The sequence below is a fragment of the Miscanthus floridulus genome, chromosome 2 (assembly GCF_019320115.1).
Source record: "Miscanthus floridulus cultivar M001 chromosome 2, ASM1932011v1, whole genome shotgun sequence".
NCBI lineage: Eukaryota > Viridiplantae > Streptophyta > Magnoliopsida > Poales > Poaceae > Miscanthus > Miscanthus floridulus.
Genome location: NC_089581.1, coordinates 13,897,315 through 13,952,342, shown reverse-complemented (window position 1 = coordinate 13,952,342; position 55,028 = coordinate 13,897,315). Strand labels below are relative to the sequence as shown.

The following is a 55,028-nucleotide window of genomic DNA, read 5'->3' as shown; positions in this document are numbered from 1 at the left end:
CTATTTATTAAGATAATGCGTTTTCGTAGAAATTGCAAGTTAAATGGGATGTTGTTCGATCAGATTAGTACATGTGCTTGTCTCCGTATTTCCTTCTTTATGTGGTAGTAGAGTGTTAGTCCCAACTTCCACCCATCCCTATTTGTCCCTCCATCAGCTATCGTAGCGCATAGCACCCCAATTACTCGTACAATGGCCCATATGCATAACATTCACTCATAGACTACCATATACGTGTACATTGATAAGAAACATTAGCTGATTTAAGCTCAAGATTTGGTGAAATTGTATAAAGCTATAATTTATACGTAGAGACGATCCTTGATGCGACGGTTACATATCATGTTCGTAAAAGCTAAAATTAATGTAGCCCCTTTGCGACGGTTATTACTTGTCACGTTCTTCTATCTTCTAAGCATTTTTTTGTCGTACATGTTGCTTTTGGAATTTTCTTGTTTATGGAAACCATTTATCGGTTTCTACTGACAACGTTTGCCCTAGTGTTATTTCTTTTTTCTTTTTATATACCACAACTAAATTGTACCTAAACTTGTGCTAAATAGTGGCTCTCACATTCGGGACTGGTACACTGTGGGTGTGATTGGTTGTTTTGGTGAGGGAGGAGCCAGGATGGAGAGTCGGTCTAGGATGGTGAGATGTATGCTTAAACCGTGCACTCAGTCGTGTTTGGTTGTCTTTGTTGTTGGTCCAGTATGAGATGAAATCTTGTTTGGTTGCATGCATAGATGAGAGTTTTGAGTGTATGACACATGGGTTCCTGCGCCATGCCTGAATCAAGCCATCCTGTATCGAGAGGGAAGTGGAAATTGAGAAGATGAAGTCGTGCGGGATGGAGGAGGGCAGATGAATGAAAGGATATAGGCGAAATGTGTGAGGAGGACAACCAAACACACCGCATGAATAAGGTCAGACATCAAAACAGTACGGGGACGGTCCGATTCGGCATACCAATCACGCCCTGTATGCACGTGTCTCGAGAGGGGGAAAAAGGAAATGTGCCGCACGGCGGCACACGGTTCGTGTAAACCGTCTCATCTGGGGACAAAAAGCTGTGCCGACTCGAACCATTCCCTCGGCTTCGCAGTTCGTACGCGCACGCCTGGCCCGTCCACTTTGCGCTCTCGAGTCTCGACCTCGGGGAAGAGCACGAGAGGCTCTCTTTAACGCGTCAAACCTACCATGCCTTCTGACCTGTGCCGAGTGCCCAGACGCCGCCCCTTTCCTTTTCGGGGTCTCCCTCGGTGAACTAGATCGGATGGACCCGCCGCCGGCGAGGCGCGCGGCATCCAAGCGGCGGGACCGTCGACGGCGCCGCCGGCAGAGGCAGCGGACAGCCGCAGCTGCAGCCACGACAACAGGGGTCAGTGCGGCCGTGCTGGCCGTGGAGCCGCAGAACGCAGCGGCCACAGCCCCGGTGGCTCCGGCCGGCGCTGCTGCCATGCCGGCGACGAGGGGTAGGAACCGGCGGAGGTCTCGGAGACGGTGTGATCGGAGCGCCCGCGCGGCTGCGGCGGCGGACGAAGCACCAGCTGCGTCCCCCGTTTCAGGAATGCAACTACTGCCTTGTGCGAACACAAGGTTGACAAGTACCCTTGTGTGTTCATTTTGTGATGAGTGATTGTCAATGTGATCCACGAAGTAGGTTGAGTGGTGACTAACCCTACCATGGCGAAAGCTATGTGTGCGACATGTCTTTTGGCTTGTGTTGTGCAGGTGTGGAGCTCGGATGCGGTGGTCGACGGCGAGGTGAAGGTCAAGGAGGATGTGCCATGCCGACAGACCAGGAGCGGTGAAGGACGGACGTGAGGCTTGGACCGAGGGACCCAGAGGCCGGGTGACTAGCCGCGGTGGCTGACACTTGGGACATCGATAAGTGCAAAAAGACATGGAGTGACGGTGTTGACCGGGTCAAGACGGCGGACGCGTGAGTTGAGCGAGGCTCAGGAGGACTTGGCGGGCCGGCCGGTTGAGGACGGCGGTGACACGCGTCGGATGGCGGGGGACGCGTATGGAGTACGCTACTCGCGGACGGTTTGATGGTTTGGACCTCAAAACCATCGGATGGACGGTTTACGGGTTTGGGCCTCAAAACCCGGGCGGAGGTTCCAAGGAGGGACAGACGGCACGTGGCGGCATCGGGGAGTTCGCGTCGAGGCGAAGCTACCGATGAGAAGGCGCGGTGGCCGTCGGATCAAGATTACACCGGGTTGGACAACAACGCCCTTGGGCTTAGCGGTTCAACTCATTTGTATCCAGGGGTAAAACTGGGAATGTGTAATAGCCCTGTTAAATAGGATGAGGGAGCCCCCATCTCCCTCACCTCCTCTAGTTTTCATTTTCTCCTTTAGGGTTTCTTCCTCTAGTTTGCTTCCATGTATGAGAGAGGTCCACAACTCAAATTGTGACTTGGTTTTAAAGGAATCGGTGGCCGTAACCACCGTATGCCCTCCGGGATTCATGATTTAGTTGTGTTTTTTATGTGATTTTGGTGTTCTTCACGAGCTCCTTTTGTCCCCTCTTGTTTCCCCTCTCATTTCTTCGTTTTGGGATGGTTTTGGTTCGTTCTTGTTGCCTTGGATCGATCAATGACATAAGTAGAAGCTTTCCACCGAAGGAAATCCACTAATTCCTCACGAGATCGCAGATCCGAGCAATTTAAGTTCTTGACCTATTTTTTTGGGGATTCTTCAATTCCTTCGATTCACGGAGTTAGAGTTTGTTTTGGGCCATGATCCTTTAGAGGTTGCCTTTCTACTCGCTTGTGAACCCTTGTGCAAAGTTTCAAGTCATTTGGAGTTGATTTGATCAAGTTATGGTTTGATTTGATTTTTCCCGAGAAACTGCTCGTTCATACCGGACGTGTCCGATATAATCTAGGACGTGTCCGATATTTCTCACTTTGGAGTTTTGAGCTGAAATTTGGTGGAGACCTTCCCTTAGTGTCTAAAGAGTATGGTTAAAATTTCATGATTTTTGGACACCATTTGATGGGGTTTTGGATTTTTCTCTTTTGGTCAGCTTACTGCTGAAAATACCGGACATGTCCGAGATCATACCGGACGTGTCTGAAAATACCGGACGTGTCCGAAAATACCGAACGTGTCCGATATAATACCGGACGTGTCCGATATTTGCAGGAGCAGTGCTATTTTCTTTTGGGAGTTTGCTCGTTTGGGCTTCGATCTGTGTTCCGTTTGCTCTGTGGTGACCCGCTGTGTTCTGAGGGAGCATCCAACCTTCTCTAGGGTCGTGGTCATCAAGTCTTTCGTGTATGTTTTTTAGGGATTGATGTTGGGATAGTGGTCGAAGATTTCGAAAGAAATTTGAGGCTCCCATTCACCCCCCCCCCCTCTGGTCGTCGTTTTCGGTCCTTCAATTGGTATCGGAGCCAGTTAAGGATCATTCCACCTTAATCGGTCTGTGATCCACGAAGGCGACATGGAGCGTGGTTTCGGCAAACCACCGTACTTTGATGGGTCCAACTATCCTTATTGGAAGATCCGCATGTCTGCGCATCTCCAAGGGATTGATTGGCTCGTCTAGGAAATTTGCGAGGATGCTACTTACGTTGTGCTCCCTGTTGCGGCCCATATCACCCAAGATCACAAGGATCGGCACAACGCAAATAGCAAAGCTCGCAGTGTGCTTTTCTCAAGTCTTTCGCTTTCTGAGTTCGAGCGTGTCTCCGATTGTACTACAGCTCGAGAGATCTGGGTGAGGCTTCAGAGCTATCACGAGGGGACCGCACATGTCAAGACTAGACTCTACGAGACGTACAAGCGCGAGTACGAGAATTTCTCTCAGCTTGATGGTGAGTCCATCGATGCCATGTTTTCCCACTTTCAGACTATCGTCAACAAAATGAAAGCAAACAAGGCCAACCTACCTTATAGTGATCATGAGAGGGCGCTCAAGCTTCTCTATGCCCTTGATCGAAAGGTATGGGATGTGAAGATGTCGGCGATCATCGAGTCGGCCAACTACGACACCCTCATCGTTGACGAGCTTTTCAGCAAGCTCAAGTCCACAGAGATCGACTACCAAACCCAAGCCAAGCTCAAGAATCCTTCTGCACCAACCATGGCTTTGGTCTCAGGTAGTGGTTCAAGTTCATTGACTAACCCTTCACAAGCTTCCTTCTCTTTGTCGCGCTTGATGTCAGTCATAGAGGAGCAGCTGGAGTCTCTTGGGGATGATGAGTTGGCACTCATCATCAGTCGGTTCTCTCAGTTTCACAACAACCGTTTGAACCGCCGACGCAGTGGTGGCACGAAGGAGGGATGCTATGGATGTGGAGATCTAGACCACTTTGTCGCGCACTGCCCCAAGAAGAAGCCCTTCACCAACAAGTACGACTCCAGCAAGCGCAAGGATAAGCGCGACTACACCTCCGGCAAGCACAAGGCCAAGGGCGGTTTCGACAAGGAGGCGATCAAGAAGGCATACCATAGGAAGGCCAAAGCTCAAGAACGCGTCTTCCTCGCTTCCCTCAGCGACCTCGACGACGACTCCGACGATGATCACTCTTCTTCTCCCTCAACCGACGATGAGTCCGAGAAGAAGCGCGAGGACAAGCTCAACGGTCTCTGCTTTATCGTCGGTGCAAACCGTGGTGGGTTTTGCACTATGGCGGTTGACGGTGGAGCAAAGCTCAAAAAGGACGTCGACGTCAACGACGATGAAAACGAGGTACCACCCACACTTGACTCACTTATGCTTGAGCTTGATACTATGAATGATACATTGATGAGTCAAGATAAGTTGCTTAAGCGTGCTGCCCATGAGAGAAAAGAGTTTAAGGACCAGCTAGAGGTTGCTTTGAAGGAGTTGGAGCTTGTCAAGAGTGGTGTAGTGGTGTCAGAGGAGGAGTGCGATGAGTGCGCTATACACATGTCTAACCTCTCTGACTTGCAATCCAAGTATGCTGTTTTGCTTGATGAATGTGATGAGCTGAAGTCTCGTTCTGGGTTGCTCGGTGCATGCAAGTCCTGCTCAGGCTTGCAATCTGAGTTGGCAGAGAAGGTTGCCAAACTTGCTGAGTTTGAGAAGGCCAACTCAGATAGCACCACCACTACATGTGTTCGATGTGAAGCTTTGGTGTTGGAGCTTGAGTCCTGCAGGCATGACAAGATGGGAACCGAGGAAGAAAACACACAACTTCGGTCCATCTTGAGCTGGGTGTCGTGCAGTGAGCCTCAGTTGGGCATGATGGTGAGCCAGTTCAGGCGGGGAACTGACTCATCGGGAGTAGGCTTTGCTATAGGTGGGAAGGGTGAGCATGTCTATGGCAAGGTTGGTAAACATAGTGGTTTGAACCCAAGTGAGAAACCCACCAACACTCCCAAATTGATCAAGATCCCTCCACCAGAGCCTACCAAGCCTATGATCAAAGATGGTGTGTTTGAAGAACCACCAAAAGCTCCACCATCCAAGCAAGTTTGGGTTCCCAAACCAAACCACTTTCAGAACTCACTCGATACTCTACCCAACATCTCTAGTGCACCCCTTCCTAAAGCCAAAAAGACTCAGAGAGTGAACCACATCCACAAGAGAGTGAGTCAACCACCATCCAAGAGAGAGGTGAGGTACCACTGTGACTATTGCCATAGAGATGGTCATTTGGCTGAGTTTTGCTTTAGGAGGAAGAGAGATGAGCGGCGTGAGTACGAGTTGAACAACTGGAACATGTACCGTCCTCCCCATGGCGTACATGTACCACCTGTTTAGAGGCACAGTGTTAGGCCTAGAGGTGCAATGCCTCAAGGTGCTAGGCCTCAGGTGGTGAGACCACGTGGTGGTCGTGCCCAGCGTGGCCCAAGTCATGATCTATATGACTCTAGACCTCGCGACAGTGGCTTTCAGTCCCACACTCCTAGCGGACCACGTTTTCCCCCACATGGTGATCGCTTCTCTCCAATAGGACATGGCATGTATGGTGTTTTTCCTAACACTTTTCCAGGGCAAATGACTCAACACTGGTATTCTCCTCATTTCACTAACCCCAGTGTTGTGCCATTTGCTCACCCCCTGTCTTTCTATTGATGCAGAGTGGAGGCCTGGAGAACACATGGCTTATTGATTCCGGCTGTTCGCGCCACATGACCAGAAGTTCCAAATGGTTCTCCAGCCTCGACCCCATGCAATACAAGGAGTACATCACATTTGGGGACAATAGCAAAGGTAAGGTGCTGTCTCGTGGGACCATTCGGGTCAATGAGTCTTTTATCTTGAAGGACGTTGCTTTGGTTTCAAGCCTACATTTCAATTTGCTCTCTGTTTTGCAACTCCTTCAAGATGGGTTTGAGGTGCGCTTTGAGACTGGACTTTCTCGTGTGCTCGATTCTCAGGGACATCTAGTTTATCAGATCGTTCCTTTTGGTCGAGTTTTTAGAGCTGATTTCTCTTAGTCTTTCGGTTCTTCTCGCTATTTGGTTGCTGAATCTTCTTCTGATTTGTGGAAGTGGCATAGGAGACTTGGTCACTTGAGCTTCGATCTCCTAGTGAGGTTGAGTTCTCTTGACATGATCTAAGGATTGCCCAAACTTAAGTTTGAGAAGGATCTGGTATGCCATCCCTGTCGCCATGGAAAGATGGTGGCTGCTTCCCATCCTCCAGTGACTCAGGTCATGACCACGAGACCCAGTGAGCTACTCCATATGGACACTGTTGGTCTGGCTCGGGTTCGGTCAGAGGGAGGGAAGTGGTACGTTCTTGTGATCGTGGATGATTTTTCTTGTTATTCTTGGGTGTTTTTCATGGAGGGCAAGGGCGAAGCATTTTCTCATGCTCGTGACTTGATCTTGAGGTTGCAAACTGAGTTACCAAAGAATGCCATACGAGCTGTCCACAGTGACAATGGCACTGAGTTCAAAAACTCATAGTTTGACACTTTCTGTGCCTCGTTGGGTCTTGAACATCAGTTTTCTTTGCCCTATGTCCCTCAGCAGAATGGTGTTGTTGAGCGCAAAAATCGGACTTTGGTTGAAATGGCCAGGACGATGCTCGATGAGCATAGGACTCCTAGGCGTTACTGGGCCAAAGCCATCAACACCGCCTGCCATGTTTCAAACCACATTTTTCTTTGTGCTTTCTTAAAGAAGACATCCTATGAGTTGCGGTTTGGGCGTCCACCCAAGGTGAGTCATTTTCGAGTCTTCAGTTGCAGGTGCTTCATTCTTAAGCAAGGTAATCTTGACAAGTTTGAATCTAGATCTTCGGACGGTATATTCCTCGGTTATGCTTCTCATTCACATGCGTACCGTGTGCTTAATCTTGAGACTAACCATGTCGTGGAGACTTGTGAAGTCACCTTCGACGAAACCATGCCCTCTTCTATTTCTGTCTTTGAACGTGCAGGTGATGAAGAGATGGGTGACAGCATTTTCGTTGAGGATGACGATGACTTCGATTGGGATAATCCCAAGCCATCTCAACCAGCTACCCCAATCGAGCCAGCTTCGACCACTTCGGCTCACGACCCCGAGCCCTCCACCTCTACTTCATGGGGTCCATGCGAGCCGCTTCCTCAATCGACTGAAGAGGCCCTAACTGTGGATGAGGGGGAGGTGACTTCGTCTTTGGGTGCACCTCGACATATCCAGCGATGCCATCCTCCTCAGACCATGATCGGCGACATCGACGAAAGGGTAACGCGTTCCAAGTCTTATCATATTTCCCATTTCGCTCATTCTGCTTTCGTAGCTTCTTTTGAGCCTCGAGATATTGGACACGCACTATCTAATGCCGATTGGGTTAATGCTATGCATGAGGAGTTAGAGAACTTTGAGCGGAACCAAGTGTGGGTTTTAGTTCCACCTCCACCAGAGTGCCACCCCATAGGTACAAAGTGGGTTTACAAGAACAAGCAGAGTGAGGATGGGGTGGTGGTGAGAAACAAGGCGAGATTAGTGGCTCAGGGTTTTTGCCAAAAAGAGGGAATAGACTATGAAGAAACATTTGCTCCTGTTGCCCGTCTAGAAGCCATTAGGATTCTTTTAGCATTTGCAGCTTCGAAAGGGTTCAAGCTGTATCAAATGGATGTAAAGAGTGCCTTCTTGAATGGGTACATAGAGGAAGAGGTTTATGTGAGGCAACCCCCTGGCTTTGAAAATCCAAAGTACCCCAACCATGTTTTTAAACTCCACAAAGCCTTGTATGGTTTGAAACAAGCCCCGAGAGCCTGGTATGAGCGTTTAAAAGCTTTCTTGCTTGATAAGGGTTTTAGGATGGGTTCCGTAGATAAGATTTTGTTCCTCCTCAAGCAAGGCACAGACATCCTTTTGGTTCAGATATACGTGGATGATATAATCTTTGGTGGCTCTTCTCATGCTCTTGTTGCCAAGTTTTCAGATACCATGAGCAGGGAATTTGAGATGAGCATGATGGGCGAATTGACTTTCTTCCTTGGGCTGCAAATCAAGTAAACTCGTGAGGGGACGTTCGTGCACCAAGGCAAGTACACCAAGGACGTGCTCAAAAAATTTGATATGGGTGAGGCCAAGCCTCTTTTGATGCCCATGTCAACCACGACGGCCCTAGATGAGGACAAGGAGGGAGAAGCCGTGGACCAGAAGGAATACTGAAGCATGATCGGGTCCCTGCTGTACCTAACGGCGACGAGACCGGACATCCAGTTTGCAGTCTGCTTGTGCGCGCGCTTTCAGTCTTCGCCGTGCACGTCTCATCGTCAAGCCATCAAGCGGATCCTCAGGTACCTTCGTTTCATATCCGAGTTTGGTCTTTGGTTTTCAGCTTCCTCCTCTCTTTCTCTTTGTGGGTATTCTGATGCGGATTATGCTTGTTGTCGTGTTGAGAGGAAGTCCACTTCGGGGACTTGTCAGTTTCTTGGATCTTCTCTTGTGTCTTGGTCTTCTCGCAAGCAGTCTAGCATCGCCCAATCCACCACAGAAGCTGAGTATGTTGCTGCTGCTGCTTGTTGTTCCCAGTTGCTTTGGATGATAGCTACTCTGAGAGACTTTGGGTTAGAGTTTAGGCGAGTGCCTTTGTTTTGTGACAGCACCAGTGCCATAAGTGTAGCAAAAAACCCAGTCCTTCACTCAAAGACAAAGCACATAGAAGTTCGCTTTCACTTCTTACGTGACCACTATGAGAAAGGTGATATCGATCTGCACCACATTGATACCCAAAACCAGCTCGCAGATATCTTCACCAAACCACTTGACCAAGCTTAGTTTGCTCACTTGCGAGGGGAGCTTGGAGTTTGTTTCCCTTTTTAGAGGAGGGGAACTTTGGTTGTTGTATTCTAGTTTTGCTTTTCTTTGTAGTTTAGCCTTTGTTTATGTTTTTATATCATTCTTGCATATCATATCATCATGTATCATATTGCATCCTGAGCTTCATCCTTATAGTAGCTAGATTGACACTATGCTCTTGTTGGGGATGTTATGGATATACAATGATGTGCTTTTAGCTTAGGCTCCTTTTGATCAATTGATACATGTTATGAGCTAAGCTTGTTTTCCAAACTGTGAACTTGATTAAAACTTATTGAAACATGAAATGTGTTCACCACTACTTGTGGCACTAGCATGTGTAGAATGTGTCGAGATCTTTTTCTTGCTTCATATATATGCTTAGTTGCTACGGCTCATACCTTGAGTTACACACTTGCTTGAGAAACTTGAATTTGTGCGAAAACTTGAAAATCAAACTAAGTGATTTGAAAAGATCGGGATGGGTCTGTACTATCCTATGTCAGAGTATCGAGACAGCTCCAAATTGCACTCATTGGTGAACTTGAGCTCTATAATGGATACCGAGATCATTGTCTTAAGCTTCTGATTGCCTTTGACATAGGCTTGACATGGTCGCTAAGTCAGGTTTTGATGACACAGATAACCTCCCGCACACACTTGTCTGACAAACTTTGGTAATAAGCTGCATAACTCCGATAAATTTCAATTGGTGTCTAAAATTTGATCAAACCACAAGTTTGTCTCATGACATGATGTGTGAACTTTGTTTGGGGTAGTTCACTTTGCATACATGTGTAGCACAAGGCCGATCTCCTGTCTATTTTTGCTATGTGCTCCTTTGGTGGTGAACCCTCTTTTAAAATTGCTCAAACTTGATCAAAATTGCTTAAATGCCATATTTTGTCTCATTTGGTCACTTTGAGCATTTGCTGGCACTTGTATGTGTTGCTATATATACATGACAGCATCAACTAGAGCCTCTTTTCAATCTACTTACTATAATCTTGAAGCTTCTGCATTCGTGCATTTTTGCATTCATAGCATGATTTGAGGGGGAGATGCAATTCTTGGGCTCTAGCTTGATAAGTGCATATGTCAACAAGGGGGAGAAGTTTCCACACTCACAATGTCACCTAAAGTTGAGCGATATGCATTCATTTGAGAGAGATTGCACTTGTTCAGGGAGAGTTGCATTTGAGGTGTTTTGCTAGATGTGTTGAGCCTTTGCCTCTTCTAGAGGGTCTAGCAGTTTTGCATTTGAGGTGTTTTGCTAGATGTGTTGAGCCTTTGCCTCTTCTGGAGGGTCTAGCAGTTTTGCATTTGAGGTGTTTTGCTAGATGTGTTGAGCCTTTGCCTCTTCTGAAGGGTCTAGCAGTTTTTCGGCTTTTCGAGCTTTGCTAGTGGCGTTGAGCCCGTTGCCTCTTCTTGAGGGCTAGTTTTGTTTTACTTGGTTGCGTCGAGCCGTTACCCATGTCTTTAGGGACCAAGTTTTGCTCATTTTCAAATGACCCGGTTCTTGGCTTTTCTTTGACTTTTGGTCATTTGGGTGAGTTTTTTCTTTTCTCTTCTTCTTTTTTTTTCTTTTGCTCAAGTTGTTCGTGTATTGATGTTGACAATGCACTCATCAAGGGGGAGATTGTGAACACAAGGTTGACAAGTACCCTTGTGTGTTCGTTTTGTGATGAGTGATTGTCAATGTGATCCACGAAGTAGGTTGAGTGGTGACTAACCCTACCATGGCGAAAGCTATGTGTGCGACATGTCTTTTGGCTTGTGTTGTGTAGGTGTGGAGCTCGGATGCGGTGGTCGATGGCGAGGTGAAGGTCAAGGAGGATGTGCCGTGCCGACAGACCGGGAGCGGTGAAGGACGGACGTGAGGCTTGGACCGAGGGACCCAGAGGCTGGGTGACTAGCCGCGGTGGCTGACACTTGGGACATCGACAAGTGCAAGAAGACATGGAGTGACGGTGTTGACCGGGTCAAGACGGCGGACGCGTGAGTTGAGCGAGGCTCAGGAGGACTTGGCAGGCCGGCCGGTCGAGGACGGCGGTGACACGCGTCGGATGGCGGGGGACGCGTATGGAGTACGCTACTCGCGGACGGTTTGATGGTTTGGACCTCAAAACCATCGGATGGACGGTTTATGGGTTTGGGCCTCAAAACCCGAGCGGAGGTTCCGAGGAGGGACGGACGGCACGTGGCGGCATCGGGGAGTTCGCGTCGAGGCGAAGCTACCGATGAGAAGGTGCAGTGGCCGTCGGATCAAGATTACACTGGGTTGGACAACAATGCCCTTGGGCTTAGCGGTTCAACTCATTTGTATTCAGGGGCAAAACTGGGAATGTGTAATAGCCCTGTTAAATAGGATGAGGGAGCCCCCATCTCCCTCACCTCCTCCAGTTTTTATTTTCTCCTTTAGGGTTTCTTCCTCTAGTTTGCTTCCATGTATGAGAGAGGTCCACAACTTAAATTGTGACTTGGTTTTGAAGGAATCGGTGGCCGTAACCACCGTATGCCCTCCGGGATTCATGATTTAGTTATGTTCTTGATGTGATTTTGGTGTTCTTCACGAGCTCTTTTTGTCCCCTCTTGTTTCCCCTCTCGTTTCTTCGTTTTGGGATGGTTTTGGTTCGTTCTTGTTGCCTTGGATCGATCAATGATATGAGTAGAAGCTTTTCACCGAAGGAAATTCACTAATTCCTCACGAGATCGTAGATCCGAGCAATTTAAGTTCTTGACCTATTTTTTTTGGGCTTCTTCATTTCCTTCGATTCACGGAGTTAGAGTTTGTTTCGGGCCATGATTCTTTAGAGGTTGCCTTTCTACTCGCTTGTGAACCCTTGTGCAAAGTTTCAAGTCATTTGGAGTTGATTTGATCAAGTTATGGCTTGATTTGATTTTTCACGAGAAACTGCTCGTTCATACCGGACGTGTCCGATATGATCTAGGACGTGTCCGATATTTCTTACTTTGAAGTTTTGAGCTGAAATTTGGTGGAGACCTTCCCTTGGTGTCTAAAGAGCTATGGTTAAAATTTCATGATTTTTGGACACCATTTGACGGGGTTTTGGATTTTTCTCTTTTGGTCAGCTTGCTGCTGAAAATACCGAACGTGTCCGAAAATACCGGACGTGTCCGATATTTGCAGGAGCAGTGCTGTTTTCTTTTGGGAGTTTGCTCGTTTGGGCTTCGATCTGTGTTCCGTTTGCTCTGTGGTGACCCGCTGTGTTCTGAGGGAGCATCCACCCTTCTTTAGGGTCGTGGTCATCAAGTCTTTCGTGTATGCTTTTTGGGATTGATGTTGGGACAGTGGTCGAAGATTTCAAAAAAAATTTAAGGCTCCCATTCATCCCCTCTGGTCGCCGTTTTCGGTCCTTCACCTTGGCGTGCCGCGCCGCGCCATCCACCATGGATAGGCTTCATGGCCGCGCCGCTGTGAATAAAACAAGAAAGAGAAATTTTCAGGCTGGGAATAAGGCGCTACAAGATTCTGCGGCTGATGGTGCTGCCTGCTCTTCTCTTGCCCGCCGTGAACATTCTATCAGATTAAATGAAGCCTCAAGGAGCAAGATATTTAAAAGATCCGATGTAAGGTACCCGATTAATAGTTGCACTGCACGAGGAACTGATATGGATTATCACAAGATGAAGAGTGCCGATTTGCCAGGGAACCTGGAAGAAGTATACCAGAATGGCCTCATCTCTCTGCAGAAGTCGGAAGAATATAAGGAAAATGAAAATGTTTCTTCTCTCAACTCCAGCAGTTTACAGGAGGGAAAAAGGAGAAGGAAAAAAAGAGGCGGGAAAAGGCATAATCGTCGCAAAAAAGCTACTTCACAGGATTCTCCAGCACCAACTTTTGCTGATAATTCTGGTTTGATGATGTTCCTTTCTGAGAACTGTATTTCAGGTCTTAAACCAGAGGAACAGAGTAAGAAGCAAGATCAGAAGAAGGCACCCATGGCTAACTTAGTTTTAGTCAACAATGCAAAGAAATCAGGACCATTTGCTGTGAATTTGGAAGGCGCTATTGAAAAGAGCTGTGAACTGGGAACGAATAGTTTGGACAACAGCTTTGAAAATAAGTATGGTCTGGCAAAGAATAATTTCGACTGCACAAATGTGGTGAGAAATGGATTGCAAGAGCAAGACTTAGCATGTTTGTCAAGCAGTCGCAATGTTAACTACCTGATCCCTTCCCATTTGGCTGAGGAATATATGGAAAAGCTCAAACTTGTCTTTTCGCCGGGAAAGTCCTTAGGGTTACCGAAGAAAAAGCTTCTCATTTTAGATCTTAATGGTTTACTTGCAGATATCAACGAAGACTACCACAATACTCACATGGCTGATGCCAAGGTTCGAAGAAAATTAGGTGAAATTTCTAGTATTATCACCTATAGTTATTATTTGACACATTGCTGATCCAGAATGTGGTTGAAGATGTTTATATATGATATGATAATATATTCCTTTTATCAGTCTTCCAAAGGCCTTACTGTGATGATTTTCTCAACTTCTGTGCCCTGAATTTTGAGCTAGGCATATGGTCCTCAAGAAAAAAAGTATGATTTCTTTTCATCTTTCTCCATTTTGGATTTCCTATTTTGTTTTGCTTGGTACTTATTGTGGCATTCTAATTTGTGCAGAGAAAATGTTGCTTCGGTTGTCGATATTGTTATGAGTGAATTCAAACCGCGCCTACTGTTTTGTTGGGTAGGTCAACTAAACAAATGCTTGTTCTCTTTCTTAGTTTTTCTTTGCTATTAATATATTTATTTATGGCCTTAATATGTCCAGGACTTGTCTAAATGCACATTCACCGGACACAAAACACTAGAGAATAAGCACAAACCATTAGTGCTGAAGGAATTGAGAAAACTATGGAACATGGAAGAACCAGATCTTCCATGGGAAGAGGGGGACTATTCACCTTCAAATACATTACTAGTGGATGATTCTCCTTACAAAGCTCTGCGCAATCCTGTATTTGTCCAACATCTCCTATATGCCAAGCTTTTCAACGTTCACTTATACTGAATATGACACACAACTGCTTTTGTCTATCTTGTGCAGCCATATACTGCAATTTTTCCTCTCTCCTACAGTTACTTGACAGTGAAAACTAGCTAACCACAGGACAGCTTACAAATATCAGGCGCTAAACTGCACTGTTTTTTCCGTGCTCCATTTTGGTTTATCCTTGTAAATGTTTTGCACGTTTTATTTGCTTTACCACCAGTAACTTTGTGCACGTTTGGCTTACTATCCTTGTTCAGGCACGTGTTGCAAGTTTGCAACAAGGCTCTGAACATGCAAATGCAAAACGAGCTCGTTTTAGACACAGTATACTTAGCCTTGCCACGGTTACTACTTACTAGATGGCCCTATAAAATCTTCGTTCCCCCATGGCAGACTTCAGATCAATCCACTAGCAAGTCGCCTTCTTCCCATTCCTTTCCATCAACATCAAGCAAAAGACTGAATCGAAAGCTAAACCCCAGTGTTTACATTACATATACAAGAAGACACCAACGACACCAGGACCCCAGGAACACTGTGAAACGGCAGGCAGCTGGAACGACCGATCCGGCGATCCACCGTAATCACCATGGGATTCTTCCATGGGAAGACCTCCAAGCAGACCTCGAGGGTTAAGAAGCTTCTCGAGCTCGCCTTGTCGCGCCTCGCCATTGCACGCCGTCCCCGCCTTGCTCGCAAGTCAATCTGCCGTAGCGATGTCGGCCAGCTCCTCTCCCTCGGCTACCTCCACCGTGCTCTCCTTCGCGTACGGACCTACGATCTCTCTAAACACACATCAAATGAAGCGTCGTACTCGTCCAACGCGGGAGCACTAACGAACCAATGCAACCTTGATTTCTCCGTGCAGGCAGAGCAGGTCATAGAGGAGGATAACATGATGCAGTCGTTCGACATCATTGAGCTCTACTGCAAGCGACTCGTTGAGCATGCCACGCAATTAGACAAACCGCAGTAAGTTCATTTCATATGGTACTTAGCATCTTAACTTGATCGCTTGAAGCATTTGGCATGATCTGCTATTCTATTTGGTTTCTCGCCTGTTTTTCAGTTGCATGACTACTGTGTTGTGCTTCATGTGCAGGGAGTGCAGCGAGGAGATAAGGGAGGCGGCCGCTGGGATCATGTTTGCAGCCAGGTGGTGCGGCGATCTGCCGGAGCTGCAGTTCGCACGCACCATCCTGGAAGACAAGTTTGGTAGCGACTTGGCTGCGATTGCAAAGGAGGGAACCGGCATTGTCGATCCCATGGTAACTAGCATGAACTTTGTCTAGCATATCTTATCATGGATATGGAACTGGCAAAAGGTATTCCTAACATTTACAGGGTTGGTTTGTGTTACCGTTGCAGTTGGTGTGGAAGTTATCCGGCGACAAAACAAACATGGAGCTGAAGAAGAAAGTGGTCAAGGAAATCGCAACGGAAAACAATATCATGGTGGAGTTCTCCGAGCTCCAGGAAGCAATCGAGCACGACAGCATTGGCAGAAGTCCATGCTAGGAGTTCGACCATGAAACAACGTCTCAAGAAGTGAATGGATGAAAGTTCATAGTCAGATAAGGTCTTCCTTCCCCCACAAAGGACGAATAGTCTTGGAGCCAGCCCGGGATCCAGGGAGCAACGAGGAGAAATGGAGAGTGCATTTGACAATTCCAACTCTTATGATCAAGCAATTGTCAAATTTTTGCTCTTAAAATTGGATGTTGTGTCAAAATAATGTAACACTTTGGTTGTATGCGGTCGCAAAGACCGAAATAATTTCTTTTTCAAAACAGACGCATGTATCATTCAAGATGGAGGCATGGAGAAAGGTACAAGTGTATTGGATCATAATTTGGAAACGGCAATATATGCACAGGTTTGCTATTTCGGCTTCCTGCTTTGATACAGCAGTACTAATACGTAATTACAACGGTTTTAAAACATGAGGAATACTGTGACAATTGCTGCTTATATATATTCTATACAACCACATAATGCAGGCTTGGTGTTCATTAATACTGAACCACAGCCCACAATACTAAGCAAGGGTAGCAAGGGAAAGTAATAAGTCAAAATTGTTATTCTGCTCCAATTTTAAAATCTCCTAATTGACATCTGTTTAACCCAATTTCATTACCTAAATTAAAAGGCATGGACCAATTGCAATATGGATTAGTTCAGTTGCATCTGGAATTGCAAGATTGATAAATTTCAGTTGCATCCCATTTGTATTACCTGAAATTGCAGGAACATTCCCTCTGGTAATCCATGCAATCAATTGAACATTTCAGTTGCATTAGAAATTGCAAGAGAGCCAGTAACCCTGACGGTGTTCTCCAACCAGCCCAAAGACACTTCATCTTCCGCACACCCAACAGCGGGCATGGGCCTTTTCAAAGAGAAACGTTGCCACGGCCTGGCCCATTAATGAACCCTGTCCTTGATCTCTATAAATGAGAAACCCTAACACCTCTCGTGTCCACTTCACCCGCTCCCCCAGCCACTCCCAACCCTAGAGCCGCCGCCGCCTCACAGGTAAGGCCGCCATGGTCTCCGGTTCCGGCGTGTGCGTGAAGCGCATCGTGGTGGACGCGCGCCACCACATGCTCGGACGCCTGTCGTCTATTGTCGCCAAGGAGCTGCTGAATGGGCAGAAGGTGGTCGTCGTCCGCTGCGAGGAGATCTGCATGTCGGGCGGCCTCGTCCGCCAGAAGATGAAGTACCTCCGCTTCCTCCGCAAGCGGATGAACACCAAGCCGTCTCACGGCCCCATCCACTTCCGCGCCCCCGCCAAGATCCTGTGGCGCACCATCCGCGGGTATGTGAGCAACGCAACGCCGCCCGGATCCGTCTGATTTTGTTTTTGCGATGCGTTGTGGGATTTATGTGTGCTGCGGTTGTGTTTGCAGTATGATTCCGCACAAGACCAAGAGGGGAGAGGCGGCTCTGGCGAGGCTCAAGACCTACGAGGGCGTCCCGCCGCCGTACGACAAGACCAAGCGCGTGGTCATCCCTGACGCTCTTAAGTATGTGTTTTCATTAGTGTTCGAGACTGATTGCTGGTTGATCTTAGATTGTGATGTTCGTGTCTGATGGTGTTCTGTTGTTGTGGTTCGTAGGGTTCTGAGGCTGCAGCCTGGGCACAAGTACTGCCTCCTCGGCGAGCTCTCTAAGGAGGTCGGATGGAACTACCATGACACCATCAGGGTAAGCGTTTTCCCACACTTATTTTCTTGTATAAGTATGTGACATCGTTTTGCACGAACACTTTGTGCTGATGTTATGATTAGTCTGGTGATTGGTATCTTTTTCTAATTGGAAATGAACTGTCTTGCCTTTTGTGCTGATGTTATGATTAGTCTGGTGATTCAGGCATTACTAGAAGTTCCTTTAGTTTCGTCTGTGCTGGACACCTTTTATTACTGAGAATTTATTCACATTTGTTGTTGAATTCTTGTTGCTAGAATAGCCTTTTTTCATCTTGGTTGAGATATTATGCTGAAATGTGCATGATTCTGGATGACGAAGAAAAATCAATCGGATTCCCATTGATTTTACAATATGATTTTAACAACCAGCTACTTCTGACAAAATCATGCCACTTCAGACTATACTTGCCTCTGGTTTGGAAATCTGATGCTTTTTGCTGATGTTTGTGTCATTTTGATTGATTATTTGATACATGCATTTGTTATGGTGATGCGCCATTTTCATATCATACGAATGGTTCTGTATGACCTTAACTCCTTTAAATTTAAATCGATTCGTTCATTTGTTTTTATTGTGATGTGCCTATGATGTGATCAAAATATTTGCTACTCTTGATGGGTGTTCCCATTTGATGATCTTAACCACCAAGATCTCTGAGGCCCATCACATTGCTATTAGAAAGACTCAGTTCATGTGATCACTTCAGAGTGGCAGTAGGAGTTGCTGATGTTTTATGGTTGCGTTCTTTTACATTGTAATTTAACCTACTGTGTAGTGATTTCTGACCGCCCTTGTTTGCTCTATCAGGAACTTGAGGAGAAGAGGAAGGAGAAGGCCAAGGTTGCCTATGAGAGGAGGAAGCAACTGGCCAAGCTGCGTGTCAAGGCTGAGAAAACAGCCGAGGAGAAGTTGGGATCTCAGCTGGAGATTCTTGCCCCGATCAAGTACTGAGAAGCTGTGCTTTCTATCAGTTTTGTGGAACATCTGGCCCATTGTTTTAAGTAGTTTGGTAAAAGTTTGTGACAGTATAATCTTGAGTGGTAAACCGTGTTATCCTTCTGTGACTCCAATTTTGAACACATTTTCTAGCTGGTGAATGAACTGTTTGGTTTATCAGATGTATGGTTCGCATTCTCATTCTGGGAGACAGGTCTCATGCGTCGCTGACTCTCACTACCACATGCTTACATAGAACTGTCTCCCTCCACACGATTATCAATTCAGGAGTGGTGATTAACCAAGTTAAGTTGGGCACTGGCTGAACCCTAATGCTTGCGCTGCTGCTCAATGCTGACACAGTTGCACAAGCTCTATCAGATCAAATCCCAGCTGCACACTCATCAAATCTCTGTATGGACTAGCAGCAGACTCCAGTCTTTAGGCCTTTACCTCAATCCAGATGTGTTGTAGCGTATTGGGATGGATTTTCCAATCCACATCCAATGTTGTAGTGGATTGCGATGGATTTTTCAATCCACATCCAAAATGCCCTTAAGCGGCACATGACGAATTGCCTAGTAAGCACAACTGCGAGTTTCTCTGTATTGCTAATTGAGTGTGGCTTGGAAAGCGCTGGGCGAGCTCCAGACACGAGTAGCGCTTGGACATTGCAGTCGCAGGAACAGGTGTAATTGATCATCAGGTTCGTCACAATGGATCCTGCGATAAATTAGCCTGCGGATGTAGTAAGTTCAAGTTGCAGGCTTGCAGCCGAATCTGATGGAGCTCCCGGCACTGAATTTTACTTTCCAATGCAAGGTTATGGATGCCATTGCCACTACCAGTGGTCATCTTCGAATGCCCCCACCTAACCCATAGTATGTCTTCCTATGAGCTCACGAATATCAGCACTGTTACAAGGTTACAGGTACGCGTGTAACAAATAGTATCTCCGGGCCTATGTCATTTACATTCAGGCCTAGAGAAATTATCTACATCCACAAAAAAATAAAAAGCTCTGGAGATATGTTATTTTTCTGTTGCGCACAACAGAATAACTGTTTACCACTCCAAGTGCCGGGACCGGGACGAGAAGCTATGGTAATATGTTAATCGTTGAGTAACTTTATACAGAAAAGACGCTTCAGAGTGTTTATACAGAAAGAAGCTAGTAAGTAGTAACACTAAAAATGCACACAAGATCTTCCATACTAATAAAGTCAACAAGTATAAGCCTCAACGTGCATCAGGGGTTTCTTCCTGCAGCAATTGTGTTTCAAGCCAATGAATGCCAAGCAAAATGAAACAGCAATTGCATGATGTCCCTGAACCTGAGCGAAACCCTTGCCTACCGCTTCCGTCAAAACAGCTGCATCCATCTTCTTACGGTCTGTTTGGATCTACCAACTAAATTTTAGTTGGATAAATTTAGTTGATAGGGATCCTAAAAGACCAGCTAAAGTTTAGCTACTTCAGCCAAACTAAACCCAACTAAAGTTTAGCTGAGTCTATTAGCTGAAGGATTAAAACATCCTAGCTAAAGTTTAGCTTAGAGAACTTTTAGCTGGCTAAAGTTTAGCAATAGCTAAGTTTTAGTTGGGTGGATCCAAACAGGGGCGTCTTGTATGTTGCTAGAGAATGTGTCGGAAGTTATGTTAAAAATGGGAAACAAGGATCACGGCTCTATCGTCGTCTTTCACCAATGAAGCCAAGCTATAAGTGACATTTTAGGTTAAAAAAACTATAATTAATAATACATATATCAGGAGATATTTTGGTTAACATGCCTAACACAAACAGAGTAAGTTACCATTTTGCCACAGCATGTAACATTTTGTCTGAAATTAGACGTGCACACGACAAGAGCAAGCCTATATAGGCTTATCTAAAGCATGGAAAAACTCAGTAAAATGCCAGGGACAAAATTGTCAATTTGAGCAAATACTGCTCATTTACAATATGATGATGATGATGATGATGATGATGATGATGATAGTGACCCATGATACAAATAAATATTGTTCACATAATTTGAGTGAAAGATGTTTCTATTTCGTACAAGAGAAATATTAACAAGTGCACACATATGTAACACCTTACACATTTACTATTCACAACTCATCAAACTCAAGATACATTAGAGGATTAACTGCAAAAAAGCTTGAGAATGAAGCTTAGAAATGCAAAGGGTCCAGACCATGAGCACCGATTTTAGTGGCAATCTGCTAGTCTTGTTCACTGACAAGAGTTCAGTTCCAATTAGGAGCCTGCAAGAGTGATGGAAATTTACATTGCAACTAATTCATTTCTCTTCTGAGAAACTGTAACCCACCCGAATCCTGCAACAAAGTTGTATGGTAGTTCAAGGTGAAGTCTAAGCCTAACCAATGCGTGTATTAAGGTATCCTCAAAACGCGGCTGATCTCTTAAACCTTGGTCCACCATGGTTTCCCTGTTGGATATCAAGTATTTGTATTTGATCACAAAAATACTGAAAAAAGTAGCAGCTAGATAACCAACATGTTTCCAATGGAATGGTTCATTTAAACTCAACATTGACTCCGTGGCCCAATGGACAAGGCGCTGGTCTATGGAACCAGAGATTCTGGGGACAAATAACTTTTTACCATTATAACGGACGGCCACTCTCCAGTTCTCACCTTGGCGAATTCCCATATTCTTTCACCAACGTTGTTCGCTCCGAGATACACTTTTACCACTTTTGCACTCGTGACGCTCCAGCACAGCTTGCCACGTCGGCCCCGAGCGCGCGAAGGGTGCAAAATAACCTCGCCTGCCCCTGCCCCCCTCGTCTTAGCTATCCGGGCCGGTCTCAGTTGACCCAGCCGGCCCATTTGCCCTGTCCCCTTCATCTCTCCCGCGCTGACAATGAATGGAGCATAGGTAGCAAATGCACAGATCACAAACTCATCAAGTGATAGAAACAAACCTAACAGTTAAGCATTGCATTACATGACAGGTTTTGTATAGGTAGCAAATGCACATATCTCCCCCGCGTTGATTCCTTTGATTGGTTGTATAGGTTTAAGGCAGAGGTGGAATTGAGATCACCTGGTAGTATTGTTGAGGTTGATAGTGAGGAAATTGATGGCAATGTTCATTTTACTAGATTTTTCTGTTGTTTCAAGGCTGCCATAGATGGTTTTAGAAATAGGTGTAGGCCTTACATTAGTATAGATTCAACCCACTTAAATGGGCTCTGGAATGGCCAGCTGCCCTTTGCTCAAGCATTGGATGGCCACAACTGGATGTTTCCATTGGCCTTTGGATTTTTTGGGTCAGAAACCAAAGACAACTGGATCTGGTTTATGCAGCAGCTTAGCAAAGCAATTGGCCCTATGGAAAATTTAGCAGTGTGTACTGATGCTTGTAAGGGTCTTGAGGCAGCAGTGGCTCAGGTCTGGCCTGATTGTGAGAAGAGGGAGTGTTTCAGGCATTTGATGGAGAATTTAAAGAAGTATTATACTGGAGAGGTGTATGCCAAGAATATGTGGCCAGCAGCAAGGGCTTACACTCCACACAAATTCAAGTTCTATTTTGACAGGTATTGTCAAGTGGCTGAATGACTACCATAACCTACTTTGGGCTAGGAGCAAGTTCAGTACAGAGATTAAATGTGATTATATCAACAACAATTTGGCTGAGTCTTGGAATGCCTGGATCAGAGAATGCAAGGATCTCCCTGTACATTGCTTGGCTGATGCTATTAGGGAGAAGACACTGACTTTGTTTGCTAAGAGGAGAAGGATCTCAGTTGCTTTGAATCATGGCATCTTGCCTGCTGTCATACACCAATTGAATGTAGCCTCCAGGGGTCTAGGGCACCTCAAAGTAAAGAAGGGCCATCCACAGGAAGCAGAAGTTACAGAAATATACAAGGACCAAGAGGTTAGGAGGCATGTTGTTTATCTAGAACAGCATGCCTGTACTTAGCAGGGAGTGGCAGCTCACTGGGAAGCCATGCCCACATGCCCTAGCTGTCATCACCAGCCAAAGACAACCACAAATGGGCTTGTTTGTTGACCATACTATTCTGTTGATAAATTCCAAGCAGCATACCATGGTGTTATCCCTCACATCACTGATAGAAACCAATGACCAGAAGTTGACAAGGGTTTCAAATGTCATGCACCAATAATCAAGGAAAAAAAGAAGCTAGGTAGGGAGAGGAAGAAAAGGTACCCTGGACCATTTGAAACTACTGGTAGAAGAACTAGGCAGGCAAAATACAAAGATTGTGGAGAGTATGGACACAGGAGTGGCAGCTGGAGATGCTCACTGACAGGAACAAGGAAAAGGTTAATTCTAAATCTATTTTGTTTATCATTCTCACCAATACTTATATAGTGTACCCTGATCTGTTTTGTTTCATGCCAGAAAGAGGACAAAGAAGACAGCAGCAAAACCTGGAAGGCCAAAGAAGGCAAAGAAGGACCAAGCAGATGAGGGCTCAAGTGTTCAGTGTTCACCAAGGACAAGACTGGCAGCAGCCAGAGAAGCAGCTGACAGAGCAGCCAAAGCAGCTCAGCTAGCTGCAGATAAGGCAGCAGTAGCAGCTGAAGCAGCAGCAGCCAAAGAAGCACCCCTGGAGACTGTATACCAAGCACCTGGAAGCCCCAACACACCTACACCCCTAGAGACTGTATACCAAGCACCTGGAAGCCCCCACACATCTACAAGGTACAATTTCATTCTTCACTGTACATTTTGCAAAATATTGAAGAAGCAACACTAAATGGTTTATATGCACACAGGAACAATTGTCTGGAATTGGTAGTTGTGAACGTTGTGAACCCGCTAAGAGATGAAGCAACTGGCAAAAGAAAGATGACACCTAGAAGGAAGCAACTAGCTACCAAGATCAAGAAGACTCCAACAAAAAACACTCCAGCAAAGAAGACTGCAGGAACCAAGGGGAAGAAGAAATGAGACAAAGCTTGAATTGAAAATGTCTCTTATTTTGGCCCATGCTGTCCTGGACCTGTTTATTTTGGGAAACAAGCTTGTATGGTCTTTTCTTTTGCAAACTGTTATGTAAAACCTGTCATGGATGTGGCCACAGTACATCCTTGTGTATGGATGGGGAACTGCTGTGAAGTGGCCAGAACAAAACCTGTCATGTAATGCAATGCTTAACTGTTAGGTTTGTTTCTATCACTTGATGAGTTTGTGATATGTGCATTTGCTACCTATGCTCCATTCATTGTCAGCACGGGGGAGATGAAGGGGACAGGGCAAATGGGCCGGCTGGGTCAACTGAGACCGGCCCGGATAGCTAAGACGAGGGGGGCAGGGGCAGGCGAGGTCATTTTGCACCCTTCGCGTGCTCGGGGCCGACGTGGCAAGCTGTGCTGGAGCGCCACGAGTGCAAAAGTGATAAAAGTGTATCTCAGAGCGAACAACGCTGGTGAAAGAATATGAGAATTCGCCAAAGTGAGAACTGGAGAGTGACCGTCCGTTATAATGGTAAAAAGTTATTTGTCCCGAGATTCTGGGTTCGATCCCCAGCGGAGTCGATATTAGGTAATTTTTTAATTTCTTGAAATCCACATTTCCTGTCTGCTCCCTGAGTTAAATCCACGATTCAACATTTCAACCTGTCTGGTCTCCAACACATCCTTTTTTTTAATCCACATTTCCGACCACTCGGCCCTTCAGCTTGCAAATCGATGCAATCACTCATCAAAGCAAATAGAGCAAATAAAATTATTTTCGGCTATTATCAGTATGGACAGAATGGCAAGACAGCTGCATGCCTGCATAATGAATGCCAGAAAGTAGTATTGAACAATTACAAAGGCCAAGAAAGTAGTTTGTACAGTTACAAAGACTAAGGTAATCAGTGATTTGATACTTTTAACTGCTATATATATGGACCACCATGTTTAATATGAATTCACATGGCTTTGCTTTGATTGGCGATATGTTCTATCGTTCCATGTCCTCGCGCATGTCAGTGGCCAAGCCTTTTCCACTGACAGATCGCCCCATAACTTCCAGATATATGGCTTTGCTTTGATAGATATGTTTTTCCAATGACTCAAGGTGGTCGATATCCGATCAGGAGAGCAGCGAGGCTCCTTGCGCCGAAATAATTGCACAGCAAGGCATATAAATGTATCCTGTTAACTGGGTCGGCAATGCCTCATCCAGTCATCCTGAACAGGGACAAAGACAGAGGGTGTCGCTGGGTGAGACCTTAGTGTGCCAATAAAATTTCGAAAAGAAACAACAGCGTGGCAGATATCTGGGAATATCAGAAGTCTTCTTACAGATTTGGCAGGCATGTAAGAACTAAGAACTTCCTCAGACATCCTCGATGCTTGCTTGCAGTGGCATTGAAGCGATATCCATGACCACATAACCAATAAGGGTTAAATACCATGAATGTCCTGCTTGACCCGTTGAGAAATGACATTTGAATTGCTTGCCACCAGTTTGTTTGGAACATTACTGGCTGTTGCAGTCACCAAAACAGCCAGCAGCCTACATTCCCAAAAAAACAGAACATTTCAATTTTGATGACGCACATTCAGAACATGTAAACTTGTAAAGTTATTTTATCAATAAAAAAGTGCATAAGAAAAGGTAAGTATAACTATAAAAATTTGCATTTTATCAGCAAGTGACAATTATATCCAGCTCATGGCTCATCTTCTGTCATCTACAAGACAAACTAGCTAAATAGCAAATCATCTGATCAAGAATACAAGTCCTGCATTACATCCCTCATATAATGAATGAATAAGAAAAAATGCTACTCAAACACAGGTCCCATGGCTTCATCTTTAAGGAGGGGAGTATCGAACCGTAGCTGTCCAGGAAACTCACTCAAAATAGTTCAGGGAGGAACAGGGGTGGAGCCAGAATATTAAGCCACTGGGTCAAATACACTTTGTGGTTCACTTAGAAGGGTGATTTGCTAACCTTAAAGAACTTCAAATGGAATTTGAAATTTTCATCGGGTCAGCTGAACCCAACGAATACACAGAGCTCTGTTCCTGGGGTGGGACACACAAGGGACACTTGTCCATGGACACTTGTATTTATAAAGGTTCATGATTTCTAAAACACAATCACGTGCAAGAGAATGATCTAACATTTTTATGATAAAGAATTTAAATATCACTACATCAGTACATTAATCATAATCGGAATTTGTTACTATTTGGTCGAGAGAGTTAGACAGCAAATGGGAAGGAAAAATAGTTTATATACCTTGGTCTCAATTTGCAGAAGGAAGCCAATCTCTGCTTGCTATTCCTAGTATGACGGTGGTCTGAGTTCCTTAAGTCGCCGAACAACTTGCTTCATTGTGGGCCTAGAAGAAAGAGAATCAACCGTACACTTGATGCCCAGGTGTAGAATCTCAACAAGGTCGTCATGTGGGGCCACATCCCACAGCCCTTCTATAAAGAATTCACGAGCTCGGCCCTTTTGTAGAAGCATGCAAGCCCAGGCAACTATGTTGAATCCATTCCCGTAAGGAGAAAAAGAAGGATCCAGTGCCTTTTTGTCTGAAATGAGTTCAAGAAGTACAACTCCATAGCTATACACATCTGCCTTATCAGAAACGCGGCATGTCATCGCATACTCTGGAGCTACATACCCAAAAGTACCTGCCACGCCAGTGGTTGCATGTGTTTCTGAATTTCCAAGCAGCCTTGCTAATCCAAAATCAGAAAGGTAGGCAGTGTGATCATTGTCAAGCAATATGTTACTTGGTTTGACATCCCTGTGCAAGATGCGTGGGACACAATTGTCATGGAGATATGCAAGTGCACGCGCAACATCTAGAGCAATTTTGTGAAGCATTCTCCAATCAATTGGTCTCTTATTCCTTTCTTGTATGAACCTTTCCAAATTGCCACCAGGCAGAAAATTATATATTAGAAACATCTCTGAATCACTGAGATGGTATCCTATGAGTGTTACAAGATTGGGATGGCGACACCTCCCAAGTGTTTTGACCTCTGCTTGGAACTGCTGAATGCCTTGGAATCTTCCAATAGCAAGCCTCTTTATTGCCACCAATTTTCCTGGTGCAACCTCAGCTTTGTACGTTGCTCCAAAGCCACCACTTCCAATGCAATTACTTGCATTGAAGCTTCCACTGGCACGTAAAACAGTCTCATATGTCAAGGGAGCACCAATATCAACAAAAACAGTGACTTCCCTTCTCCTTAGAGAACGTCTTGATGGTCTTGATGCACATTTTCGTGTGTAAATGTAAAGGATGACCAGAGCCAGGAGAACTGCAACAATTGCTGAGGCCGAAGTTATGGAGGCAATCTCTATTTTGCTGAATCCGCCACCGCTACCATTGCTATCAGGGGCTGTATTGTCAGGTGGTGGATTATTGTCTGCCTCACTTAGTGCTCGGGCATTCACTAATGGACTAGAGAGCGTTGACAGTCCACAGGGTTGGAGGGATGGATTTCCACGAATACTGTCGCATGTCAGTGAGTGAATTTTTGAAGGCAGTGGCCCAGACAAGTCATTGAATGAAACATTGAATATGGACAGTGAACGTGAAGAGGCAAGATCAGGGATGTTTCCAGAGAGCTTATTATTGTTGAGTAGAAGCACAGTGATGTCTCTTAGTGTCACAAGGTTATTTGGGATCTGACCTGCAAGAGAATTAGATGAGAGATCTAAAACCCTCAGTGATCTCAACTGACCCAAACAGGATGGTATTCTGCCACTGAGGTTGTTCCCAGCTAATGAGAGAAACTTCAAGCTCTTGAAGTCTTCGAAACTGGCAGGTATTTGACACTCCAGAAAGTTTCTGCTCATGTCCATCTTGACAAGTGCTCCTAACAAACCAACATTATCAGGCATCATTCCTGATATTTGATTGCCAGCTAAATCCAAAGCTCTGATAGCACTGCATTTTCTGCTAAACTCTGCTGTGAGCTGACCAGATATCTTGTTGTCTCGGAAGCTTACAACCAGCCCCTTCAAGTTGCTACACTGTTCCAACAGAATTGAATCCAACGATCCAGTGAATTTGTTGTGATCAACAACAAACACATATGTCGTCTTGTTACCAAACCTGTCAGCACTGAATGGCAAGGATGTAAGATGACCTTCGAGATTGTTCTTTGCAAAATTATGATACACAACAGAACACTCCCCAGAGTTGCAAAAACCCGATGGCAGTTCTTGTAGAGTTTTGGACATGAGGAGTGAAGAATAACTGGATGACATTTCATCCAGCATCAGCTGAAATGCACAGACTTTATTCAAACATGCTGGAATTGATCCTGAAAGTTCATTTCCACTGACATCAAACACAATCATACAATGCGGACAGAGATCCTTATCCAGCAAACCAGATAATCTATTCGAGCTAAGGTTGAGAAACTTGAGGTTACTGCACTGTCCTAGCTCCCTTGGGATTGCTCCAGAAAGTAAATTCCCCCCCAGATTAATCATTTCTAAACTAGAACACCTTCCCCAGTTGTTCGGGAGAGTTCCTTCCAGGCCCGCCCTCGGCACCCATAGCACCCTGAGTCTTGGCAAAGCTGTCACACTCTCTGGAATCCCTCCTTTAAACAGATTGAACTCATGTGACTTTACTGAATTGGACTGGCTAGACAATATGAGAACTGACAAATCTGAGCAATTCCCCAGCTCCGGTGGCACCAGGCCACTCAATCTGTTTCTCGATACGTCCAATACCCGTAGTTTCCTCAGCCTTCCAATTCCTGCTGGAACTGAACCATGTAATGAATTGGAGAACAACCGCAGCGAGCGGAGCTGCCTGCAATTCCCCAGACCAGAGGGGATGCCCCCGGCAAGAAGGTTTCCAGACAAGTCAAGCCACTTCAGCTTGGTCAGGGCGCCAAGCGCTCCCGGCACCGATCCAGTGAACCGGTTGCCTGAAAGATCCAACCTCTCCGAGTCTTTGCAGGTGGAAAGGGAGGAGGGGATCTCACCGTGAAGCAGGTTGGAAGCGAGGGAGAGAACCCTCAGCCGCGGCGGGAAGGCGGCAGGAAGGGCGCCCCGGAGAGAGTTCCCGGGGAGGTTGACCACCTCGAGCTTCTCCAACCGCCAGATCTCACCGGGGATCTCGCCCCGGAGGCCGTGGAACGGAAAGGAGACCTCTTTCAGCTCGGCGAGGAGCCCAACCGCCGCAGGCAGCTCGCCGGCAAGCTCCCGGCCGGGTCCGGAGCGCCGTGAAGGAGAGGGCACCTCCAGTGCGACGACCCGGGAGCTCGAGTCGCAGGTTACCCCCGGCCAGGAGCAGTGGTTGGGGCCGCCAGAGTCCGGGGACCACTGCTGGAGCAGCTCTACGGCAGGAAAGGCGTTCTTGATCTGGAGCAGCGCCGATCTGTCCTGGTCCTGACCACGGCGCAACCCGGAGGAATAAGAGATGGAGACCGCAGCCGGAAGAAGCAAGAGCAGCAGGAGCGCGCAGGTGGAGGCCGTGCCCCGGCGAGCGGTCACCATATCCGGCTAGCTAGCCGACGGCGGCGACCCGGATGTGGACCTGAACTGTAGGAGGCTTCGCTTCCGGTACGGTAGGTGCAGGCGACGACGAGGGGAGACTTACATGGGGGAGAAGGACCGGAAAGTAATTAGCTAGATTCCGGAGGGGAGAAGGCAAGTTTTTGCCGGCAAATTCCTCTCTCTGATCTCTCGCTGGCTTCTCTCCTCTCCTCTGATCTGGTTGGTGCTAGTCTTCGTTCTGTTGCTTCCTACCAGCTCTTTCTTCTTCTCCGCCACCGTCCCCTACTCGTCCAGGTCCAGCGACAACTCTCTTTTTTTTATGCTTGATCTTTAAGGTACTTGACGTGACGATTCTGCCCTTGGAAAGATTGGTTTTGTTTGTTGATGGAGGTAGCTGCGGGCTGCCAGCCCATGCTTTGGGGCTGTTGACTCGTTCACCCCTCGTGCTCATGTTTCTATTGGAGCAAACAAATTTGAGAAGGGAGGCGGCGGTAATAGAATTGCTTGATACTCCATTAACAGTACGGAAGTACCTCGTCGAGGTACCAGAAGTACTTCGCTACTTGATGGCTCTGCTAATTATTTTTTAATATGATGATTTACTTTCTCTTGAAACTGAGACAGGATGTAGAAATGAGAAATGATTAGTATGCGTCGTGGCCTTTTGTAACTTGGTGTCATCTGAGTCCCTAAATTTCGAAAGTGGTATCTGTGGGTCTCTAAATTTGGCATAGATCTCTAAACTTTCAAGGTGATCATAGCAGGTCCCTAATGACGGTGTTATCTCGGTCCCTAAACTTTCAAGATGATCACCGCAGGTCCCTAAACTTGGCAAACGGTGTCATCCCTGTCCAAACATAATAATATTAAAGTTACCTATAGTATTAAAAGTTACTTCTAATTTTATTATTATATTAAAAGTTTTAATAGTGGTATTATAGTAGTAACTTTTATTTATTATTAATACTATAACATTATTATTAAAACTTTTAATATTATAATACTATTATTAAAAGTTATAATACTATAATACTACTATTAAAAGTATTATATTATTTTAATACTTTAATTTATTTTTTGCTGATGTAAATTATTTTAAATAATTTATATTTTCATGATAAATATTATACGAATAATGATTGATTAATTGACACATGTAGGATCCACATCTAACGTATAGTCAGCGTACCAGGCCAGCTTATAGAGTAGGTTAAACCACATTTGGATAAGGATGATATCGAATGCCAAGTTTAGGGACCTGCGGTGATCACCTTGAAAATTTGAGGATCAGGATGACACCGCCAATCAAGTTTAGTGTGGTAGAACCGTCAGAAATAACGCGTTTTCAGAGACGCTCATCTTCCACTATACACTAAGCACCTCAAAAGTAAGCTACATCTGACAGTTTCATCAAGCACACCCCAAGAGAGAACTCGAAACAATCCACGTTTTACTTCCAGAATGCAATAATGAGTACGAGCTTACAATATTTAGACCATTTCATATAACAAGAGTTCCTAGAAATTATTTATTACAATACCAGAGTTAAGAGTGCGATAATTAAACAGCGGAATGAAAATAAACATTTAGCGGAAACGATATAAGGATATGTTTGTGCCCACCAGAAGAATCCTCCACACAAGAGCTACTCCTCAAGCTGCACCTGCAACAGAGGTAAATAAAACCTAAGTACACAATATACTCACAAGACTTATCCGACTAGGAGAAATAGTTTCTCGACTCTCAAGGATATGATAGGCAATATGAGTTTGTTGTTTTCTTTTTATTTATGAAAAGCATTGCTAATAATTCATCCTTACAGTCAAGTTTTATTAGCAGTCATGATTACTTCATTAGCTAACCATTCTAGGTAAGCACCTGTTCTACTTTTAAGCAAGGGTTAAGCAATCAGAACCATTTTATCATCTTTTATCTTCCAGTTCTTACTACGATGCTAGACCATAGCCAAGTTGTACTGTCTCACGAAAATGACGATTTACGAACCAATGTATCCTAGCTAGGTACCTCGAAACACACGTCCCGTTTGTACCCCAGGCACAAATAAGCCCAACCAATTCCACTCCTATCACGGGGTTCAGGTCCCTGTCCAAACTTAGACCTCAAGCCCCCACACTAGGGACCTAATCTTAATATGATGCTTAGACCTTCACCTTTTCTCGCCTCCAATCAATCGGTCCGAAAAGAGCCGAAATCCATGACAAGAGCATAATAAGTCTTTTCGCTCACATAAGCAAGTATATGCTCAGGATAATAAATCTATGACCTGACTACCATCCACAACAATGGACGGTCCTTAATCGACACGAATAGGAAAAATAATGTAACCAAGCTAAGCCCCGTTGGCCATGGAACCCAACCTGTTACACCCACCAATACACATACCATATCTCTGCCATGTCTCTATTTTTCCTTTCATTATTTTATTATAAGAGTAATAATAATCACCTATTATGAATAACGGCAGGTTACTCACGCTACCAAAAACCTAAGCATAGCAGCTATTCGAACCTGCACTAGTAAGACTCTTAGGACAAGTATATCTATGCATGTGGTTTCCATAAAATTCCTGTAATATAAATGCATATAACATATATAAACAGTGATTATAAAAAAGGGTTATGTACCAGAGCTTGCCTTAGGCAGGCGTGGTGTCAGCTAAGTCAGTTAGTGGTGGCTCTAGGACCTCCTCCTATACGAGAATCTCCTCCTCGTACTCCTCGACGATCTCCTCAAACTCGCGATCGCCGGTGGTCACAATCTCCGCCAACTTGTTCTCTACATGCATGCGATGATGATGCAACACTTAACATTTAAGCAATAGCAACTCCTAAACTAAGAATACACATACTAAGCTACTAAGCTAGCTCTAATGACTAAGGTATTAAACTAACTATCATCTTTACCAAGCAAAGTGCTGGGTTCAACTAACAAACACCTAGCTTTACAAATAAAGAATATATCTTTATTTCTACTAATGATTTAATGTATATTGAAATAAAAAGCATTTAACTACCCTAATGCTTAGTCTATTGTAAAGCTACAAAAATTATAGTGAACACATAATAATACAATGAAGCTACCATAAATTTTTTAGGACCAAAGCTATCACCAATTTACCATAAAAATTCCTACAATATTTAACCTAATAATATTAAACACTCTCAAATGATTTAATAGCTCCTGATATCAACATGTATATATATGAACTAAATACATTAATAGATAGAGCCTAATTTTAGGAACCTAACAAAATTTATTTCATAATTTTCGGACACCTACATAATTTTATATAATTTACCAAAGATCAGCTCAAAAATTAAATTAGAAAACTATTTCTAATTCCTTATGAAAAAGAAAAAATGAATTCGCTCGCGCGGCCCACGCAGAGACGGCCCACGCCGGGGAATCCCGCGTGCATCGATGACTTTGCAAAAGAGACCTCGCACTTCTTCCGAATTGCAACTAAGTCATAACGCTATTTTCCCCTATCTCAGAACTTTTCACTTAACCCCCTGGCCTTTCCCTAATTCACTCGCACGCACCCTCGGCGACCTAGTGCACGGCGGTGTGGCTGAAAGCTTTAGTTTGGTTTTGGTTAATTAATGAAACCCTAAATACTAACCTAGTTTATCAAAGTGATTATGAGATTGGTAGCACTATTCCAAGTGGTGAAGCAAATAAAGATCATAACATGATGATGGTGATTCCATGGTGATCATCAAGTGCTTGGACTTGAAAAGAAGAAAGAGAAAAACAAAAGGCTCAAGGCAAAGGTATAAGTTGTAGAAGCCATTTTGTTTCGATGATCAAGACACTTAGCGAGTGTGATCATATTTAGGATCGATAGCCGTACTATTAAGAGGGCTGAAACTCATATCAAAATGCGGTTATTAAAAGTGCCACTAGATGCTCTAACTCATTGCATATGCATTTAGGATCTAGTGGAGTGCTAACACCATTGAAAACATTTGTGAAAATATGCTAACACATGTGCATAAGGTGATACACTTGGTGGTTGGTGCATTTGAGAAAGGGTTAGAAACTTCACCGATGGAATGTTCGCCCGTAGAGTGCGGACAGTCCGACGGTGCCACCGACGCCCTATACAGAAAAGACAGGGGTTCACAAAGTGACCGAACGCTGGTGGCGTAGTGAAGTCCGCCCTCGGTCTCTTGACCGGACGTTGGCGTGAGAATTGATCGGACGCTTAGGGTCTGAGTCCGATCAGTATGACGTATGATGGCATATGTGGCACATAGGGGAGACGTTGAGTGATCGAATGCTAGGTGAGTCCGATCGAGCATGATTTTTTGTTTTTGGATGCTTACTGGAAATGACCGGACACTGAGGTCCTATGTCCGGTCACTTCAAAGCAGCATGTCCGGTCACAACTTAAATGTACTAATGACCGTTGAGATTAGGCGATCAGCGTTTGAAAGAGAAGAGATCACACGAAAAGCAAAGAATATGTTAGAAGATGCTACAATTGCAAGAGTCCAAATCATATTGTAGCGGATTGTCCCTACAATAGTGACAATGATGAGGATGAAAAGAAAAGGTACAAGAAGGACAAGAAGGAAAAGAAGGAGAAGGGGATGACCTTCCAAAAGAAGAAGAAGGATGGAGGATATGTGATCACTTGAGATAGTGATGGCTCTTTGGATAGTGATGACTTTAGTGATGATGGCAAGAAATCTATCAAGAAAGCACTAGCAAGCATCGTCATCAACAACAAGCCCTCCATCTTCGACACTCTATCAACATGCCTCATGGCAAAGCCTACCAAGGTAAAATATGATGTGAGTGATGATGATGACTATGAAAGTAATGCTTGTAGGAGTGATGATGATGATGAGGAGGAGGAGTACACCAAGGAGGAGCTCTTGGATATGTGTGAGTAAGTGCACACTTGCGTTGAGATGAAGAGAAAGGAGTACAAAGAATTACGTAAGAAAGTCAAATTTCTTGAGCAATCTTTTGATGAGCTCAATACCACTCATGAGAGGCTAATGGAAGCCCATGAGAAGCTTGGCAAAGCTCACTCTAAGCTTAAAAAGGATCACTCCTCTCTCATCGAGCAAGTCAAAACAGAGGAAGCCAAGAAGGTGCAAGTGATTATGTCTTGTGATATGGGACTAACATATGATATTATTGATGAATCTTTTTATAAACCCATTGTAGTTGCTCCCACTAACACTTCTTGTAGCACTACTACTTCTACTTTATGTTTGAGTGATGGTCCCACTTGTGATGCCTCACTAATGGTGAAAAATGAGACCCTCAAGAAGGAGGAAAATGAGTTCACTCGTGCCTTAGGCAATGCCTATGGTGGAGATGCTCGCTTGCTAAAGTGCTTGGGTAGCCAAAAAAAAATTCTCTCAACAAAGAGGGATTAGGCTATACCCCTAAGAAAGGCAAGGCGGCCTTTGTCACTCCTAAATTTAGCTTTGTGAAGGGCAATGATCGGTTTTGCAATAGATACAAGCAAGTTAGGCATATAGAGCAATATTGCAAGACTAACAAGAACAAGTTACCTAATGTATCCTTAATTAAATTTGATTCTTGTTACATACTTGTTAAGTGTGTCAATGGTGTGAATGCTAAGTTCATTGGTACACCAATTGTGGGCCCCAAAGAAGAAGGCCATTTGGGTACCAAAGACCTTGGTAACTAACCTTTAAGGATCCAAGCAAGTTTGGGTACCTAAAAAGAATTGATCTTCTTTTGTAGATCAATTATAAAGTCGGAGGAAGGCATTGGGTGCTTGATAGTGGGTGCACACAACACATGACTGGTGATCCAAGAATGTTCAATTCAATCAATGAAAACAAGAGCAATGGGATTGATAGTATCACATTTGATGACAATGACAAAGGCAAGGTCAAATGTCTTGATAAGATTGCAATATCCAATGACTTGAGCATTTTCAATGTACTACTAGTAGAGAGCTTGAACTTCAACCTATTATTGGTAGCTCAATTGTGTGATCTTATTTTCAAGTGCATATTTGGTGTGGATGATATAGAGATCATAAGTGTAGATGGCTCTAACTTGATATTCAAAGGATTTAGATATGAGAATCTATACTTGGTTAATTTCAATGCTAGAGAAGCTCAATTGTCAACATGTTTGATCATAAAGTCTAGCATAGATTGGTTATGGCATAGAATGCTTGGTCATGTTGGAATAAAACAATTAAATAAGTTGATCAAGTATGACTTAGTTAGAGGCTTGAAAGATGTCACATTTGAAAAGGATAAGTTATGTAGTGCATGTCAAGCCAGAAAGTAAGTTGGTAACACACATCCTAAGAAAAGTATGATGAGCACATCTAAGGCATTTGAGTTAGTGCACATGAACTTGTTTGGACCAACCACATACACTAGCATTGGTGGAAACAAATACGGATTTGTGATTGTGGATGATTTCACTAGATACACATGGGTGGTCTTTCTTGTTGACAAGAGTGATGTGTTTGCAATATTCAAATCATTTGTTAAGGGCATTCACAATGAGTTTGAAACAACTATCAAGAAAGTGAGAAGTGATAATGGAAGTGAGTTCAAGAACACAAGAATTGATGAGTTGTGTGATGAATTGAGAATTAGACATCAATTCTCAGCCAAGTACACTCCACAATCAAATGGCCTAGTTGAAAGAAGGAATAGAACTTTGATTAGCATAGCAAGATCAATGTTGAGTGAGTACAATGTGAGTCATTCATTTTGGGTCAAAGCAATCAACACGGCTTGTTATTATAGCAATTGACTCTATTGTCACCCCATGATGGAGAAGACGCCTTATGAGCTATTGAATGAAAGAAAACCCAACATAGCATACTTTTGGGTTTTTGGTTGTAAATGCTATATATTGAAGAAAGGCACTAGGTTGAGCAAGTTTGAAAAGAAATGTGATGAAGGTTTCTTACTTGGTTACTCCACTACTAGCAAAGCATATAGAGTTTAGAATTTGGCTAGCGGTACTCTTGAGGAGGTTCATGATATAGAATTTGATGAAACAAATGGTTCCTAAGAGAAAAATGAGAATCTAGATGATGTAAGAGGCACTTAATTGGTCAATACAATGAAAAACATGGACATTGGTGATATAAGGCCTAGAGAGGTGATTGATGTTGAAGATGATAAGAATTAAGTGCTCTCTAACTCAAATGTGCAAGCTAGTGGTTCTCATGATCACGTTCAAGCAAGTACTAGTGATGACAAAGTGCAAGATCAACAATAAGTGGCTAGTTTATCATCTCAACCAAGTGATCAATCAAATGTAAGCAATCAAATGCAAGTGCTTCAACCAACCAATATTGCAAGAGATCATCCATTGGACACTATCATTGGTGATATTTCAAGAGATATGCAAACTAGATCAAGATTAACTTCATTTTGTGAGCATTTCTCATTTGTGTCATCCATTGAACCTAAGAAGATAGATGAAGCTTTTAAGGATGTTGATTGGGTGAATGTTATGCATGAAGAGCTAAACAACTTCATAAGAAACCAGGTATGGGAGTTAGTTGAGAGGCCTAAGGATCATAATGTGATTGAAACCAAGTGGGTCTTTCGGAACAAGCAAGATTAAGATGGGATAGTAATAAGGAACAAAACAAGATTAGTGGCTCAAGGTTACACTCATGTTGAAAGTCTTGACTTTGGAGAAACATATGCCCTGGTTGTAAGATTGGAAGTGTCGGTGCAGAAAGTGACCAACTAGTAAATATTTATAGTTTTGTTGTATGTTGTGATCGGAGGTGGCCTAGCACTCAATGACACAAGGATTTATACTAGTTTAGGCAACATGCCCTACATCTAGTTAGGGTCGGTCGGTGACTTTATTCCTGAGCTTAGGTGCTCAAAGTCTATAGTGGGGTTACAAATGAGAAGGAGAAAGGAGAGGGTATACAAGAGGTTCGGATGGCTCTGATTAGAAGGGTTGCGGTCGAAACTTGGTGGTCCTACGGTTGTAAGGGGTTGATGTCGATCTAGTGAATCTGAGCTTTTTGAAGTCGATCTCCCCTCGTTGGAGGGAGTGCATCCCCTTTTATAGATGAAGGGGATGGCTTTTACAGGTGAGAGGAAGAGATTACAGATATTTCTAAGCCTTGCTGCCTACGGTGATGAAAACTGGATAATGGTTGAAGCCCTCCAATACTATCAATGTCACTATAGGATGTTAGATGTGCATGGTGGGTCGAGCTATCTTCTTTAGGAAGGATGGACGCCGGTACCTACAAATACTTCTTGATGCCTAGTGGCATGTGAAGAGCCACGCTATGTTCATCTGGTATGGTAAATCTTAGAGCTCATACCACGATCGATGTCAGAGACACGCAGGGGGGCTTACCATATGGGAGTTTCTAGCTGCCCCTACAACACTATACTTTGTGTTAGGGTGGCTGCAGAGCACTGTTTTGCATAGGGTATGGTCCCTGGTATAGTGGTTTTGACTTGTGTGCCATGCCTTGCCTTTCTCCGCACGTCTTCTGGTTCCTTCCGAATGGGGAGCCCCTGGTCGGATAGCTCCAGTCGGCTCCTAGTGTGCTGGTCGGAGAAGAGTGGTGAGCAGGCTTCCCATGAGCTCCGGTCATGAGGTCGGAGTCACGGGGTCGGAGTAGGAAGCAGTGTTTTGGGCCAAACCTTTTGATTGTAGAGACTGCTTGGAGATGGCTAGTGCCTGAAGCGAGTACTCTGGTCAGAGAGGTGGGTCGAAGAAACTGACGAGTGGGCGCCTGTTCTTAAGGGTAGACCTTCTGGTTGATGACCGGACTACCCTTCCGGCCTGCTGTGTTTTAGTTTTTTGGGCCGGCCCATGAAATATATGTTGTTTTCCTAGGCCGAGCCCAGGCATGGAAGACGGTCCTTGAGGGACCCTGGGTTTATGAACTCGATAGGAGCCCCCAAGCCCCCAGGCGATTTGAGCCGAATCGTCCGGGGGATTTTTTGTCTTGCTGGCGGGTGCGCACGAGTGCACCCGCGGGTGTAGCCCCTGAGCCCTGGGTGGTTCGGGCGGAACCGGCTGGGTTTTTTTTTGTGTTGTGTCTGTGGGTGCGCGTGTTTTGAGTTTTAAGATGTGATTTTGTTTAACCATGGCATCGTTGTGCAGCTGAGGTGTTTTTAAGCACGGGGATTGGTTTGAGATAGAACTTATTGATCCCAGCGTCGGTGCACACCGGGGATCGGGCGAGGAAGTTTAGTTTTGGTTGTAACAAAGTTCAATCTTTGGCGTCGGTGCGCGCCGTGGGATCGGGTAAGGTGGAGTCACGAGCAGACCTAGGCATCGGTGCTCGCCGTGGATCGAGAGAGTTAGTTTTAGTTAGTGAAGCCGTTACGTGAGTTTAGGAGTCATGGTCCCAGGAGCTATAGCTGGATGTCGCCGATCCTATCGATGCGAGTTTAGGAGTCGCGGTCCCAAGAGCCATAGCCGGATGTCACCTATCCCATCGACACGAGTTTAGGAGTCGTGGTCCCAAGAGCCATAGCCAGATGTTGCCTATCCCGTTGATGTGAGTTTAGGAGTCACGGTCCCAAGAGCCGTAGTCGGATGTCGCCTATCCCGTCGATGCGAGTTCAGAGTCACGGTCCCATAGCATTTAAGCCCACGAGCCTTGTTGGGCCTTCATGGGGGTTGTGAGTTGTTTTGTGCTACCCCATCTAGTTCCTCACAACCAAAGGGGCTGAGTTTCGTCGCCTGTCCTGATCGCTCGGGCTCGAAGACTAGCTCGGTGAGCTCGCTAACGGGAGTGATCAAGCGGAATTCGGGTCCATCATTCGTGATGAGGTCGACATAGCCCTCTTGTGGCATTCCACTACTCCTTTACCTGTAGCCTAGCAGACACCTAGGTCATTCTAGAGACTGACCCTGGTGGCCTAATGGCCTCCCCTTGATGGAGATTCTGTGGGCTTGGCGAGAGGTTCAGGATCGAACGAGAAGGTTGAGATGACCCAGTTTGCTAGACCTAGCAAAGGCCGCACAGTGCTCATCTATGGTTTTCTCCCCTGGCTCTGTTCGGTTGCTCATATCGAATGAGGCAAGCCACCGCTTTGTGGCGCAACATGGAGTGTTCTGATGCATTTCGCTGCATGTGCGATGCTTAGTTCCCGAGCCCCCAGGTGGTTCATGCCCTAACCGTCCAGGGGATTCAGGCGTATGGGATGAAATGCGCGTATGGATGTATGAATGTTTTAAATTGAAAATAGAGGGGCTTTGATAGTGTTTTACCTTGAAGACTGGAGAGACGGGGTTCGTCGGGCTCCAGTTGGAAACGTCCATCTGGGACCTACGCTTGTCAATCGTGGGTTAGCCCTCATATGAATAGTTTTGTATTTAATGAACATATGCTTACCCTAATGACCTGAGAGACGGGGTTCGAAGAGCGTCAGTCAAAAATGTCCAATCAGGACCCATGCTCGGCATTCGAGATGGAGCCAGCATGGCCTGCATGGGGCGCCCCTTCGCTTCCTACCTGTATCTCAGGTGCTTATCCTAAGTGAATCGATCGACTCAGGAGGCCGGTTGATCTATCCTGGGTGACTCGATCGACTCAGGGAGGTCTGGTTATCTCTCGGTGGAGATTTCATGTGGTGGTGCCTGCATGACTAGAGTGACAGAGTTCGAAGAGCTCTAGTCAGAAACGTCCGACCGGTACCTACGCTTGTCAATCGTGGGTTAGCCCTTGTGTGAAATGTTTGTATTAATGAACACATGCTCACCTTGGTGACCTGAGAGACAGGGTTTGAAGAGCTCCAGTCGGAGATGTCCGACCGGGACCTGTATCTCAGGTGTTTATCCTAAGTGAATCGATCGACTCAGGAGGCCAGTTGATCTCTCCCAGCAGAGATTTCACTGTTGGATCTCTCTAGGTCTGGCCTTGGGAGACAGGGAGTCATCCGCGTGCGGTGGCACTTTAGTTTTTGTGCCCGGTGCACGGTAGTGGTTGATCATGTGGTAGTGGTGGGCCATGGCTAGGCCACACCCTGTCCGATCAGGAGCCGTTCCATCGAGCAGGGTACGTCTTATCTGCATTAAATGAAAGAAAGAGAAAGAATCTCGCCCCATCATTCTAGCTTCCCTGATCGGTGTGTCCCTCCATAACCGCTGCTCCCTTTTCCTTAAGTAGGAGAGGGGAGAAGGTTTTCATTCCGCTCTCTTGCATGTTCTTCGTCTGCACCGCCTTTTCTCCTCTTTGCCATGAGCGTTCCTGAGAGCTATGGAGGTTTCTAGGAAAGAAGGGGAGAGAGCAAGGGAGAAGAGAGATACTCACAAAATGTTAGACTAGAGGTCGTCCACCATGAGGGCGTCGGTGCTGGAGGCGTTCATCATGAAGGGGTTCCTGCCGCCGTAGGAGGTGACGCACTGGAGGGTCCTCGGGAAGGAGGAGTTCCCGTAACCTCATCCCGATGAGGTGGTGTCTTTCCTTACCTTCCACGAGCGTGGATTAGGATACCCCGCGCACTAGTTCCTGCGCGGGCTCCTCAATGAGTAGGGTCTAGAACTGCAGCACCTCAACCTAACAGGGGTGCTACACATTGCTGGCTTTGTCACCATCTGCGAGGCTTTCCTTGGGATGGAGCCACACATGGACCTCTTCCGACTCTTCTTCTTCGGGAGAGCCATGGCAGACTAGAGTTCGACCGAGATCGCTCTGGTCGGAGGCTTCGCCCTACAGCGAAAGCCACGCGTGGGAGGATCGTATCCCGTGTACTCCCCATGTGACTTCAACCGAGGATGGCATGGGGAGTGGTTCTACATTAGGAATCCGGTGGGGGCGCTGTTTTCTGGCATTTACTGGTGGGAGGCCGGTGAAGCAGAAGAGTTGGTTGTGGGGCTGCGCCCACATGGAAAGGCACAAGGTGGAGGCCATCAAGGAGGAGCTGCAGAAGCTTGTAAGGGATGGCCTTGATGGGGTGCGGGTGTTCCACACCCTTTACCGCCGTCGGGTCACGCCATTGGCGGAGAGGACGCACCCGATGCGGAAGTACGACGGCCGATCGGACCCCAACCGTGTGTTGCCGGAGGAGCTGCCAGACGATGAGATCTGGAGTCACGTTGGCCGAGTGCTGTAGCTGAGGCCTAATGAGACGATGGTGGGAAAACTCATACCATTTAATGCCTCGATCGTGCCCTCGCTGGTATGTTCCCTTACTTTGCTCATGCTTTTTCCTCTGCCCCTCTTCTTTTTGATTTCGGTTCATTCCTTCCATAGGGGCTTAGGAGGTACAAGTCCCAGCCACACCTTCCTAAGGGGGCAGCGGGTTAGGCCCGGTAGGCCACCCAGAAGGAGGCGGTAGACGCCCAGAAGAAGAAGAAAACCAAGGAGGTTCAGCGGAAGGAAGAGAAGAAGAGAGAGGTCGCCCAACGCATGAGGGCCGAGGAATGTGCGAGCGACGTTGAGTTAGATGCGTGTCGGATGATCCTATGGATCTGGACGACATAGCCTTCTCCGACGAGGAGGAGAGTTGGGAGGTCGTTGTGACCTCGGTGGTGCGTCATGACCCTGTGGCGATGTCTGTTGGCGAGGAGCAGGAGGCCGCGTGGCGCGCGGAGGTTCCTACGTCGAGAAAGCATGCGGCTAGCGTGGATGTTGCCGACAAGCGAGCGGTGAAGCGGGCGTGGTCACCGTGAGCCTCGATGGTGTTACTAGCTCTGTCGCCGCCTGTGGCAGACATGGCTGGATGGGCTGGGCGGTCCGAGGGGTGGCCCGGCGACTATGCGATGACAGGACCGGTGCCAGCGCCGAACTTGCGGCCAAAGGAGGCCCCACCTACCCTGGGCATGGTCAAGCAGTTCGGGCAGTTTAAAGGGCTGACTGGTGCCCGGTCGATGTGCGACTTGGAGTCGTGGGATGCCCCGCCCGCTGCTCTGGTCGGGGAGCCCCGAGCCAGAGGTCATAGCGACCTGCAGGCCGGGTAGGAGCGGGTTGGGACAACTTCGATCCCATCTGAAGTGAGGGATTGCAGGGCATGGTCCGAGAGCAGTCCTCGTCCTGTGAGTCCGGCGTCGGAGCTGGTCTTCAGAGTAGTGCCGCTTGCCACTCGGTATGTTTCTTTTTGTTGCTTCTTTGAATTTTGGTGGTCGAGTCTTTTTGGAGTGCGGCTTACCCATGATTTTTGTCAGCGGCCGGGGGACGCCGGGGTTGAGCATCACCCTGGCCTCCATGCAGGAGGTTTGGAGGCCCACTCTACAGTGTGTCATGACGAGCGAGGGGGGCAGCAGGGTGGCAGCGGTGAACCCATCCCTCCCAGGGGTGGTGTCCCCCGAGGCGGCTGCTGGTAACATGGCAGTGGTAGTGATGTTGTTGGTGGCAATCCCAATGTTGGTGGTAGAGGTAACCCTTGCGGCCCCTCCTCCACCGGTCATGGTGGAGGAGACGAGGGGGGCGAGCTCACCACCGCGCCGGGTGGAGGGCTGCACGCCCCATCCGTACCGTTGGAGCCAAAGTCACAGGAGGGAAGCGTGGCCGGAATGGAGTTGGGACATGTGAACATGGTGGTGGAGATCCCATCTAACGATAAGGTGAATACCATGGCGGACCCGCCGGTGTCGCCGTGGGAGCTAGCGGTGGTCCAGTTGGAGGCTGGGCCCTCCGACGGTTCATCGGATTGTGACCTAGAGTGGCCCTTCCCCAAGGACCTGTTGAAGGCGAGGTCCATCCTCTGGGATTCCTGGGAGCACCAGCTCTAGGAAATTTTTGGCGGACAAGGGCATGCCGTGGTGTCCGAGCTCACCGAGCTATCCACGAAGCTGGAGAGCACCTAGAAGCAGGCTTAGTTTGCTCGGTAGCTGGTTGAGGTCGACCTATAGCTTGCCACCGAGGTGAGTTTCTGGTACTTCTCCTTGCCCTTTGAATCTTTCATCGGTTGTTTTTATAACGCCTGTTTTCCACATGAAATAAGGAAGGTGTCGTCCCGCAAGTCTCACTTCCTCCAGGCGGAACACGCCTAGATGGCCGAGCTTGAGCACCAGGTGGAGTCTGCTTGCCACGAGTCCTAGGTCCAAGCGGCTGAGGCGGCTGTGGCACGGGCGGAAAAGCAGCGTGTGGCAGAGTGGGCGACTGCTGTCGAGCAAGGGCTCGAGGCGGCGAAGGTCCGCCAGGCAGAGACTGAGGCAGGGCTACGCACGTCCCTGGCGAGCACCGAGGTGGCGCTCCAAGAGGCCTTGACATCCCTTGAGCCAGAGCGAGCTGCCTTGGAGTCGGCATAGAAGGCCCTAGAGGCAGAGCAAAGGGCCCGGTCGGAGGCGGATCGGGAGGTGCTCACGCTCTGGGACCAGGTGATGGGGATGGAGGACGCGAGTGTCCAGCTGCGCAAGCAGGTGGCTCAGCAGGTAGAGGATCTCTCCACCCTTAAGGCCTCTCGCATCGGTGCGTACCTTTTTGTTTTCTCATGGTGTTGATTCCTTTTCCCCAGCCTATTTCTGAGCTTGTCGCCCTTCTCGTAGAGCTAGGAGAAAAGGTGAAGGCACTGGAGCGAGACCTAGAGACAACTAAGGTGAACTTTAGCCAGAATGTTGAGGAGCTAGCCAAGTCCTGTGAAGAGTGACGTGCTCTCAAGGGAGAGCTTAGTCAGATTTGCAACGTTGCCCAGCTCATCATCTCAGAAGTCTTTGGGTTGGCGCCAAGTACCAGCGCGCCTGTGGTTCAGCTGGCGGAGGTCCCAGACGTGGTCAAGGACCTTGTTAGGAGCGGGCTGTTTTATGGAGCATCGGGGGTGCTAACCTCGGTGGCAATGTACCACCCGAACCTAGACTTCGCCACTATCTATGACGGGTATGCTAAAGGCCTGAGCACGGAGGACATCCAGTCAATCGGGGTGAGCCTGCTACTGCACGTGCGGTTGGTGTTAGAGCAGGTCTCTGCCGAGTGGGTGATGGATGTTCGTCGTCAGGACATGGCCCTGAAGCATGCGTGGAGAGGATACCTCTGAGCCTACAGATAGCACGGAGCCTGGTTTGGGGGGGTAATGTCGCCTCGACCCTGATCGAGCCAAACATCGTGCTGCCGGAGAGCGAGCAGCCTACGCCTTCATCGGTCGTGCCATCAGTAGGTGCCGCCGGGTCGGTTTAATACCTTTTTAAATACAAGTATTTAGTAAATGTAAGAAGTTTAAGTTCATGGGGGGAACCCCTATGTAAAACGTTCGTGTGTGTTTTAATCACTCCAATCGGTTTTTTGTTTTTGTGATGGAGTTGCTTCGTTCGGGGAAGCTTGTTCCCTTTCGTTCCTTAGTTCTCTCTTAGCATAATTTTGTTTTAAATTTCTTTCTATCTCATACCTACCCATTTGTTCCATAGGTCACAACTTTGTGAGCCCAGGGCATGGCCCGTGAGGCTCGGCCGGTTGTAGCCATAGGAAAAGGCAGGGTGCGATCAGTCGGAATGTTCCAATGCAAAGTTACGTAAGGTAAAACAAAGGAACGAACTACCCTTTTATTTAGGTAGGAAGGAGTTTCTTCATACAAAACCAAAAGAGTACTTAAGGTAAAAACAAAAACAAAGGGGTAGTAGAGCCCCTAAGCGCCCCGAGCCAAAAAGTGTTCGGGTCGGGGTGCTCTTATAGGAGCGTTCGCTAAGTAAAGGTAAGACTAAAACTTAGGAAAAGAAGAAAAGACATAGCTGTTCCAAGGTCATCGAAGAGAGCATCGTCGTCGTTGTCCTTCAGTCAGTAGGCTTCCAGTCGGATCCCTTCATGCTCTAATCGTCTAGATCCTTGTCCGCTGCGCCCCCTTCTTTGGTCGCTGCCTCCTCGCCTTTTCTTCCTTTGGCCTGCCGGCCTACCTCAGCAGGCGCCTGAGGAGCTAGCAGTCCTTGTAGAGATGGTTGACGGGATAGTTGTGGTTGGTGCACGGGTGAAAGCTCTAGTTTGGTTTTGGTGAATTGATGAAACCCTAAGTGCTAACCTAGTTTATCAAGTGATCATGACATAGGTAGCACACTTCAAGTAGAAGAAGCTAATGAAGATCATAGCATGACAATGGTGATGGCATGGCGATGATCAAGGGCTTAAACTTGAAATGAAGAAAGAGAAAAACAAAAAGCTCAAGGCAAAGGTATAAACCATAGGAGCTATTTTGTTTTGGTGATCAAGACACTTAGAGAGTGTGATCACATTTAGGTTTGATAGCCGTACTATTAAGAGGGGTGAAACTCGTATCGGAATGCGGTTATCAAAGTGCCACTAGATGCTCTAACTTATTGCATATGCATTTAGGATCTAGTGGAGTGCTAACACCCTTGATAACATTTGTGAAAATATGCTAACACATGTGCACAAGGTGTTTGCAGGGTTGAGATGGGTTGAGATGGGTTTCGGCGCTTTTGGAAAAATGAAATGTCTATTTTCTATTGCGCCGGATGCAAAATTCTTGGTGATTGGCTCATTGGAGCAAGGGTGAAGAAGTTAGAAGTGAAAACAAGTTGGTCGCAAAGATGCCAGCGTCGGTCAACTGACCGGACGCTGGATCTGAATGCACCGGACGCTGGCAGGCTGCGTCCGATCGCACTGACGTACGGTGACACAGTAGCTGGAATGTGACCGGACGCTGGCTGCGTCCGATCGCATTCGACCGGACGCGTCCGGTCATGCTCGGGAGCTTACTGGAAACGACCGGACGCTGGGCCTTCAGCGTCCGGTCAGTTTTGATCGGAGCGTCCGGTCAGCTTCGTAGCCGTTGGAATCTGACGAACAGCGTTTGAAGGGGATGACACGTGGCGTCCATCGGACGACCGGACGCTGAGGGCTAGCGTCCAGTCAGTTTGACCGGAGCGTCCGGTCAGAGCGCGTTTTGCCCAGTGAAGGGGTATAACGGCTCTATTTGATGGGGGCTCTATTTATAGCCCCATGGCCGGCTAAAGGGAACAAGCTTGCACATTTTCATTGGCATAGCAACCTTGTGAGCCTAGCCAAAGGACTCCCACTCATCTACATCATTGATTCATCATCATAGTGAGATTGGGAGTGATCCAAGTGCATTGCTTGACTGATTGCATCTAGAGGTACTTAGTGATCGTGTTTCGCTGCGGATTTCGCTTGTTACTCTTGGTGGTTGCCGCCACCTAGACGGCTTGGAGCAGCGAGGATCGTCGAGCGGAGGTGGTGATTGTCTCCGGCTCCGATCGTGGTGATTGTGAGGGGTTCTTGACCTTTCCCCGGTGGAGCACCAAAAGGTACTCTAGTGGATTGCTCGTGGCTTGTGTGATCCTCATCTTGTGTTGGTTGTGCGGCACCCTATTGAGGGTTTGGCGTGTGAAGCCAATTAGCGCGTGAACCTCCAAGTGTGTGAATCGCCACAACGAGGACTAGCTTGCCGGCAAGCAAGTGAACCTCGGTAAAAAATCATTGTCTTCATCATTGATTCCGAGGTGATTGGTCATCATTGTTATTCATCTTCGTGATTGATTGGTTCATTCATCTACACGGCGGTATAACCCTCTTGATCACTCTCTTTACTTTACCGCAAACTAGTTGACAAGCTCTTTAGTGTAGCTAGTTGTGAGAGCTTGCATGCTTGGTTGGTGTGGCTCTTTAGTTAGCCTTTGAGAGCACACTAACATAGGGTAGTGTTATTGATCTTGTGTGAATTGACACTATCTAAACTAGAATTGTGGTAGGTGGCTTGCATTTTGAGTAGGCTAGCGCAACACTCGCTTCGCCTCATAATTGTCTAACCATTTGGTTAAGTGTTGTTGTAGAAATTTTTATTAGGCTATTCACCCCCCCTCTAGCCATTAGGACCTTTCAACGGGCTCTCCATTAGATCGTGGAAGTGGCCCAGAGGGTCTTGCTGGGGCTGTGTGCCTGTGTGATCAGCCGCGATGACCGACACGAAGTTAGCCGGTTGGCGGCGATCCTTTCTGTTCTTTTTCCCCTCTGCATGGAGGGGCCCTCATCTTGATCCTGGCACTTGGCATTACCTTTGTCGTGGCCCCCATTGAAGCACGGCAGAAAAGGCGCTTGCTGGGGGTGTTAGACAAAGGTCCGTGGTTCCAAACTGTCAGGGCTAGGACTCCGGTCGACGCTGCGTGCGTCTTGGTTTGGCCCGAACCGCACATAGATAGGCGGTCGGCATGGGGCGGTCATCAAGTCAAGACGAGGAGCGGTTGCGGCTTCTTGTGCCGCAACCAGTGGTTGAGACGGTGACATGGTGTAGTGCCCCATCTATTGCGTCCCTATTCCTCGGACGGGGAGTAAGGTTGCGAGTCGGCGTCATGATACAGAGTACTCCACCTGTTGAATGGCAACGGTCTCCAACAGTGCCCGGAGGTTCTGGTGGATTGCCCATCCGCAAGGGTCGTTCGGCTCGGGCAGGTCATGTAGGAGCATTGCCGTGGCGGCAACATTCTAACTGGCTCGAGCGAACTGTTGGGGTCGGTCCCCTAAATCAGAGCGTCGCGCTAGGGCTAATGGGCGCGACCCCAAGCGCCGCTCGCATGTCTAAGCGCACAGGGCGTAGTGTGGTGCGCTGAGCGCATTGGTGCAGTTGGTGGCTGATGCAGCCACTGTCGTCATAGATCCTCCCTGTGCTTACGTGTGAGCTCGGGGGTCTCCATGTGAGGGCTCAGCAGGGCATGGGTCTAGAAGGACTCTGTTACCCCTAGCGGCTGTTCTGGGGCGTCCGCCACAGCGTATTCCCAATACCGACGGTGGCTAGGCACCACATCGCTGATGCTGGAGCTATCGCTCCCAACATCATCATCCATGATGTTGAGGAAATAGATGGGAGCATAGCTCACCATCCCCATGAACTCAGACGTGAAAGGGTGTGATGCCAGCACCTTTTGGAGTCCACGGGCGTATGCGTCCGTGGAAGACGCGAGGCCATAGGGGAACTGGCCATATGGCGGCTGCGATGGGGACAACGGTAACCTACCAGATATTTGGCAGAAGATAGAGCGTAGTAAGTAAATAACATCATGTATATTACTCACAGCGGGGTTTGAGCAGAGAGTTTGCTCGGAATGAAGCGCAAATGCCGCGTCGTCGAAGTCGCATGTCCCAGAGTCAATGGAGGATGTCCCTTCGATGGGTGCTGGGTTGCGAGCTTCCTCATGGGGGTGGAGTATGCTGAGCTGGTCGGCGATGAAGTCTAGGCTCCCAAAGCGGAAGGCCTGGGATGGCTTGAAGATGGGTGGAACCCGCATCCCGGTGGGCGAGAGTGCGGGGAACTCCAGCGAGCCGAAGCGAATTGTATCGCCCGAGCCCGCCACGGTGGGGGTGGCAGAAAAATGGGCCATCCGATTACCAAAAAAGTGTTGAACGTACAGCGTCTTCCCCACGGACGACGCCAACTGTCGGTGCAGAAAGTGACCAACTAGTAAATATTTGTAGTTTTATTGTACGTTGTGATCGGAGATAGCCTAGCACTCAATGACATAGGATTTATACTAGTTCAGGCAACATGCCCTATATCCACTCGGGGTCGGTCGGTGACTTTATTCCTGAGCCCAGGTGCTCGAAGTCTATAGTGGGGTTACAAACGAGAAGGAGAAAGGAGGGGGTATACAAGAGGTTCGGATGGCTCCGATCGGAAGGGTTGTGGTCAAAACTTGGTGGTCCTATGGTTGTAAGGGGTTGATGTCGATCTAGTGAGTCTGAGCTTTTTGAAGTCGATCTCCCCTCGTTGGAGGGAGCGCATCCCCTTTTATAGATGAAGGGGATGGCTTTTACAGGTGAGAGGGAGAGAGTACAGATATTTCTAAGCCTTGCTGCCTACGGTGATGAAAACTAGATAATGGTTGAAGCCCCCCAATACTGTCGATGTCGCTGTAGGATGTCAGATGTGCACAGAGGGTCGAGCTATCTTCTTCAGGAAGGATGGACGACGGTACCTGCAAATACTTCTTGATGCCTAGTGATATGTGAGGAGCCATGCTATGTTCACCCAGTATGGTAAATCTTGGAGCCCATACCACGATCGATGTCAGAGACACGTGGGGGGAGGGCTTACCATATGGGAGTTTCTAGCTGCCCCTACAACACTATACTTTGTGTCAGGGTGGCTACAGAGCACTGTTTCGCGTAGGGTATGGTCCTTGGTATAGTGGTTTGACTTGTGTGCCATGCCTTGCCTTTCTCCGCACGTCTTCTGGTTCCTTCTGAATGGGGAGCCCCTGGTCGGATGGCTCCAGTCGGCTCCCAGTGCGCTGGTCGGAGAAGAGCAGTGAGCAGGCTTCCCATGAGCTCCAGTCGCGGGGTCAGAGTAGGAAGCAGCGTTTTGGGCCAAACAAGCAGCGTTTTGGGCCAAACCTTCCGATTGGAGAGACTGCTTGGAGATGGCTGGTGCCTAAACCGAGTGCTCCGGTCAGAGAGGTAGGCTGAAGAAACTGACGAGCTGGTGCCTGTTCTTAAGGGTAGACCTTCTAGTCGACGACCGGACTACCCTTCTGGCCTGCTGAAAGCTCTAGTTTGGTTTTGGTGAATTGATAAAACCCTAAGTGCTAACCTAGTTCATCAAGTGATCATGAGATAGGTAGCACACTTCAAGTAGAGAAGAAAATGAAGATCATAACATGACAATGGTGATAGCATGGAGATGATCAAGGGCTTAAACTTGAAGAGAAGAAAGAGAAAAACAAAAAGCTCAAGGCAAAGGTATAACTTGTAGGAGCTATTTTATTTTGGTGATCAAGACACTTAGAGAGTGTGATCACATTTAGGTTTGATAGCCGTACTATTAAGAGGGGTGAAACTCGTATCGAAATGCGGTTATCAAAGTGCCACTAGATGCTCTAACTCATTGCATATGCATTTAGGATCTAATGGAGTGCTAACACCCTTAAAAATATTTGTGAAAATATGCTAACACATGTGCACAAGGTGTTTGCAGGGTTGAAAATATTTGTGAAAATATGCTAACACATGTGCACAAATATGCTAACACATGTGCACAAGGCGCTTTTGGAAAAATGAAATGTCTATTTTCTATTGCGCCGGATGCAAAATTCTTGGTGGTTGGCACACTTGAGCAAGGGTGAAGAAGTTAGAGTTAAAGTGGAGTTGATCGAAATGATGCTGGCGTCGGTCTACTGACCGGACGCTGGGTCACTTAGCGACCGGACGCTGAAAGGCTGCGTCCGGTCGAGCTATCAGACGGCACAGTAGGCTAGGGTTGAGCACCAGACGCTGGCTGCGTCCGGTCAAGGTGGACCGGACGCGTCCGGTCGGAAAAACATGCCTCGGGGAGCTTACTGGAAACGACCGGACGCTGGGGCTTCAGCGTCCGGTCAGTTTTGACCAAAGCGTCCGGTCAGCTTCGTAGCCGTTGGAATCTGACGTACAGTGTTTGAAGCTGATGACGCGTGGCGTCCATCGGGCGACCGGACGCTGAGGGCCAGCGTCCGGTCAGTATGACCGGAGCGTCCGGTCAGAGTGCGTTTTGCCCAGTGAAGGGGTATAACGGCTCTATTTGATTAGGGCTCTATTTATAGCCCCATGGCTGGCTGTGGCTCATATCTTTGGCCATTTTCATTGACATAGCAACCTTGTGAGCTAAGCCAAAGCCCTCCCACTCATCTACATCATTGATTCATCATCATAGTGAGATTGGGAGTGATCCAAGTGCATTGCTTGAGTGATTGCATCTAGAGGCACTTAGTGATCGTGTTTCGCTACGGATTTTGCTTGTTACTCTTGGTGGTTGCCGCCACCTAGACGGCTTGGAGCAGCGAGGATCGTCGAGCGGAGGTGGTGATTGTCTCCGGCTTCGATCGTGGTGATTGTGAGGGGTTCTTGACCTTGTCCCCGGCGGAGAGCCAAAAGGTACTTTAGTGAATTGCTTGTGGCTTGTGTGATCCTCATCTTGTGTTGGTTGTGCGGCACCCTATTGAGGGTTTGGCATATGAAGCCAATTAGCGCGTGAACCTCCAAGTGAGTGAATCGCCACAACGAGGACTAGCTTGCCGGCAAGCAAGTGAACCTCGGTAAAAATCATTGTCTTCATCATTGATTCCGAGGTGATTGGTCATCATTGTTATTCATCTTCGTGATTGATTGGTTCATTCATCTACATGGCGGTATAACCCTCTTGATCACTCTCTTTACTCTACCGCAAACTAGTTGACAAGCTCTTTAGTGTAGCTAGTTGTGAGAGCTTGCATGCTTGGTTGGTGTGGCTCTTTAGTTAGCTTTTGAGAGCACACTAACATAGGGTAGTGTCATTGATCTTGTGTGAATTGACACTATCTAAACTAGAATTGTGGTAGGTGGCTTCCATTTTGAGTAGGCTAGCGCAACACTCGCTTCGCCTCTTAATTGTCTAACCATTTGGTTAAGTGTTGTTGTAGAAATTTTTATTAGGCTATTCACCCCCCCTCTAGCCATTAGGACCTTTCACCTGCTGTGTTTTAGTTTTTTGGGCCGGCCCATGAAATATATGTTGTTTTCCTAGGCCAAGCTCAGGCATGGAAGACGGTCCTCGAGGGACCCCGGGTTTATGAACCCAACAGGAAGCAATTAGGATCTTGTTAGGCTATGCTTGTGCCCATAACATCAAGTTGTACCAAATGGACGTGAAGAGTGCATTTCTTAATGGGTACATTAATGAGCTTGTGTATGTTGAGCAACCTTCTAGTTTTGAAGATGAAAACAAACTCAACCATGTTTATAAGTTGACAAAGACTTTGTATGGATTAAAACAAGCACCAAGAGCATGGTATGAGAGATTGAGGGATTTTCTACTCTCTAAGGGATTTAAAATGGGAAAAGTTGACACCACTCTCTTCACCAAGAAGCTTGGAAATAACTTGTTTGTAATGCAAATCTATATTGATGATATCATATTTGGATCAACAAATAAAGATTTTTGTGAAGAGTTTGGCAAGATGATGGCAAGTGAGTTTGAGATATCCATGATTGGAGAGCTTAGTTACTTCCTTGGTCTTCAAATCAAGCAAATGAAGAATGGCACATTTGTGAGTCAAGACAAGTATATCAAGGACATGCTCAAGAAGTTTGGAATGGATGATGCTAAAGCTATTAGTACACCAATAGGGACAAGTGGAAGCTTAGATAGTGATGCTAGTGGCAACATGGTGGATCAAAAGATGTATCGGTCTATGATTGGAAGCCTACTCTATGTGACCACATCAAGGCCGGACATGATGTTTAGTGTATACATGTGTGCTAGATTTCAAGCCTTACCAAGAGAAAGTCATTTGAAGACAACAAAGATAATATTGAGGTACTTAAAATATACACAAAATGTTAGATTGTGGTATCCCAAAGGAGCAAGATTTGAGTTGATTGAATATTCAGACTCCGATTATGCGGGATGCAAAGTTGAGAGAAAGAGCACATCGGGCACATGTCAACTCTTGGGAAGATCACTTATGTCTTGGTCATCAAAGAAGCAAAATAGTGTAGCACTTTCAACCGCCGAAGTGGAGTACATTTTGGCTGGTAGTTGTTGTGCTCAATTATTTTGGATGAAGGCTACTTTGAATGACTTTGGAATCAAATTCAAGCAAGTGCCATTGCTATATGACAATGAGAGTGTCGTAAAGCTCACCAACAACCCGGTTGAACATTTAAGAACAAATCACATTGATGCCCGCCACCATTTTATAAGAGATCACCAACAAAAAGGGGACATTTGCATTGAGAGTGTGGGCACCGAAGATGAACTTGCTAATATCTTCACCAAGCCACTTGATGAGAAGAGGTTTTGCAAGCTAAGGAATGAATTGAATATTCTTGACTTCTCCAATATGTGTTGATGCACCCTCCCCATTATATGTGTTGATGAGAAGAGGTTTTGCAAGCTAAGGAATGAATTGAACATACATGCCCCTCCTTCGAGCAAAGCAAGGTAAAGTTGATTGACATGTCATCCATCCATTGCTAAGGACTTGTTTAGTGCATCTAGTTATTCCTATCATGTCCTAGGCTCATTCATGAAAATCAAATGAATTTGATGCTTGTATGGTACCACTATTGCTTGTATATTTGAAATGATCTAGTGGTAGCATATGACATGTTTGTGGACTTATAAACCTAGTGTTTGATCTAGAAAATGAGCTCTAAGTGTTTAACTCAACATGGTACAAGATAACCCTTATTTGGAGGTGTGAAGAAGCTTGTCCTTGGATCAAACCGAGTTAAATATCTTTTACAAGAGATCTAGATCGAACCAAATTGGGAAAATGATCCTCATTTCATATGGTTTCACCCCAACCTATCTATAATTTGAGCTCATCTTTTTGTGCTAATTGTTGACAAAGGGGGAGAGAAATTCACAAAGATAGAAAGATAGGAGGAGCAAACAAATAAAATAACATTGTAAGGGGATCAATCAAAAATGCACACAAGTAGGGGGAGCAAGCTCATAAACTTGTATGTTGTATTTGAATATGCATTTCATATATTTGCTTGTATGGCATAAGTTTTAAATTTCAACATCCATGCTTGTGTGGTGTATGCTAGTTATATGCTTGAATGGTGAAATAAAAAACTAGCATGCATAGGCTAAAACAACTAGACTTATGTTCATTTTATGGAAACTAAACCCTTACTTATAATGTTGATCTCATGGGGTATTCTAGTTTTTGTGTATGTCTAGTTACTAATGGTGCTAAGGATGGTATATTGGTGCACTCCGATTGGTATCACGCTTCAAAGGTCCATCTCTTATACCTTAGCATTATTTGGTAGACATTGTCTCCTATATTTCCTATCTAAGCATATGAGCAAGCTTCAATCCAAACTCTTAGTACATATATAGGGGGAGCAATTGCTGTCCTATGGGATTCATGAAACTTGTCCATATCCTTTTACACATGGTAAATATGCTTGGGCAAGCAACGTGGATTCAATTAAATCTCAATTCATATCTTTTTGTAAGGGTTGTTATCAATTACCAAAAAGGGGGAGATTGAAAGCTCTAGTTTGGTTTTGATTAATTGATGAAACCCTAAATGCTAACCTAATTTATCAAAGTGGTTATGAGATAGGTAGCACTATTCTAAGTGGTGAAGCAAATGAAGATCATGACATAATGATGGTGATTCCATGATAATGATCAAGTGCTTGGACTTGAAAAGAAGAAAGAGAAAAACAAAAGGCTCAAGGCAAAGGTATAAGTTGTAGGAGCCATTTTGTTTCGGTGATCAAGATACTTAGCGAGTGTGATCACATTTAGGATCGATAGCCGTACTATTAAGAGGGGTGAAACTCGTATCGAAATGCGGTTATAAAAAGTGTCACTAGATGCTCTAACTCATTACATATGCATTTAGGATATAGTAGAGTGCTAACACCCTTGAAAACATTTTGTGAAAATATGCTAACATATGTACACAAGTTGATACACTTGGTGGTTGGCACATTTGAGCAAGGGTTAGAAACTTCACCGGTGGCCACTAGCGCCCTATATAGAAAAGATAGGGGTTCACAGAGTGACTGGACGCTAGTGGCGTGGGGACCGAACGCTGGGGTCCTACATCCGGTCAGTGGCGTAGTGAAGTCCGCCCTTGGTCTCTTGATCAGACGTTGGCACGAGAATTGATCGGACGCTCAGGGCCTGAGTCCGGTCAGTATGACGTATGATGACATATGTGGCACACAGGGAGACGTTGAGTGACCGGACGCTGGGTGAGTCTGGTCGAGCATGATTTTTCTCTTCTGGATGCTTACTAAAAACGACCGGATGCTGAGGTCATGCGTCCGGTCACTTCGAAGCAGCATGTCTGGTCACAACTTAAATATACTGATGACCATTGTGATTGGGCGATCAGTGTTTGAAGCAGGGGACATGTGGCCCACATCGTGCGACCGAACGCTGGGGTCCAGCGTCTGATCGATCTGACCTGCGCGTCTGATCACCCTATTTTTCAGTGGACTGAGGAGCCAACAACTCTATTTCGTGGGGGCTTCTATTTAAGCCCCATGGCTGGCTCAAGCTCACTCTCTTGGCCATTTGCATTGACATAGCAACCTTGTGAGCTTAGCCAAAGCTCTCCCACTTATCTCCATCATTCAGCCTGTCCGTTTGGCTATGGCTTGTCATAAACAATCATAAATTTCTAGCCGGAATAGTATTTTTCTCTCACACAAACCAGCTAGCAGTACTTCTTCACGAACCAGCAATGATACGAACCAGCCAATCGAACAGGCTCATTGATTCATTA

At 46.4% G+C, this 55,028-nt stretch overlaps 4 protein-coding genes and 2 non-coding genes across 6 annotated transcripts; 5 read left to right on the top strand and 1 right to left on the bottom strand.

Annotated features, from left to right (window-relative positions):
- Positions 1 to 12,644: 12,644 nt before the first annotated feature.
- Positions 12,645 to 14,366, top strand: LOC136536115 (uncharacterized). The gene is made up of 4 exons (XM_066528515.1): positions 12,645 to 13,608; positions 13,716 to 13,798; positions 14,034 to 14,219; positions 14,310 to 14,366. The coding sequence occupies exons 1-4, from the start codon at positions 12,645 to 12,647 to the stop codon at positions 14,364 to 14,366; spliced, it is 1,290 nt and encodes a 429-aa protein (XP_066384612.1).
- A 401-nt stretch (positions 14,367 to 14,767) lies between these two features.
- On the top strand, positions 14,768 to 16,595 carry LOC136537988 (uncharacterized). Its single transcript, XM_066529964.1, has 4 exons — positions 14,768 to 15,021; positions 15,124 to 15,227; positions 15,358 to 15,523; positions 15,624 to 16,595. The coding sequence occupies exons 1-4, from the start codon at positions 14,845 to 14,847 to the stop codon at positions 15,771 to 15,773; spliced, it is 597 nt and encodes a 198-aa protein (XP_066386061.1). The 5' UTR covers positions 14,768 to 14,844; the 3' UTR covers positions 15,774 to 16,595.
- A 137-nt stretch (positions 16,596 to 16,732) lies between these two features.
- LOC136537987 (large ribosomal subunit protein uL13w-like) lies at positions 16,733 to 18,581 on the top strand. Its single transcript, XM_066529963.1, has 4 exons — positions 16,733 to 17,073; positions 17,165 to 17,281; positions 17,375 to 17,462; positions 18,273 to 18,581. The coding sequence occupies exons 1-4, from the start codon at positions 16,802 to 16,804 to the stop codon at positions 18,414 to 18,416; spliced, it is 621 nt and encodes a 206-aa protein (XP_066386060.1). The 5' UTR covers positions 16,733 to 16,801; the 3' UTR covers positions 18,417 to 18,581.
- On the top strand, positions 17,769 to 17,848 carry LOC136541040 (small nucleolar RNA R12). Its single transcript, XR_010780147.1, has one exon. It is a non-coding gene; the product is annotated as a small nucleolar RNA R12 (small nucleolar RNA).
- LOC136541140 (small nucleolar RNA SNORD24) lies at positions 18,045 to 18,126 on the top strand. The gene has a single exon (XR_010780235.1). It is a non-coding gene; the product is annotated as a small nucleolar RNA SNORD24 (small nucleolar RNA).
- A 6,126-nt stretch (positions 18,582 to 24,707) lies between the features above and the next one.
- Positions 24,708 to 29,175, bottom strand: LOC136517581 (LRR receptor-like serine/threonine-protein kinase RPK2). Its single transcript, XM_066511191.1, has 2 exons — positions 25,644 to 29,175; positions 24,708 to 24,911 (listed from the first exon to the last, which is right to left on the bottom strand). Exon 1 carries the CDS (start codon positions 28,878 to 28,880, stop codon positions 25,689 to 25,691), a length of 3,192 nt encoding a protein of 1,063 aa, XP_066367288.1. The 5' UTR covers positions 28,881 to 29,175; the 3' UTR covers positions 24,708 to 24,911; positions 25,644 to 25,688.
- Between the last annotated feature and the right edge of the window lie 25,853 nt (positions 29,176 to 55,028).

Bases quoted from the DNA above. Each gene is read 5' to 3' on its own strand.
- LOC136536115 (XM_066528515.1), top strand. From the start codon at position 12,645: ATGGATAGGCTTCATGGCCGCGCCGCTGTGAATAAAACAAGAAAGAGA. The intron at 13,609-13,715 runs GTGAAATTTCTA...TCCTTTTATCAG, and splicing joins CAAGGTTCGAAGAAAATTAG to TCTTCCAAAGGCCTTACTGT. The intron at 13,799-14,033 runs GTATGATTTCTT...TAATATGTCCAG, and splicing joins TATGGTCCTCAAGAAAAAAA to GACTTGTCTAAATGCACATT.
- LOC136537988 (XM_066529964.1), top strand. From the start codon at position 14,845: ATGGGATTCTTCCATGGGAAGACCTCCAAGCAGACCTCGAGGGTTAAG. The intron at 15,022-15,123 runs GTACGGACCTAC...TTCTCCGTGCAG, and splicing joins TCCACCGTGCTCTCCTTCGC to GCAGAGCAGGTCATAGAGGA. The intron at 15,228-15,357 runs GTAAGTTCATTT...CTTCATGTGCAG, and splicing joins ACGCAATTAGACAAACCGCA to GGAGTGCAGCGAGGAGATAA.
- LOC136537987 (XM_066529963.1), top strand. From the start codon at position 16,802: ATGGTCTCCGGTTCCGGCGTGTGCGTGAAGCGCATCGTGGTGGACGCG. The intron at 17,282-17,374 runs GTATGTGTTTTC...TGTGGTTCGTAG, and splicing joins GTCATCCCTGACGCTCTTAA to GGTTCTGAGGCTGCAGCCTG. The intron at 17,463-18,272 runs GTAAGCGTTTTC...TTGCTCTATCAG, and splicing joins ACTACCATGACACCATCAGG to GAACTTGAGGAGAAGAGGAA.
- LOC136517581 (XM_066511191.1), bottom strand. From the start codon at position 28,880: ATGGTGACCGCTCGCCGGGGCACGGCCTCCACCTGCGCGCTCCTGCTG.